Genomic DNA, 72089 nt, shown 5'->3' with positions numbered 1-72089 from the left:
TGTAGGTTTGTATAGAATGCATAGTCGCGCTTCTTAAATCTGTTTCCTTATCGCTATCGATGTCTACCCTCTCTATCATCGTATTAGCAAAAGATTTGGCTAAGAGAGGCACTTTCGCTCTTGTGTCTATTTGAACTGTGGCCGGATTTTTTCCAATGAAACACTCAAGGATGGCTTCGCTTTGCGTAGGGGAGGAAATCATGGAGGCAAGAAGCGACGGGGTTCGGTTCCTTGCTCTCAAGGGGTTTTCTGATTGCTGATTTCGCCTTCCCTGTGTTCTCGGCCTAATCCTAGCCGTAGGATAAGGGTTCCTTCGGGGGTGAGATCGATATCGTCGTCTGTCAACGCTTCGCACTCTGCCCCTCCATTTGGACTGAGAGTTCTCCGGGAATTGGGATCGAAATCGAACCCTATTTAGTTCGTTATCGGGTTCTCGTCTCGCGAGCGAGTAGTTTCTAAGCAAGGGCAGCGTCGTACGCTCGTCTACGTTATTGGCTGAGGGAGTGGGTGAGTTCCGGTTCCAATTGGAGTTAAGGGTAGCTCGAACATTCGACTGATCGAACCGATGTCAGAAAGTAGTCGGCCGATAGTCATTTTGCCGGGTAGGTGGCTTGGCGTAGGTGAGCTTCCGGAAACTGCCCCAATCGTTTCGTCTCCTCGAGGGGGTCCTATAATTGCGTGGAATAGTACCTCGAGTGAGCCCGTCCACTCTACCTTTAAGTTCTTCCAGCGTCTGCCGTTAACTGCGTTAGATTGTCTAACGGGGGATGATTGGTTGATCGCAGGTTAATTGTCCGCATGTTCCCGCGTAAACGCGCAGTGAGTTCTTCAATTGTTTTACTCATTAATCGCGGCATCTAGAGCTTCATCAAAGGTTTTTGGGGCACGGCTCATTACTTTTTATTAGATCCTCGGCATGATTCCATTCAAGAATTGGACCTTTAGGCGTTCGTCTAATTCTTTTCTCTGTACTCGCTGAATGATAGCGGTTTCCGCCGCGTCCGCGCCGGGTCCGGCGTAATTTCTATCTCTGTCGCTAGCGCTTGCAACCGGGTGGCATACGCTTGAACATCTTCATCCCTTCTTTGAACGCAAGAATAAAATCTATTTAATCTAAAAGTAAGAGGCACTCGATCGAAGCGCTGGAGCATAAGTCTTTTGAATTCGTCAAAATCGTCAACTTTCTTGATTCGCCGATCCTTTCGTACGAATTCCCGGGCTATCCCCGCTAGTTTTAACTACGCTACCGCCAGCATTTGCGCTTTCAACCATCGCGGCAACCTTCATGATATCTGCTAACGACTCGAAAAAGTCCGTTACACGGGGGCCTTGCGGGTCTCCTGAAAATACGGGCAGCAATGGAATTATTCTGCCTAGACCGCCCAACGTAAGGGGGTTCGGTCCGGGGTTCGCTGGGTTAGCAGGCCCTGCTGCGGATTGAGGATTAGGTTCCATTATTTCTACTTATAATTAAGTCCCTAATTCGACTTAAATTGACCTCGTTACTCGAATATGGCCCTTTCTTAGTTCTTATCGACAGTGCGAAGGAGTCGCAACCCACTCCTGTAAACCAATTTGTGGGAAACGCCGGGAGGTAGGACGGGAGTCGTACTTCCTTTTTCTTCGGCGAACAGGTCGGCAAGACCCACCCCACTGTCAAGGATGGCTAAATTTTTCGCGATATCCCGACTCGTCGGGATAGGTTAAGGAATTGTCAGGTCGAGTCGAGGGAGTGTGTGGGGCCGTCGATAAGACAAGGCAATATCCGTAATAACAGGATAACACAGATAATGATTTATTTAGATAAAGAAACTAATACAAAGAAGCTACGCATCCCGTCCCTAATCGCGTGAGAGAGAGAGTTCACAATGATTGGAGGAATCATACCTCTTCTTCTGAAGTAGTGACAATAATCGTATGACGGATCGTCGCTGGGAAGGCGGATCGGTCGTTCTTCGGCTCTGGCGGTGGGTGGAAGGATCGGGCTTGGCGGCTTGTAGTCGGCGGCTCCGGCGTCTTCGGGGTTGACCTTCGATACAGTTTAGGTTTCGTCGAGACGTTCGTCGTCTTCGTACGTTCAGCCACCCCCGTTCTCAGATATCTCCCTCCTTATATATTCCCGATCTCGTCCGCTGCGATCACCAATCGCGACAGAGGGTGATGAGTCAGGCTCCGTGACTCAGAAGTCGGATCCGGAGAGGAGGGAAGCGTGTTTGACGGCGGAAGGCTGTACATCCTTCGCATCTTGATCGCTATCTCTGATCTTGATCGTTATCTCTCGAGAAGGATTCGAACAATAAAAGTTTAAAATTAGACTGGCCGGTTTAAGCCGGTCCTCACAAAATAAATTAATTTCATTTCTAAGCTTAAAGAACTGCAATAGCACTTTTCCACAGCTAAGCTATCGAACTGCAATATAATAGGAAAAGCCAACGGACTCGGATTCAATTTGTTCGAGAAAAGATCAAAATTGGCGATGATTGAGTGCGTGTGATCGAATAAAATTTACGACGGAAACAACTAGTTTCAAAACGCGGCTTATATCGACATGTTTTACACATAGTAATTGTTGATGGATAATACAGTGCAGAAAAATAGTACTGATGCTCCTGCTCCTTCACAAGCTTTTCTAATTTGCCCAATCACACCGATGTTTGCACCAGACACGTTTCTTCCTCCATCAATTGTCACACCTCAGAGTCGATTCCAGTCCAAGTTATACTTTTTCAACGTTTTGTGTACTTCTTTGAAGATATCTTCTCCAGTTGTAGTGCTGCGCATGCTCTAACGGAGGCCAATTTTTGTGTGACATTAAGCTCGTGGTCAACTCCACGAACAAAAACTAAAAGTTCTCAGGTCTCACTAACATCAGTTGATTCATCAGAATACCGAGTGAAACGCTATGCTTTACCAGTAATCTGGTGGAGAATATTGTTTCCAATATCATCAATTCGACGAGCAACAGTATTAAGAGAAAGACTGATCATTTTGAAAAGTTTCAACTTTCCTGGGCACAACTCATCAACAGCTTCCTTCATACACTCTTCAACGATGTTTCCATCCATAAAGCGTTTTCCTTCTTTCGCCTATAAATAAGCAACTTTCACGCTAAGGTCAATGCTTCACTTTCCGAATTTGTTTTCCTAAATAAATTTTGCTGACTACACAAACTACGACGCATTGTTTCAAATTTTTCAGTACGCTGCTTGTTCTTAAATTGTGAGTTGGTTGAAGCGTGTTTTGTTTCGTAATGTCGACGTAAATTATATTCCTTCATTACAGCAACAGTGTCATTGCAAATTATACATACAGCTTTGCGATTGTTTGATGCGATTACACAATGAAATTTTTAAACCTTAAAAATCCTTTTTTTACCAAATATGATTTTTGCATTTTTTTCAATTTTCGATATACATTTTTGAAAATCAAATGGGTTCGCGCGAAAAAATCAGTATTTTTCAAATTCCTTCGCAGGCCGGATAAAATCACCTGCCGGGCCGGGTCTGGCTCGCGGGCCATACTTTGGACACCTCTGGTTTAGAGTCTGGGAAGGAATCAATTGGCTTTCCATTATATATAATGGGAAAATTGATTCGGTCTTCGAATGATTCGTAGCCGAACAGCCTCGTGGAATTTATCACATTCGAAGTACGAGACACCTCTATATACTGCTTTTTTTTGTTTACCTCTCCGTTCTCGGGGCACTAAGAGGATCTCGTTTTAGCAAGCATTGAAAGGAAATATTTCGAGGATAGTTTGTGCTTTTATATATTATAACGGTATTGTTGATCAAAGATATAGATACACTAACACTTTACTTTCCGGTTGTTATGTACACACAAGAGAAAGTGTTGAAATCGTATCGAATTTTATCCTTCGAGTTTTTTAAAAAAGTATTCATATTTTGAGACCTTCCGAACTCAAAACAGTCAAAAGCAGCAAAAAATTCCGTGGATATGTATATATAACTGCGCGCGCGCGCGCGCGCGCGTGTGTGTGTGTGTGTGTGTGTGTGTGTGTGTGTGTGTGTGTGTGTGTGCGTGCATGCATAAGCGGGATTGATAATATGAATTAAGTGTTGGTGGTTAATGGTTAAAAGGTGTGAAGATAAACAGATGTTATGTGTCATATCTGAAGAATAGTCGAATTTAACGATTTTACTCGTTATTATTATTTACAACTTTTTAAAAAATTCATCTCTACCCTGAAAATTAAACGTTTTGCCTTTTATAAGAATTAATAATATAAAAAGATTTTTATGATAAAGTTTCATAACAGATGGTGCCACATACAATTTGTTTATACTGTAGTATGATTAATAATGTAAAAGTTATTTTTAAAATATAAATCTCTTAACAGTCAGGAAAGTTATGCAACTTAATGCTGGATTTTTTGTTGACCGTGACTTTGAACGCAGACAACACAGTCCGGTGTAAGACGAACAGAAAACTGGAATTTTGGTAGATACTTATACGTTTTTATGCTGAACAGTTATCTCCAGAAGAGTTTTTCAGGTTTCTTCCAGGTTGTCTGGTACGTGAAGAGCAGCCAGTAGCCTATCTGTTGCATGTACACCCGGTGGGCGCTCTTTTGGCAACTAATCAAAGTAATTAATTAAAATTGAAATTTATTTCAAATTTTGTGAGCGAACCATCAGTGGTTTAGCCACTGCTGTGTTTGTGCTTTCATCTCAAGCTAGAAAAGATAGGAAGTAACACACTCCTGTCCCAAGTCTCTATTTTTAAGCTTTGCAGGTTAATTGGTAAGTATAAAATTAGCCACACACACAATACGCCGAATAAAGTTTTTCAGATAACAGTAAACATAACAAACCGAAATGTTACGATTACTAGTTTAATTTTAAATTCACTATAAAACTAGTAAATTGACATTAAAACATAATCTAAACCACATAGTGCTGTCGTAGCAGAAAGAGGTCTACGATTTACAATACCAAATTCCTTTACAATGAAAAATATATCGTGACAAGATTATATACAATCATTTCTTTGTATAAAGTTCTTTCCAAGTAGTGTACGTCACATTCGTCTATATTCAGCACATTCAATATCGTTTTTATTTATTTTACCATATTTCATGCCGACTTCTTTCTACCTTTTGTTTCATGTCCTTCAAACACTTCTTAATTTTAAATACTTTTCTTAATTTTCTATTTTGCGTGGTTTATTGTTAACGAAACAGTTCAGTTGATGTTTCGTTGAAATTTGTCAAGAACTATTCGAAAGATCTTTCGAATTTATATTATAAAAGTGATAAAAACTGTATTTACTAAATATCCTCACGACAAATTGTGTGGATCATCAGATTTTCTTCATTTTTCAAATCTTTTAGTATTCAATGTTTGGTTTCGTTTATAATTGTTAATTACTCATACATTTATTATTTATAATTATTTTTTAATTCACATAAAATGTAGAATATTTAAACTTTTTATTTTATGTGCACACATTTTTATCAAATATATATATAGACTTACACCACAAAAATTATATGACAATTTTTCCTTCATTATACAATGATGATATATTATTTGAATATAAAATAATTCTAATTAAACATTCATTACCCTTAGGTATTGGTATGGACGATACATTTGTTATGTTATCGGCGTGGATGAAAACCGATCCAAAGAAATCTGTGGAAGAAAGAATGGCCGAAACATTTACCGAGTCGGGTGTTTCTATCACCATCACTTCTCTGACTAATGTTGCATCGTTTCTAGTAGGAACATCCATTGCTACTATTCCTTTGTATAAGGAACTTTGTGTGTTTATGGCAACGTGTTTGATCTTCGACTTCATTTATCAAATTACGTTTGTTGCAGCGACTTTAGTTCTATGTGGAAGAGCAGAAGAACAACGCTTGCATTCGTTGGTATTTACAAAGCTGCCAGGTAAAATAATTTTGATGACATTAGTAATATACAATTCTGACTAAAGTTACGCGATCGATAGCATAAGTTTTATATTATAAGTTATATAAATTAATATAAAAATATTACTAGCGTAATTTTTTGAGCGATTGATAATTGTAAGTTTAATGCAACTATAAGTTCACTAAAAGTGAGGTTTTGGGAATTCAATCAGTTTCAAAAGGATAAAGTAACTGTGAAATAATGGTATTCATTACGGAATAAAAAACACATTTTCGAACAGGTTCCTATACATACAAAAAGTGTTTCAATGTCACGACTGGATAAATATAGAGCTTCATAATTAACATTTAATGAATTATCCCTTGGCCCAATTGGTTGAACTGACCGCCGATTTTTACCAATGATCAATCATTTCTTCTTCTTCGTATTTCTTTGCAGAGAATATTACAACATAATAGAAGTGAATTGATGTTTAGTTTATTATAATATCATATAATAATAATTTTTATCAAAAACAGTAACAAAATTAAAAGTAAAAGGTTTACAACTTTGTTAAAATTCAGTCTCAAAATGAGACAGACATCTCTGCTTCATTAGTTATATTTTAATCAATATGCAAAATATCACACAGGACAATATAAATAGAGGAGGATAGTAGATTAAGAGTGAATTCTACAGAATATAGTTGGGAAATTCGTAACCTGAAACCGCTGTTAATATTCTGCAAACGTCAGTCGTAAATTCTCAGTACTCTTCGTATGTCTTCAAATCTGTTTAATCAATTTTTTCATATAAATAGGATCGTCTGAAAAAGATCGATAATTGGAAAATCTCAATTTCTGCCAATGGGCCATTGACGCCATTAAGGAAAATTTGAGATTGGTTTCGAGATATAGAAGTTCCTACACAGTAATCAGTAGTAGATTAGAGTTTGATTGAAGGTACCCTATTTTATAAATACGACAGCAAACACACCTGTATTAGGAATAAAGAAAACATTTCTGACACAACAAAAAAGTTTGTCAATGGTTTCCGATGCTTGATTTCTTCGACCAATAAGACACGAGATAAACTAGTAGCAAATCAGAAAAAGTAGCGTTAATTACAACTAAAAATTTTATTGAAAGAAATGTTTCTCAAATGCAATTTATGCTGTCAATATGCAGTCCAGAGCTTCGAACTTGTAATTGACTCTTCAGTTCGTAATTTGAGATATAGAAGTATTGGGAAAATAATATTTCAGATAAACATAGAAAATACATTTCATTTAAGCTGAAAATGCAGAATAAAAAATTAATTTCGTGCTAAACATATTTGAGATAGACAGGTTCAACTGTATTATTATCTAGATTTCGCGATTAATAATATATACAAATAAATTCTTTTTGGATTCCCTCAGTCCAATTTCTCTTATTGTCCGATTGTAACAATAACCCAAGTAGCTTACCTTCTTGGCAACTACTTGCCCGACAATACTAATAAAACCCGCGCGATTCTTAACTAACTTAAACCTAAAAGGATAGAAAAGTATAAAAGTAGGAAGTGAGAAGGATTGATAGGACAGTGGGGTACCCTTGTTCTCGCTGAACTCCGATGCCGGCTGGTGGTTTATTCTCCGTGTTTCTGGGTTCGTCAATGTTCTAAATATCTTTACTATAATTTCTTTTCGGGGTCTCTGATTCGAAAATCCAGATCCTCACCTCACGGCTCTCCATTCGGCCCTCGTAGAATTCCGTCTCACGAGCTCGCCGTTTTCGTCCGTGCTTCTTCTTGTCCGGCCGGGGAAAAAGTGACCTTTCGTGACCCAGATTTTACTCGTCCTCCACTCGAACTCTTTGTTCCAACCGACCCCCTGGTGGGTGGGGAGTGGGAAGCCCGCGTTCCCAGAAGCCAGAACAATGAACAAAGGAAGTTAGAAAGAAGGGTTAAGAAGGAGAGAAAATTATTAAAACTAATTAAATCTAAAATACATGTACAAAAATATGGCGTACAGCCACAATACATTTCATTTAAGCTGAAAATGCAGAATAAAAAATTAATTTCGTGCTAAACATATTTGAGATAGACAGGTTCAACTGTATTATTATCTAGATTTGCAATTATACAATTCCATAAGTAATATTGATCATTATTACGCAGCAAAGTATTAATTTATGATTACAATGAAAATTCGTTAATTCGAAACTAATATGACCAGAACGATGTCGGACTATTATCTGTTAAGTCCGTATTATCGAGTACTTTTCAAAATGTAACTGTGTAATAATCATTATCAGATGCTGTATTAACGAAATTCTGCTATGTTATAATATTCGTTATTTAAATATTTTTTTAAAAATAACTAATATATGCATTTATAATAAATACAGTAAAACCTATGTATACCGAATTTGTAAAATTTGAATATATATTTTTAATGTGAGCAAAGTGTAGTATCTATTTCTTTATTTATTTATTCTTCATCTTTGGACTATACCAGACAAATGTCACATAGTTACGTTCTTAATTACAGTAAACTATTTTTATTGCATACGTAGGAAACATTTTATTATCAGGTTTTATCCAAACTAATTAATGTTCCACCAGTACCCGAGTGAAAAAACTACTGAACAGTGAATTATGGGTACTGAACAGTCATTAATGGGGTCGCGATTTACCAGCGGACGGATGTGTGGTTTTCTGGGATTTTTTCACGTAACTTATGTAATTCTGACCGCCAGATCACACAGACAGAACTCTGACAGATATCCCAGGAAAGTATTGTCAAATTGGCCGTGGGTTGGGCCTACACTTTACTGCATTACGTTTCTCTGGAACGAAATATTTACAAGATTCTGTACAATGAAAAGCTTCTAATTCCAAATTTCCAACATTTTAGAAAAAATGCAATAGAGATTTTTGAATTTTGACAATTTAAACGCATTAACTCGATTGAAATTCTTAACGACATAAAAGAAAATGGCTTCAGTAACTTTTTACTGCTAAAGCACGTATGTCTAGTTTATCATAAGACTTTAAAAGTGAAATTAGATCTCTATATTACTAAATCTAGGACTTGTAAGCACTAAAAATCATTAGCTCTGTCTCCTGTGTTATTTGTAGACTATGAGGTTTTATTGTTGACTACGATTATGAATTTTTATCAATTTATGACGAAACGGTTTAAAATGCATTGTCAATGCTAACATTTTTTAACAAAGAACATTTTATAAATAATTTTTACGAGTCTACTCGAAAGTGAAACTGATTCTACAATTACGGTCGAGTGTAAAAATATATTAAAAAGATACTTAAGATAAAATAAAAGTGGAATTTCATTTTAGGATTTTGCAATTTATCGAGAAAAATAGTACATATACTGTACATTATATACTATTTGTAATGTTAATTTTCTTTAGGAAATTATAAAGCGTTTATTTTACTATATTTAGTTGGTTATCCTTATGAAAATTATAAACTTATATTTTTAATCTTTCTTAATTTCAGAGAATACAAACTGTTTTCAGCGAATTTTTTGTTTTGTGCATTCAGAAAATGCGAAGAATGAGAAGGTTCATAAAAATATTCTTGCTTTTACAAAATTACTAAAAAATTTCAGAGAGACGATGAGAACCAAGATGACAATAATCATCATCATATTATTATATTTTACTTATTTGGGAATTTCAATTTGGGGATTAACAAAATATTCCTACGATCAAGAATTAGATATGAATTTAATTCAAGGTACTTATCGATATGATTATTACAAAACAAACGAAAAATATTACAATCAATACAAATACAGATTACAGCTGTTCATCACACAGGAACTCGATTATTCTAATCGAACAATACAACAAAATGTTGAAAGTATGCTACAATCTCTCGAATCGGATCCTCTCATTGCTGGATCTTTGACTGAATCCTGGCTAAGAAGTTATTTAAAATTTTTCGACGACAACAGAATTAACTTGTTTCTTACAGGATATAACATTACAAATTCGGAAGATTTCGTTTTCGTTCTGCATAAATTATTTTTTCGCATTCCAGAAGCGAAAAGATTCAGACAAGACGTCGTTTTCGATGATTCCTCCACCAAAATCATTTCCACTCGTTTCTTCTTTCAGACGAACGTTACAAACAACGGAAGCCATTTCTACCATCAGTTTAAACACTTCCAAGAAAAGCTGAATTCTTTTCCATTCACCACTGTGGTGTATCATCCGTTGTTTTACTATTTCGATATTAATGACGCCATACCTAAGATAACAATTCAGACCTTAGGCATTGTGTCGTTCACCGTTTCTATTATATCTGCCGCGTTGTTACCAAATATCATTTGCATTGTGTGTGTGTTATTCAGCATAATCTCGGTAGGAGCTGGTGTTTTGGGTTTCATGTTCATTTTCAACTTGGGACTTAATCTGACCTCCCTGTCTATTCTTATTATTGTTATCGGATATTCTGTCGATTACGCAGCACACGTTTCCTGTGCGTATATATCTGCGAAAGAAAGTAGTCCCGATAAACGTCTGGAGAATGCAATAAGTTTGACGGCGATTCCTATCATACAAGGAAGTGTCACCACAATCCTTGCTATCGTAACAGCGTTGAACGTTTCGGAAAAAGAAACATTGTTAGCAATAAATGTAATTATTTTAGCCTGTGTAATCGCAGGAATTCATGGACTTACATTTGTTCCAATAATTATTTCGGTAATCGACAGAATTTTTCAAAAATGTTTCTATTTTATATCCAAGTGGAAATGTTCAAACGCTTTCAGTCCTAATCAAACCGAAAATATACGGTCAATCCACAGGAATAGTTAGAAGAAGTACTAATTACATAAGTGATAATAGTATACAAGACTTGTAATATATTTTACATTCGACTACAGAATTCGTTTTTCAATATGATCTTTTTTCAACATTTTTATGAATATAATGTAAGATATTCTGTAAATAATCTCTTTCACGATATAAATATTAAATAGTATAGACTGTTTTGTCCTATATTATGAAAGCTGAAGGTTTTTCCAACAGCTGTTGTAATGAGTTAAAAATAAATATTTAATGTGCTTTCTACTAATTTTTTATATTTCACACTATTTCACAGTCATTGTGAGATTATTGTATCATGAGATTAAAATATTGTGATGTTTTTCTATTCTGGGATGCCAAACTTCATTGACAAACGCTTTATCTTGGCAAAACCTATAATTTTCAAAAATATGCAGATTGAAGGCTTTCAGGTTTCTCTAGTATTTACATTTAAAAGTTTCGAACTTGTTTATGTCATCAATAAAGAAAATAACAAAACACCAGGCATCCTTCCCAAACAAAATCCGAGTCTGCAATTTTCGGAAACTCGTCACACCTTACCTCGTCACTTAATTCCACTTCCTCAGAGTATGCATCTACAAGTAAAATAAACTTAATAAACAAATTCTCGAATTTACGATTAATTATTTTCTAAACGTGCAATTAATGCAGGTCTACACCTGTGTTAATTCCGCGATACTTAAATATGATGCATTTTAACAGCTGTATTCAATTCAAATGGTAATTAAAGATAACATATTTACGAACAAGATAACTTTCAATGTATGAAAGTTGTATTGTGAAAAATTTTTGCAATTTATTATACAAGTCATGTTAAAAATAGAACTTAAAGAGTTGGCATTTGTTATAAATTGAAAAATTGCAAGCACTTATCTACGAATTCGCATAAGTAATAACACTACGGAAATGCTGGACTTAACTCGGATTATTTGTTATAACATGAAATATTTTGTATGATATTGATTTAACAATAAAACAATTTATAAACTGACATTTGTTTTCTTTGTTAGAATTCATCACCTCATCTATGATGTAATAAATTGTAATTATTATTAAATTAATTAAAAGCAATTTTTTTATATTAATGTAATTATTGTGTCAAAGATAGAATGGTAGATTAATAAGAATAAATTTAATTATTTATAATAAAATGAAAAGGATTATAAACTATTTTTCTTTCTACATTGTCTACTTAGACATTGATTATTAATAGAACTTATTATACTGGTGTAGTTTCTGACTAGCAACGAGAGGAAATCTTAGTCAAAAGTGGAAACAAAAATATCGTTATATTCACCTATTATGAAGTAATGTTTGAATATTTAAAGATTTTATTGTCTTTTATATTATGTATCAATATTTCAACTAAACCTCGGGATTTTTTTCGAAGCACGTGTTTCTTACTTCTCAACAGAAGACGAATGGATAAATTTTAAAGAAAACTCCGTAAATATGTTAGTTTACACGTTAGAGTTAATAGATTTGAAATACAGTAAAACCTCGGTTTTCAAACATAATCGTCCCAAAAAGTTGTTCTTAAACCGAATTTAATTTAAACGGCGACGTTTCGTGACGTCTAATGACGCGTAACGATCGAAGCGCCACTGACTTTTGAATCCGTAGTTCCGTCGTTGATTGGTGGGGCCATCGACTCGTTTAACATAGGAAGTATGCCATCTGCATAACGTAATATAGGGTGTTAATCATCTGTGTCTCTCTAATCTGTGGCCGGCTTTTGCCGATTAGCTTATTCGGCAATCGCGTTATCACACGGAAACCGGTGCAATTATTCTGTTCAAGAACCGATTTGTTCGAAAAGTGGGTCGTTCGAAAACCGATGTCTGACTGTAATAAGTATTTTCATAGTTAACCCGATTCGACGTCTTCTAACGCAGATATCACGTTGTCATTGGTGTTTGCTTCCAAGTCGTTTTAGGAATCAGTATCTACGACTATTTTCTAGTTAAAACTCACCCTCTCTAATGTGAGTTTTTTCACTTACCCTTTGCTTGACGAACTCTCGACTTAAGAGCTCTATCGCCACTTATTAACGCTTAATATTTTAAATTTTATTTTTAAAAATATTTTCGCGAATCTTGGAATAGAAAGTGCTATCCGACCCTAGACAATTAGAAGATATAGGATTCTTAATTCTCATTCTAAATTAAGTTACTTTATACAGTACTTCAGCATATTTCACTTGTCTATTTAACAGCGGGATTTCTTTTGTGCAGTACTTTTATTTCCTGGGTGTATTTATGCCCCGGTGTATAACAACTACTGTACTGTAGCTAGTGTGTTTCTGTTGTTTAAAGGCAATTATCAGAGTACGGAATTCTCGACGACTTAACTATAATTTTTATATTTAAAAAATCACACCAGCTTCGATTTATTTTATGCCCGTGACTATTGTTAGTTTTGTTCTTATTAATTTTATTTTCTCTGTTCGTCCTGTTGATGTTTATACATATTATATTCCGACTTAGAAATTTTTACTGTAGGTAAACGTATTTCACAACCTTAACTATTAACTTGTAATGTTTGGCTGCTGCAGAGTTTTGATAGTTGTGTTTTAAAATTCATCGAATATTTGTGAGACAGAAAATTTTTTTTATATTTTAAAATCTTAAATTTTATTGTTTAAAACTTACATAGTATTTTAAAGTTAACAGTGGTAAAGTGTGACATGTATATGATAAAAAACAAAATACTCATCAAATCTACGACAATTTTTAAGCGAGATATCTCGAATTAAAAAACACTATAAAAACCACAAACCATACGATGTTATATTAGATTATAGAGATTCACAGCATAAAGGCAGGATATTTCATGATTGAGAAACTAACCCAATACGAAGGTATAAAACTAGACAAAATCGTGTCCCGTCAGGTCATCGATGCAATAATTTTTAAATATTTTTTCTTGTGTCTTTTACGGTGTTGTGTGTGCTTGCTTGTTATTTCGGAGTACGTCTAAATAACTGTACCTAGGTATAAATAAACATGAAATTTCAATTTTCATGGCAATGTTAATGTTATCTAGTTAATAAAAATAAAAATAAAAATATTCGTCCGACGTATTTTACTTTCCTTGCTGTTACAATGTATTACGTGAAAGTATTGTAATTGTATCAAACTTGGTCATTTGGATGTTTTGCAAATCTCGACGATATGAGACTCTCTGAACCAAAGAATGTCAAAAAGGCTTGGGAATGAGAGTATGTTGTCTAATTCCTTCAATATCTGAGGTTGCCTAAAGCATGGTAATAGCCGGCCGGATGGCTTATATATTCGGCATATATAATAGAAGTCCAAACTCATAAATTAATAATCAACTTCTTGTTTTTAGCCTTTCTCGATAGAAAAGTTACTATTGAATAACATTTACACGAAAAAATGTAAAAGTTTGTTTTTCCTGTAAATTTATTCTAGTTTATGATAAAATTAATATTATACTCGTACATTCCGCAAAAATGCTAAAAAAGAACAGTAATAATGTCTTAATTGAATAATATCTAAAATTTGTCAGCTAGCTGTGCAATAAACATAAAGTATATCAAGAGAGTCCTCTCCCTATACACACGATGAACTAAACGGCCAATAAGTGTCTTTCTGCCCGAGAATGGCATTAAGATTTGGTCACTTCGAACGCGATTCGATAGGAAAAGGCGAAAAGCCAATTTCACGTCATTAGTGACGTAGTTTCTGGCAAATGCCCTTTTAAGAATGTGTTTTATATGATTGTAAATCCTCACTCTCGACACTACTTTGCTAAAGTGGTCTATAATAAAATATAAATTACATTTTTCTATATTCTGTTGAAATATTTGTTTTTCCTTCCCGGCTGTTATACGTAACAGAGGAAAAGTTTGGCCATCGGTTACAAAATGCTACCTCAAGATTTTTAGTTTTTTGGAGTCAAGAAACCTTTAAACATTGATAAACGAAAAAATTCGGTTTTCTTTGTTTATGTATGGATGTTAGTGTGTGTATGGGGCACGGGCGCACCGCACTGGTGCGCCCGTGCCCCATACACACACTAACATCCATACATAAACAAAGTTTTAATAGTGCCGTTTTAATAATTATTAACTTTTGTCTATTTTCGCTACAACTGGAAATATGACTGTTATTTTAGTCTTATTTTCCTGGTTTTTACAGAATATAACAAACCAAAGTATAGTGAGCAGTCAAATTTTTTTTTCTGGTGTTTTTGGCCGCTATCTTGATATTATCAAGATAGCGACCAAAAACAGTAAAGTATATTTTCATTTTTTATCTTATATTAAAAAATAAATAAATTTATAACTGAATTTTTAACATGACAAAAGTTATGGGTTTTTTTTAAATAATAAAACAAGTTTGAGTTTTTCAGACCGAACATGAAAGTCGGAATTGCATTCAAGTTTTTAACTAAACAGTTCGAAGCACACGGAAGAAGAGTGGCCAAAAATGTTTCGTGGTTCGTAATAATTCCAATTTTTCTGACTCTTTTACTCGCCACGGGCTTAAAACTTCAAAATAGACGTGGGAGTAGAGAATATAATTACCGATAACGGAATTGTGGCCAAGTACAAATGATACTTGAAGAAGTTGTTTTTTACTGACACTTCTTCCGATTTCCAACCCTCAAGATCCATCGACACGCACTGTTAGCGCACTATAACAGTGGCGCACATCGTACGCCACTGTTATAGTCGAGACGAGAGACAAAGGATCAGTTCTTCGACCGTCCGTCTTCCAAGAAGTCGTTCTATTGGACCGAGCCGTGCACAAATTTACCATTGAGCACCGAGGCCAATGGAAGTACCAAGACTTGTTGCGCTAAAACTAACGGCAAATGTTGACAGAACGACGTTCTCCGTCTCGAAAGCAAAATGGCCGAAATAGAGAACGGGACATTTCCTTTAAAATATCCAATAAATAACGACAGAGATAAACGCTACGACGTACTTTCTTTGGAAGGAGTCGCGGTTAACGACGACGGGAAAATAGTCTCTGCTCGCTCTCTGAGATTAATTTACTTTTTAAATAAATCTGAATATGTAAAATACTTGAGTATAAAATAGGAGAAAAATTTCATCGACGTTATTACAACCCTTAAATTTAGAAACGTAAACGTGGCGAAAGACATCTCCACCTCGTTGATAGATTTCACAATGGATGTTTTAAAGATTGCCAATAAGTACGTGCCGTATTGTATGTTATCGAGGATATTATTCACTGTTGTGACGTGTCTCGCGTCCGATTTTCTCAGAAGCAAGCCCTGGATACGAAACGTGTCGGCGGTTGCTATTGGCATGAGCGTAACTTCGGGAGTTTGTTTATTGATGTATTTGCCTGTAAAATACAACACGCTGGAATTGTTTAGTTGGAATGATTAAAAAGTGGCCAGTGCCAGCGTTCTCATGCAAATAAAATTGTTATGGTGTTCTAGACTTTACCGGGTAAGAGATAATTACCGAACTGTCAGCATAATGCTGTAATATGATACTTTAAAGCTTGTAAATAACTGTAAATTAATCATTTAAAAGAAAAATCATCGTCATAATGCCGGTTGCAACTGTTCGTGACAATGCACTTAAGTTTACTAGTTCAGTAGTGCGCCCCTGTACGTCATTCTTTTCCTGTAGACAACAAAGTCAACTGCATTCAGAAAAAAATGTTTAAATTGAAATAAGAACTTCCTGCCAAAAGTGGAAATCGGGGTGTCTTGCGTCTAAGATTTCCATTTATAGCCTCGACTTTTGTCTATCTCACACCGCAATCGAAATTAAAGAAGGTAAGTCAGACGAACAGTACCAATTTATAGGTATCCGAATTTTTCAAGTTGCAGCCCAATGATGTTAAGTACCTTTATGGCTGAAATAAAGCCGTTTGACGATTCTGTCTTTAATAAATAAAAATTTCAATACTCGGCAAATAAACCCTTAATTTCAAAAATTATTATGCATGTAAGTACTTTTTTTACCTAATTTACTGATAAAATATATCCAATTCCCGATTTATTTACCAATGCATTTTTCACCTAATATCCGGTATACAATTTATAAGTAATGCAATTTGTACTTTTTATATAGAATCACACTTAATACTTAATCTGTCTATCATAATCATATACAGTCAGTCAAATAATCTTTATTCTCTGGCACCGCTAAGCACAGCCAGGCAGAAATACAAAAAGTACATAGTAGATACATGCTGTTAGTCATACAAGGGATACAATAAAATGGCAGATAAAAAGGAAATAAAATAAAATGAAATAAATAAATAAAATAAATAACATAAATGAATTTAAAAAAAGTTAAAGTTAAATAAATGATTAAAAAAATAAAAGTGCACTATAACTAAAATAAAATTACTGTACATCAAAGTCTAAATGCTGTAATAGCAGAGCAAGGCATGTAAAAACATTGGCATCAAGGCTAGAGTGAATCAGATCACAAGAGAGCAGGTCAACGGATCCCACATCTAATGAAGTAGAGTGCAACAAATTTCTTTAACAAGTTAAAGTTGCTGTTGTTTTGTAGCAAAAAATCAGGCTTTACTGTCCAGTCTATATTGCTTATTTTGGCATGCTGCATGCACTGATGCCTAATGTCATCCAGCATAGGACAGTTGTATACATAGTGTATGACACCGTCCCGCACCCCACAGAGCTGACAGCAGTCAGAATTAGAATGGTGAAATCTTTTCAGGTAAGCACGAAAGCGCCCGTGTTCAGTCAAAAATTGGACTAAATCATGTGTGGGTTGAATCCATTTGCTGTGAGTACGTTCCTTGACCTTTGGGATAAAACGTCTTGTTATGTGTTGTTCTGGGATCTTGTCCCAATCCAGTTGCCAGGTCTCCAAGGCATTGTCCCAGATAAGGTATTTAAGTCTTGACTTAGGAATGAGATTGTAGGCAGGAGGGGTATCAGGATTAGGCGTTACGTTTCGCGCCAGAAAGTCAGCCCGTTCATTACCCGGAATGCCGCTGTGTCCTTTGATCCAATTGATGGCATACTTGTTAAAAGACGTAGAAGCTGCAGCGAAGATGTCGTTCGCAACAGGGTGAGTGTTATCTTTATTCCCCAAAACAGCGACAGTCGCAGCACTGTCTGTGAAGATGTTTATCAGTTTGTTCACAAAGTTAGTGTTGCACCAGTTGATTGCCATCAGCACAGCAAAGATCTCAGCTTGGAAGACAGAGCATTCCGGGTGTAGAGCAAAGGAATCATTGTAGACCTCTTCACCGGCCTGAAAGATCACAAAGGCACTTGCCGTGCCATCCGTCGATTTGGATCCATCTGTAAAAGCTTCAATCTCTGTAGAAGTAACGCGAGGAGAGAGTCCCTTCCTTAAAGCAGGATGTGGGAGTGTAGATACAGGCCTGTCTAATTCAAACATGGTGGCATTAAAGATGGTTCCATTAATATCAACATCTCTGCCCCTAGAGATACAGAAACATTTGCTATTAAATTGGAGAAACTGTAGGATGGGGAGCTTCCCAGCCACCACAGGGAGGGCTGCATTTGAAACAGTGGAATAGCACCTGGTAAGTCGTAATAAGGCAATCCGTTGTGCAGACCTCAGAAGCCGATGGTTATGAGATTGAGAGGCAGCAGCGCTCCAAACAGCAGATGCATATGAAATGGTTGGTAAAAACAGGCAATCATATATGGCATTAGTTGCCTCAAAACCGAGGCCCCAATTACATCTAGCGACTCTTAAAAGACCATTAAAGGTCAAGTTACTTCGACTAGTAATGTGTTTTATATGCTGTTTCCAGGAGAGTTTATGATCAATCACAACTCCAAGGAAAGTGAGATGACTTACAACCTTTATCGATTCATATACAGTAATATGCGCATACTTAGGGCTGTTTCGCACTATGATCGACTGGACCGACTGGTCCGAATCCGAGTCGTGTTGCCATGGCAACAGCAGTTGGCCGATCGACTGGGCGTTCCAGTCAGACAGATTTAAAAAGTTAAATATTTGTAGTCGGGTCGGAGCAGTCGGTGAGTTACAGCCAATGGAAGCTTCGAAACTACAACCAATCAGACTTTGGATATATGAAAACTATCGAATCAATCAAACATAACTTTACTATATATATATTTCTGATTTATTTAAATCTTTCCGTGTACTTTATTTCCTTCATAACGTCTTATATTTTACATGGGAACACATATGATTTTCATATATACAGTCAAACCTGTTTTTATGCGGGGGATAGGGACTGCATTAAAAAAGACGCATTAAAAAAAAAATCGCACGAAACTTCACGAATGGCTGTAAAAAATAGTTTTCGCAACACAATTAAAAAAATATTTTTTTATGCGGTCAACAGGGACCGCATAAAAAAAGTCTCACATAGAAAATAACTCAAAACCGTACAAATAGAATTTATTGACAACAGATGTCGGCACTTGACTGCATCGTCTGGTCTATCGTCTGTTTTACATATTTTTGTCCAGGTGGTGTTTTGTTGACTTAAAAAGTAAATTATTTCATTTTTCGCATATTCATGCAATAATATTACTATAATAAGTTTATTTAGCTATGATAAGTCAACGTGAGACATGACGAATCGCACGAAACTAGTCGCCAACTATACCGCACAAATAAAAAATCGCACAAAAAAACCGCATAAATTAAAAATTCGCATTAAAAAAATCGCACAAATAAAAATCGCACATAAAAAGAGCGCATAAAAACAGGTTTGACTGTATATTAAAAAACATTATCGACGTAATGAGAAAAGATGGTATTAGATAGACTTTACGTAAGAATTTATAAACGAAGTAAGATCATATCCGCAAAGTTTAATCAGGTAGATTTAAAAAATATTTAAAAAATTAGAAAAACTGAAAACGATTTCTAAAACCCGTTCTAATTGGTCCTTACGAATCGGCCACCGACATATAATCGTACTCGACGGGAATGCTTCTACTACTAGTCGGACCGATTATAGCATCGGTCGGGTCGAACCAGTCGGTCATAGTGTGAAACAGCCCTTACCCGTCAATTCTTGTAATCCCCCTATTTCTGAATCAAAGATTTTCTTTCCGATTGTTATCTCTATACATTGAATGAGACACGTCGTAAAATTCTGGCTATTCGTGTACAAATTCAACTGAATTTTCACGATTAATTTTGCATCTTTACAACGCCAAAGTGACAATTCCGACTCGCAAAATCGTTCACACTATATTGTACCTGCACCTCAAAGACTAGGCTAACATTCTGTCTCGTCAAGACTAAAGTCAGTATGAATACAACCAATTTAAAGTTAATTAAATAATAATTTGTCTTGTCGTCGCCGATCCGGGTCCAGTCGTTCCTTGTCTGATGGTGCGGATCAACCTTTACACAGAAACATTAAAATAATTTAACCAATAATTCGAAAACGCAATGTTTATCATTTTACTTAATATTTTACATTACACCTATAAATATCTGTTGAAATAAAAATCGTGTAAAAATTTTATTTAATTATTAAACATTATACATATTACAAGTATTATAAAGATTTATCACTGATATAATTGTTAATAATTCTTCTACTTATTCCTGTCGATCATCTATACAGTTTTATCAATGATTAGGGCTGAACGAGTTCGAACTTTTACACTTGGATTTCAAATAGACACATTTCTGAAAAATCTTGTCGATCATCGAAATAATTATTGGAACAAATGTGAGTCCATGAATTCCTGCGATTAGACAGGCTAAAATAATTAGTTTTATTCTCTAACAATGTTTCTTTTTCCGAAACGTTCAACACTGTTACGATAGCAAGGATGGTGGTGACACTTCCTTGTATGATAGGAATCGCCGTCAAACTTATTGCATTCTCCAGACGTTTATCGGGACTACTTTCTTTCGCAGATATATACGCACAGGAAACGTGTGCTGCGTAATCGACAGAATATCCGATAACAATAATAAGAACAGACAAGGATAGCAGATTAAGTTCGAGATTAAAAATGAACATGAAACCCAACACACCCGCTCCTACCGAGAGTATGCTGAATAACACACACACGATGCAAATGACATTTGGTAACAACGCGGCAGATATAATAGAAACAGTGAATGATACAATGCCTACAGTCTGAATTGCTGTCGTAGGTATGGCGTCGATAGCATCGAAATAGTAAAACAACGGATGATACAGCACAGTTGTGAGTGGGAAAGAATTCAACTTTTCTTGAAAGTGTTTAAACTGATGGTAGAAACGACTTCCGTTGCTTGTAACGTTCGTTTGAAGGAAAAAACGAGTGGAAATAATTTTGGTGAATGAATCATCGAAAACGACGTCTTGTCTGAATCTGTACGCTTCTGGAATGCGAAAAAATAATTTATGCAGAACGAAAACGAAATCTTCCGAATTTGTAATGTTATATCCTGTAAGAAACAAGTTAATTCTGTTGTCGTCGAAAAATTTTAAATAACTTCTTAACCAGGATTCAGTCAAAGATCCAGCAATGAGAGGATCCGATTCGAGAGTTTGTAGCACATTTTCAACATTTTGTTGTATTGTGCGATTTGAATAATCTAGTGGCTGAGTGATGAACAACTGTAACCTGTACTTGTATTGATTGTAATACTTTTTATTTGTTTTGTAATAATCATATCGATAAGTACCTCGAATTAAATTGTCTTCTAATTCTCGTCCGTAAGTAAATTTTCCTAACCCCCAAATTGAAATTCCCAAGTAATTAAAATAAACAAATAAAATGATTATGGTTGCGAACTTGTTCCTCATCAGCTGGTTGAAATTCTTTAAAAGTTTAGTAACTTCAAAAGTTTGATTCTGTTTCTTTTTCATCGGATCTTCTGAACGCACAAAACAAAATATACGTTGAAAGAAGTTTTTATTTTCTGGAATTAAATAAAACATTAACCGTTTAATTATACAATAGTCACAAGTTTAATTTATCAAACATAGAAAATTACAATTTATAAAGTACAATATTAAGAATGTGTTATAGTTTTTAATTGACATTTTATGATGAATATTTTTTCTGCAAAACTGAGACGTCTTAAAATGAAATTAGACTTAAACTGCTAATTTTTATCTTATCAAATTTAATTTGAATATATTCTAAACACATTTCTGGCCATTTATGAACGTGGATTCGGCTTTAATTTCAGCGAGCATAGATAGTTTTTTAAAATGTTTTTAAAACAAGTTAAAAACATCTGACAATTCATTCGAGTCTGTTTCCTCATAAATTGTGAGCGATGTATTTAAATAATTATAAATGTATTATAAAATGAAAACATTTCTGCACTTAACTTCCCCCTCCTTATCGTGATAGTAATGAAAATTTAGTGTAATTTTTCATTTTTTTTATGTATCATCAAGAAAGGAGACAGATTTTAATACGGAAGAAACTATTACCAGTACAGATACAGTTTCTTTCGAAAAAATCATTACAGCCACTCTCGGACTACTGATGGGGTAACACTGCAAGTGTTTCATCACATCCCCCACACTTCCAATCAACCTGGACACACCATTGGGGGCAGCAACTATTCGAGTTTGAATAGGGAATATTGTCTATCACGTGGCACGTGATACACATAAGAAAGTAAAAATTGGTCAGACATAAGAAAAAATAGACTTTTGGACTGGTCGAGGATGGAAGGACCATTCCAGTATTTTCCCAGTGTAATTTTTCGAAGAATATTCATGCCAAAATTTTTGAGGATCTATGTTGAACGGTAACAAAGTTACATACATATATATTTTAACTTTTATATACAGTGTATAGATATATACTTGGCTTTTTACAAACCTTGTTAATTTTTTAAAGTTTATCCCATATTTATTGTTTTTAAACTATCTTTATAGTTGTTTTTATCATTTTACTATACTTATATCTCATATTTTATATTATCTGTTCCTTTTACACTCATTATTTTTTATAGATGTGAGGGTTGATTCAAATTCCAAACTACACTCAAACCTGTTTTTGTGCGGTCTTTTTTTGTGCAATTTTTTGTGCGGTATATGAATTTCAATCAATTTCATATACCGCACAAAAAATTGCACAATACAAAGCAATTACAAATCGCACAAAACAAATAGGTTACAAAGAAATACGGTTACAAACAAATCGGTTACAAAGAAATTGCACAAAACAAATCGGTTACAAGAAGCATCTGAACAACCCACAGATGATGAAGAAATCAAAAGGTATAAACCTGAAACAGAGCACAAAAAGCAGTATCCAGAAGAATCACAAGCAATTCTTAAGCAAGAAAATATTCCTGAGAATACGGATTCTGCTGCAAGTCCTCCTCTAGACTAGGAAAACTGAACCAAGTAGAACTGAAGCTAACAAAACAAAGTAAGTTGAAAACACAGGAAAAGTCACGGATATCAGAGGTTGAGATAATGAATCCAGAAAGTGTCACAGAAGTAACTTGGACTTTGCGATCAACTAACGTGTACAGGTTTGGTCACGAAGGTCAAACAGTCGAAGCTTATTCGGTAAATTCTTTTTTGCCATGAAAGATCAGTTTAACATTTCAGATAAAGTCAAAGTGTTACACAATGTCAAAAAGCTTAAAGTTATGCAAGGTAACGAATGGTAGAATGGTAGAATGTCCGAATACATTGGAAAATTAGGAACTGAACATAGGGTTACAAGATAAAGATGACATAAGAATGTAGTATGAAGAATGTGATAATCGTTGGATTTCCCATCCTGATGGTTAAATCAAAGTGATGTTTTCTGTGGGTGACATGGTCAGTACCATAGACGATGCGAACAAAGTTTTCGACTGGTCAGATGTCAGCTGACATCGTCCCCTATGTCAGCTGTCAGATGGCAGAATGTATGGGTTAGATCAGGCCTGGTCAATCCAAATTTTTCGCGGGCCACTTTGATCACGCGCGACATTACAGTGGGCCACAATTTAGGCAAACATGCTTTTAAAAAAGTAAAACAAATACAAAATGAATAATATTTTATTATTATACCAAGAGTTCGTACTCACACTTGCGCATTATAACAATGACACAGTAGCAGTAGCACAAAGGGGATGAAGACCCAGGACTACTCATAGGTATTGCCTGGGTGTGAAAGGGGGATAAGAAAGATGAGAAGAGTTGAGGAAGGCGGGAGGTGAAGAAAAAGTAAGATAGGATAGATGGTGAAGTAGGAAGACTCATCAGCGCCTGTATCGCATTTATTAACCAAACAAAAGATAATATACAAAATATATACAATGAATACATAAGTTACAAGTTGAAAAAAAAGATGACAAGGAAAAAACTAAGTAAGGCGTAATGGGTGCATTAATACAGTAATAAACATACAAACATTAATACAGTAATAAACATACAAAAGGTCCAATAACAGTAGGACGAAACTAGTTAAAGGTAGGGTCCAGTGCGCCGGTAGCGCGGATGAATTTTTCTAGGGCTGCAAAAATATCCGGATCTTCCACGAGAGCTTGTGGTGGACAGGGCCAATTGAAGCCCTTTTTTAGCGTTACTCTTTCCAGATTAATCCGGTGATTGTCATGTTTGGTGCAGTCAAAGATCAAGTGAGTGGCATTCTGTAAGGAGATGTCATCACAGTCACAATAGGGATGTTCCCTAAGTCCAAATCGATGTAGGTATTGCCGGAAATTTCCATGATCTGTCAGGAGCTGTGTGTTATGGAAGTTGGCGCAGAAGTTCTTGTTTTGAAGTCTGGACAAGATGTTTGGAAAGTATTGATAGAATAGATATATAATATTGCTTAGTGGGCCACACAATTTAACGTGACAGGCCACGGGTTGGCCATGCCTGGGTTAGATGATTCAAATTCCTAACTCTTAAGAAGAGAATCGAGAGAGACAAAAAGATCGGTCGAGAGCGACCAGTAGAACTGTAAACCTTAATCCCGTTTATCCTATATTTACTGTAAACCTATATCCCGTTTATTAATCCGTTTAGTTCGCTGTAAACCTTAATCCCGTTTATCTCCCCCCAGTAGGGGGAGTTTCGACATGTATATTATATAAAAACACGTGCGTATTCGAATGCAACGTTGTGTCAAAATTTCAAAGGAATCGGTAGGAACAAACAAACGTTATATTTTATTTATATAGATAGGTAGAAAATTATCTGCTTTAGTCCATTCTCACAGAAAAGCATAATGCCTCACAGAAAAGCAAACTTAGGTCGTCGGAAGTTAGCGCCATCTGTTGGACATAAAAGTCTTAATCCATATATAAATATATTTTTGAAAGGGGGGAAATGGTGATCTTTACATATGCCACAAACCTTCGCGGGAGTGTATTAAACAACTTCCCAAAGTTTCATGGCAATCGGATAAATGGTGTGGTAATGCTTGAAGGACAAACACACACACACACACACACACACACACACACACACACAGACATACATTCGTTTTTATATATATAGATAAATCCTTATGAAGATAAAATTCGAATTAGGGGAATTAGGAAAATGCGTGATAGTGGACTAGTAGTAACTTTGGCATCAGAGGAGAATAGGGATAAAGTGTTAGGTCATAGTAAGTTGCAGGATGGGGTATTGAAATTACAAGTACCAAAGAAGAAATGTCCGAGAATGATATTAATTGATGTCCCGAGAGAGATGTCAGAAGAGAAACTGCGGAAATCCATTTATGCACTTAATGCTGATTTATTATTTATTGAAGGTATTGAGTATGAACAATTTTGTGAGGAGTTTAAATTATTATATAGGGTTGGTCGTAAGAGAGAGTACTTAGTTAATTGGGTTGTGGCTGTATCGTCGCAGTTAAGAGATAGAATTTTACTAGGTTCACGTATATATTTAGAATACCGTAGTTGTATGATTCGAGATTATTATGAAGTTATCCGCTGTTACAAATGTCAGTTATTTGGTCATGCCGCGAAGTTCTGCAGACAGGAATATGATAGTTGCTTTAAGTGTGGGAATAATGGACATAGGGGGAAAGAATGTGAGGAGAAATCAATTTTAAAATTTTGTATTCCGTGTAAGAGATTTGGGAGGTTGCATAATCATGTTACGAAGGCTAAGGAATGTTATGCTTATAGTGTAGCTATTTCCCGATATAAACAACAAATTGATTATGGCTAGGGATGGTATTATAGATAAAATAGGAATAATACAGTTAAATATGCAACGAAAGGCTGCGGTGCCAGGGGAGATTTTGTCTTATGCCGAGAAAGGGAAGGTAGATATATTACTGTTACAAGAACCCTATGTCGTACGGGGGAAGGTGGTAGGATTTGGTAGTAGGCGGGTGGTTCAGAGTTTCGTTGAAACACCGTGGGCCGCCATAGTTGTCCTTAATGATTCGTTAACAATTTTAGAATTAACACATATGTCCTCGAAAACCTGTGCAGCGGCACAGATTCTGTATGAGGGTGAATCAATGTATGTAGTAAGTTTTTACTTTCCCCCGAGTGAGGACATAGAGGTTGCCTTAGTAGAGATGAAGAACTGCTTAGAAAAACTTAAAGGTTTTAAAGTAATTATAGGTATGGATTCGAATTCTAAATCCCCGTTATGGGGTGAAAGTAGATTAGATGATAGGGGTCGTAAAGTGATGGAGGTTTTGGCTAGATGGGATTTTCAGGTGGTTAATATACAAAGTGAAATTCCAACTTTTAGTTCGGCGACAGGGTCTTCTTTTGTTAACATTGTGGCTGTATCAAAGGAAATGATTGGGTATGTGGGGAAATATGAAGTGAATCAGGAGTTTGTTACAAGTGACCATGCGGGGGTTATCTGTGAGTTTTTACTTAGCCGAGGGTATACGATGCAGAAGGATTTGGTAGTTTTCAGAAAAGTCAATTGGTGTAAGTTCCGCATAGTTATAGAAGTGTATATTGAGTCTCATCAAACGGTTTTATTAGATGATAAGAAAGATGTAATGTATTTAGTTAATACTATTGCTGAAGCTTTGCGAAGAGCAATGTTAACAATTTCTAAGCGGGTAGGTTTTGGTAGACGGGTACCTATTTGGTGGACAGAGGAGTTGGATGAAATGAGAGCTGCTGTAAGCAGAAGTAGGAGGGAGTTTCAAAAGGAGAGAGATGAGATTGTGCGGGAAATTAAATATAGGGAGTACAAATATCAAAATAGAATATATAAAGTTCGGGTTCGGGAGATGAAACGAATAAGTTGGCGTAATTTAATTAATGGAATGAACATTTGTAATGTATGGGGTATTCCTTATAAAGTAGTCTTCGAGAAGATTAGGGTTAAACAAATGTTAAGTGCTGTAAATTTAGAGGGATCTTTTAAGATTAATTGGTATGATACTGTACAGGGTATAATGAAAGTCTTGTTTCCCGATGATGATGCTACTCAAGATACAGAAGAACAAAGGAATGTTAGACAATGTAATGATAGGTATGAAAATTATTTAATTGCAGATACATTTTCTATGGCAGAATTGTATAAAGTAATTCGTTCGTTCAAGGGTAGAAAGGCTCCCAGGTGTGATAAAGTCACGTATGAAATCATTCGTCAGGCTTTTCCGGTGCTGAGGATACATCTATTGAGGATGTTTAATGCATGTCTTAGTTTTGGTTTATTTCCTTCCAGATGGAAGATTGGGAAATTGGTTATTATATTAAAAGGGAAAGAAAGGGATAGATCTAATCCGCGATCGTATCGTCCAATATGTTTGGTCCCTTTATTAGGGAAGATTTTTGAAAAATTGATCAGGTTAAGATTGGATGCATTCATGGGCATAAGGATTCATAAGTGGCAATTTGGTTTTGTGCGGGGTTATTCTACGGTAGATGCAATAGGATTATTACATAGATGGGTTGCAGAGTCTAATAAAAAATATGTTGTGGGTCTGTTTTTGGATATTATTGGTGCTTTTGACCATATTTGGTGGCCCAGCGCGCTGGAAAGTTTACGTCTTGGTAATTGTCCTTATAATTTATATCAAGTTGTTCGGGATTATTTTTCCCATAGGAGGGTAATGTACGTGGATGGAGCTCAGAGTTGTAAGAAGTGGGTAACGCGAGGGTGTCCTCAGGGCTCAGTTCTAGGCCCCGAATTTTGGAAGTATGTTTTTAATGGGATTCTTTTAAAATTAGAAAGTTTAGATGTTCGTTTTATAGCATATGCCGACGACTTGGTGGTAGTGTTGGAGTGTGATAGCAGGGCCGGCATAGAACGAGAGGGACAGAGAGTGTTAAATAACTTACAGTCTTGGCTGTCAGATATAAAGTTGAGCCTGGAACCGAGTAAGTCGGCCATGGTTCTTTTGAGGGGTTACCTCAGCCCGGATCGCCCCCTAGCTTAAAAATGCAGGGCACCCCCGTCAGGATGGGGGGGTCAGTCCGTTACTCTGGGGTGACCTTGGGTGCGGGCATGAACCCCTTACCACATGTAGATGGGGTTTGCCGTAAGGCAATAGTACAATTTAGCAAATTACAGGGCTTGGCAGGCGCAGAGTGGGGGTTGCGGCTTCCTGCTCTGCGTTTCCTGTACAGGTCCCTGTTTGTGCCTATGATAGTATATGCGGCTTGTGAGTGGGGCGACGCGCTGGGGGCCCCTCTAAGAAAAAGACTGCTTAAATGTCAACGAACTGCATTATTGATAATGACACGAGCATATAGGACAATATCGACTCCTGCCCTCCAGGTGATTGCCGGTGAGTTGCCTTTAGATTTGGAAGTGGAAAATGTGTGTTATAGATATCTTTATAATAAACGAAAAGAATTTACAGTTGGCTCCTTCTCATTCGATCCGGGCGATCGGCATATGACTAAGGACGTAGTCTTGTCAAGGATTCGACATGAATTATTACTTACCTGGGATAATAGGTGGAAACAGGACAACAGGGGAAGGCAGACTCTTGAGTTCTTTTCCACGTATTAATGATAGACTTCGAGCGCGTTGGTTTACTCCGGATTATTACATATCTCAGATTGTTTCGGGTCATGGAGATTTTATGGAGAAGTTGTTCTCCTTCCGGTTGGTTCGAACAGACCTTTGTGAGTGTGGTGAGATAGATTCGTTGAAACATTTTGTATTCTCGTGCCCTATGTATGCATCTTATAGAGATTTTAATACTTTACAGGATTTTAATGAACAACGGTTCTTTTATCAGATAGTAAATAATCGCCATTGGTATAAACGGGTATTCCCGGTTTTAAAGGAAATGTTAAATTTTAGAGCAAGGATTAGACGACAATAGAGGTATAAATTTAATAGTATATTTATTTATTTATTCTTGGGGTTTTACATGATAGTTTGGGTTTACATATTAGGTTTTTAGTGGAATAGTAACATTTTACATTTTAAGTCCAGTAAATTTTATATAATATTAGATAATAGATTATACAATATTAGATTTTAGAATATCTTGATAACATAGGTTTTATTCGCCGATGATGTCTTCGGATGGGTGCGGCGTTGAGTAGAACTGTGGGGGGACTATTGTCTTTGACATTGTAGTTCCGATAGTTTTTCTCCCACTGTTAGTATTTCTGATTGGCCCTTCGTTCTCTTCCTCGCTTCCCGAATGGTTTCTCCTTTGTTTCCAGGTGAAAGCAGAGGTCTACTCGAGTCACGAGAAAGGTCCGATTCGAAGTGTCTACTCGACACCTTTTCGTCGACTATGCCCGGAGATTGTTGATAGAACAATAAGTTCGCGCTCATAATTTAGCCCGTTGTTTGTGATTTCTCTCATTTTGGAACTTTGACGATCATACGCGATGTTTTTCTATCCACCAAATCTTTCCCCTTTCCCCTTTAAAATTAAAGTAAAATTTGTTTATTTTTTATCGCGTGTTCCCCTATCCCTATTTATTCTATGTTAAATTGACCTCGTTTAACGCTGTTTCGTTTAGCGCTTTGTTGTCTAGGAACGCATCCCCCGCGTTAAGCGGGGTCTTACTGTAATCTTATTTATTTTACTTTTAATAATTTTGTGAACTAAACTGCATCTATTTAATAAAATTTCATGTATTCTTATTAACAATAGTAAGACCATTGTCTAGTCATATAAATGCGAAATTTACGAGTAAATTTCGCATTAAGACTTTTAATTAACGTTTATAACGTTAATAACGTTTTCATCTGTAATGAAAACATTATCGATTGGAGAAGTGACATAAGTACTTTTTTCGACTTTCTGTGTTGTTCGCTAATCACATTATCAAAGGATGTGACATGGCGCGCTTTTTCTATCACCTAATAACGTTGGGTCACAACTCTTGTTGTTTGTTTTGTTAGCTATGGCCACGCAATACTTAGGCGATCTGCCTATTTGGACCTCTTAAGAGTAGCTGGTCCCTGTTTAGATGTGAAAGACGGAGAAAACCCGAATCTCCTCCACGTGACCGGCTCGTCCAAGGCCGTCTAGATTCTAGACGGCCTTGGCTCGTCTCGGCCAGGCGCCAATCCACCGGAATAAAAGAATTAAGCTCCCTGTTTGTTGTCCAATTCGCTTAACGACTTCCTCGTAGAACTGAACTGGGTCGTTAAGTGAGGACTCTCTGTATAGGTAAACATATAGAACATTAAGAACGATTTTATAACAGTATTTTCATCTGATATTTTTCTATTACATAGTAACAATTTGTCGTGTGTCTTATAAATTTCAGTAGATGTCCTTATTTAATGAATTCCCGTACATTATTACGTGATACATTTTTGATAATTAGGGGATTATTACATTTAAAAGGAATCAAGTTCTTCGAAACAGAAATTTCATAATGTAGTGTTACGTGGATTAAAGGCTAACTACTACTTTATACGTGACGCTAAAAACTAAAACCCGGTTTTCTGTTCAATGTTTAAAGAAAGAGCGATTACATTGGCTAGAAAAACATTTTACATTCATCATTAACTCCGTCCACACTCGGGATACGGCACGTGACTCTTCTCTATCCACCCAACTCGTGGACTTCTAACCACCAAAATTTAAAGCGGGCCTGGCCGACCCGCGGCCCGTCACGTTAAATTGTGTGGCCCGCAAAGCGATATTATATATCTATTAAAACTTTTCTTTCCCGTTATGTGTATACCAAAACAGTTAAATAAATGAAAATTTGCATGTTTCAATGCGCAAGTGCGAGTACGAACTCTTGGTACAGCAATAAAATCTTACTTATTTTGTATTTGTTTTACTTTTTAAAAAGCATGTTTGCCTAAATCGTGGCCCACCACAATATTACGCGTGATCAAAGTGGCCCGCCAAACAATTTGGGTTGGCCAGGCCTGATTTAAAGCGTCCATCCTCCTAATACACAAACACCACCGCAAAATTTCAAAAATGTTCGACGCAGGAGTTATTAGGTTTGAATGAAAACGAACAAAATTGGCCCCAAACACACTAATATTTATACATACAGAAAAAAACCGAAAATTATTTGTATTTCTCGACGCTTCAAGTTCCCCGAATCCGAAAATGAAAAAAATCGCGGAGTTACTTTTTGATCGATTGTCATCTTTTCCTTCTATTATATATAATTTCGCAGAAGTCTAAATACAGTAAGACCCCGTTAACGCTGTTTCGGTATTACGCGGTAGTATTGGAATTACCCGAGATCGCACGCAGTGTTGGGATCGAGGCGTAATATCAAATTTTAATGCTTATTATGTGCGGCGGACATTCCGACAACTGATCGATAAAACAGATGGAGCGGATAAACAATCCATTAGAGATTTTTGGAAAAACTATAATGTCGTGGATGCTGTAGACACAATCAATCTTTCCCGGAATGAGATGACCGAGAAATGTTTTGAAAGGAGTACGGAAGAATGTATGGCCGGAGCTAAGCGAGGATGTTGACACCAGAGAATCCATTGTTGATGTAGACGAAAATTGTCAAACTAGCTAACGAAACAGGGTTGCATAATATAAATGCGCAGGATATTGAAGAATTATTGCGAGATACAACTGGAGAAAGTTTTTCAACGACGATCTTCAAGAATTAGTAGAACAACAGGTGCACGAAGATGAGGAAATTAGCGTTTCTGAAGATAAGGAACAAAAGGAACTTTCAACGGATTTTCTAAAAAAATGTTTAGCCACTATAACGGCAAGACGAAGTGTCGTGGATGCGATGTCTCGCTATCGACAACCGCTTGCTGAACGAAACAGGAAGCGGCAAACGACGTTAGATGACTTCTTCACAAAGAAACAAAAGATGTCAAATGAGGAAGAACCTTCCTCGTCACAAACATAACTTCTTTACTCGAACTTTTTTTTTATTTCGTGAATGTTTTATGAATAAATTTCGATATTAGCAATAAATAAGTCTATAATTAATGTAATAAAAAAGTATTTAACGATAAATGTTACAAAATAAAACAAAAAAACTGATAAATTTTCCTATTCTCTGTACTGTTTCACGTATCCCCCTTATTTACGTGTTAAGATGATCCCGTTTAACGCTGTTTCGTTTAGCGCTCTGTCATCTAGGAACGCATCCCCCGCGTTAAGCGGGATCTTACTGTACTTATAAATGTAATTTGCAATCGAAAAACATCGAACAAAGAGAAAAAATAAGCAATGTTGACACGCAGTAGTAAAGTCAAGATGACGCCATAGCCGCTCTCTATATGAAAATATTCGATCCTTCAGCTCTGGTTGTTATAAATTGATAAGAAAATTAATAATAACGCTTTGTAATATTTATAATTTTCATGGAAATAGGCTTTACTTTCCTCATTTGCACAGTTCAGACGACTTTCCTTTCAGGAAAACGATTTATTAATATTCCATGTAATGATTATAAATATTGTACTGTACACTGTTGCCCTTTTTCTATCATTTTTCCATTTTTTCCATAGACTTGTGTGTGGAAAACATTGTTACATTTTAACGAGACAGATGTGAAAACGGTATTTGCATAGAGTATTGTCTTCTCGTTTAAAATTTCAACGTTCCTTCTCCCGATAATCCCGTACTTGAATTTACCGATTTTTATCACTTCATTTGTCTTTACGTAAATTTTCAGAGTTGAACTAAAGGTCATTCACTGGCCTCTGTATTGTAATTATTTACTGCAATGATTATCGACGTAAATTTATTCTTCTAAGAGAGCGTGTGTTTGTAAAAGAGTGTTGTTTGTTGATTGTTAATCGAAAAAGCAAGAAAGAACCGTAAGATAAACACATTTATTGTGACAAAGACGTGTATTTTCATGCCTTTGACAATGCAACTCGCTAATAAGATGAAATTAATAGTAGTTCAGTTAAAGACTGATAATCATGCCCATGATTATCAGTCTTTGGATAATCACTTATCAGTCATTGGATAATCAGTCTTTGTCCATGACCACTCCATCAGTCTTTAACTGATAGTCATGGACTATTGTCCATGATTATCAGTCCATGATTCTAATTATTGTTACTGATAATCATGGACTATTTTTATGATTATCAGTAACAATACTTAAAATAATATATTTGATATGTTTATCTTCGCAGTATTTGTCTGTTACTAAATACTTTTTATAAAATTGAAAATTTGTGTTCATTGCGATAATTATCGCAGATATTTTGTAACTTTATATTATAGAAATGAAATTTTACACGAATAGAAGAAGGCGTGTTTCTTTTCCAGCCGTGTAAATTACAAACGATGCCCTTTATGTAAATAAAAAAACCCAGCCAATTGTTTTTGCGTCACTTTCCTGGAAAAAGTCAAAAATGCGTTTGGCGCCATCTGTTACGATTTTTTATTGAAAATTTTTATATTAGTCTATTAATTGACGGAACGAAGTGACGACTAATACTTGACTTCATGCATTCTTTGTCAACATTATAACTCTAGAATGAGGTGTCCGATCTTGGTGAAATTTTCTACGACGACTCATCATCACTCACGGACGAATTCAACTCTCAAAATACACTTAAAATTTCAACTCTCAAAAACGATCCATTTTTGTAGAACTAGACATAGGGATCAATACGAAGATCGCGTTTTTCTTCAGTACGGATCATTTTTGAGATTTGAAATTTTAATAAGTTCATTCGTGAGTAATGATGACTCGTCGTAGAAAATTTCATCAAGATCGGACAACTCATTCTAGAGTTATAATGTTGACGAGGAACGCACGAAGTCAAGTGTTAGTCGCTTCCCGCACGCACGTGAAGAAGCGTCATCTAGTGGTCGGAAAATATGACAAGCATTAAAACGGTAATTTTGAAAGGTAAATGTTATCGCTAACAATAGATACACAACAAGTATAAAGATTACTTATAGAATAATAAGTTTTAAAAAGTTTTCTTTTTTCAAACGTGAAGCAGCGGCGATTAATATTAGTGGCTTTACGATCCGTTCTCTCCTTCGTCTTCCTATCGTTAGTACGAAATTTCGATCTCTAAATGGTGAAGCTGCGCAGAGATTCCAGATTGAGATGAAGTCGCCCAAATTCGTCATCATCGATATCTTTGTTTGGTGATTTTCGTCAGCTTCCTCCTGTTAAAGATACTCCTCTCTACTCTAGTGTTTTTTACAATGTAATGTCCCAACAAGATAAGGCCCTTGTTGGGACATTACATTACATTTCCCTATGATTCTTTTGAGAAGTTCGTTGAACTTAGTAATTCTCATAGACAAAATAGCGCAGATAGTGCCTTTGCAGATGTCTTACAACATCTAGCTTCGGGTGATTTCTCTGATACAGATCTGAACATTCTGACGACAAGAAATCGAGCCTGTTTATCCAGAGATGAACTCGTTCCAAACGGCAGTAGAGCTATATCCAAGTAGGGTTTCTCATTTCCCGGTCTTTTGCTTGTCCGGGATTCCGGGATAAAACGTGAACTGTTTCCCGGAATCCCGGGACAAAATTAATTATTTTTAACATATACAAATTAACATGAAATCAAATGATATAATTATTTTTCGTCTTTTAAAGTAATTTAATACGTTCCGCAACCTCCAAAAGTCATATTAATAACGCTGTGTAAGATATATATTAAATATTTCCTTTGAACTACTAGAAATTTTTACAAATAGAAAAAAATTTATTAGAGCTTGTTGGAAAGTGCATACAACAACAACAAAATGCTTTGAATTGAGTTTTAAAAAAATGAACTTAGATCAAACTTCTAACTTAGAAGGCAATTTTCGTTTTTTAAATAAAATATAATACAAATATTGTAAATTTTTATAAGATTTTAAAAAGCAAAGATGGTCAATACTCCGATCAGCTCAATCTAAATTCTTATTTTAGTAACGAAAAGTCTCGCTACCGAGAATGCCTTTTTCGATTCAATTGATGTGATTGGAATCGTGTTTACTGCATTTAAGAGAAGACAAATATTATGTGTTTTTCACCTGTATCCTGAAAGATTTCTAGTTTCGTTTTCGAGATTGTAGTACTTCTTTTGTTCTCTAGTATTCTCGATTTGTCTACCTCGACTGCTTTAATTGAAACATCATAGCCCAATAATTCGGCAGTTCGTTTGTTTTTAATAATCAGGTTACGAAGAAAAACTTCATACTCGCAGACTTCGTACTCGTTTGTATCCTCACCCAATTTGCACATCTTGCGTTACGCAGTTATCGAAGCCACTGGGCATGGTTAAAAGTTAAGAAAGCGTAAGCACAATTATTCCAGATATTACTGGTTAAGAATTTTGAGAGTCCTGCCACAAATAAGCTACGTATCGATTATTGATCATTTGTGACGTGCCATAACGAGTAAAAATTTAAAAAACTAATAAGTAGGTTTAAAATTAATAAATACAAATGTATTCTGACAGTTTACGAGTTAATTATACTTTCTATTTGCAAAATTTCCCCAACCTTAACACAAAATAAGAAAAAAGTGAATTTTTAAGAAACTTGCAGGATTTCCTGGGATAAGAAAAATTTCCCGGGAAATTTCCCGGGTTAAAAAAACAACCGGGATCCCAGAATCCCGTTTGAGAAACCCTATATCCGACAAACGAGCAAGTTAAACAAAGCAACGAAATCTACTTGCAGTCAACTAGATGCCCTCTTGCTTATATAGCATCCGAAAACACTCCAGATTGCCCCGCCTTCGTCCAAAGATGACTCGGCTCTCGGTCTCTCCATGTATTTGAATCTCTCAGTTAATGCCAGAATCATGCCGAGAGTCAACTTATGGGTGCGAGGAGGTCTCGTCGATGGTTCACTAGGAACAATACGCTACATTATATATGCTCTCAATGCTCGCCCTCCAGCTCTTCCTCAGTTCTTTATTTTAGTGGAATTCGATATAGCTATCAGCTATCGAATTCCACTAAAATCAGCAGCTTTCATCTATGGTAATCTGTTTCCAATAATCCCCATAACACGCTGTTCGAACGATGGCAGTATATTGAGATCTCGTAGACAGTTTCCCCTTACCTTAGCATACTCGATGACTATACATAAACCACAGGAATTAACTCTTCCAAAAATCAAAATAGATATAGAGAAAAAAGAGGCAGCTATCGGTCTTACCTATGTTACGTTGAGTCGAGTGAAAAAAATAACTGACTCAGTATTTTTAAAAACTTACAATAAAGATCGCTACGTGTCTGCAAGTCCAAGGCTCATAGTGATAAACAGAATTTCGTGAGACGTTGGCATCGCAATTGATTAATGGCTTATTCTGACCTTTTATTTGTACCTTTAAACGATCCAATAGAAATCAAATATATTGTTAAGAACAAATGATTCTTTGTTTCTTTTTTCCGTTATAATGTATAAAATAAGGGTGCGAGCAGCTTCGTTCCGACTACACGCTGATGCAGCTTAACTAGTTATCATAAAATGGTAAAAATCTTAATCTTGAAGGTAGCTATGAGACCGGTTTTTTGCGTTATTCTAACATCGGAGAAACAGGTTCAACTTGTAAATTAAGTACTGAAAGTTACTGTGAGGTACTGTAAAGTGCTGTAAATTAACATAAGGTAACTAAAGAACCGTGAGGTAACTCCAAAGTAGTGTAAGGTAGTGTAAACTTCTGTAAGGCAACGTAATATAACTAAGGTACAGTAAGTTACTCCAAAGTACCGTAAGATACTGTAAAGTGCTGTACAGTAACATTAGATAACTAAGGTACTCCAAACTACTGTAAAGTACTGTAAAGTGCAGTAAGGTAACTAAGGTACCGTTAGGTAGTTTTAAACCAGCGTTTCTCAAAGTGGGCGATAACGCCCCCTTGTGGGCGGTGAGTAAATCTAGGGGGCGCTGGAGGCAGGGTACTGAACGGTGATCAAAGGTAAAAGTTCCCTTTCCTCTGTCAAACAGATAAGAGGAAACATTGCATTTACTGGTTTCCAGATGTCTGAGAACAATGTACAGTAATAGCACAAAGTGTGAGATTCATAGAAAAGTTTTCCTAAGAATATTTCCAATCCTTTCTCACACGGGGGGCGTTGGGTATAACTTTATGGAACAAAGGGGGCGGTGGATCGAAGAAGTTTGAGAATCACTGTTTCAAACTGTTGCTTATTACTCTACTCCAGTTAACGTAAGCGTCAATTTCTTTTCGTAATTAATTAGTTGGTGGCGATTTCAACACTGATTGGTTTTTATCTACATAGACTAAGTCTGTTTCAACGAATAAGATTACCACTCCGTATTTTTAAATTTACCCACAAAACTCTTCCTTCCTTTGTCAAGTCTGTGGGAGACCCTTCTTACGTTCATCGGGCAACAATATCCTCGTTTGCACGTCTGTGAAGCTCTAATTTGTATATTATAGCTAAATCACCATCCTTTAACGAATATGCATCGCCTTGGGTTTGTGGTATGGGAACTGTTTTGGAAAAAGCTACGTTTCCTCGGAGCTACGTTGTCAACTATTAACCTATACAATCATAAATCATTAGTCTCATTTATTGTTAGCTTTAATTTAATAAAATCATACGTATATTTATTCTATTTAAGGAGTAAGCGTGTTTTTACTACCATTCAGTTGTAGATGTTACTAAATAATGAAGTACTTTTGGTTATTTCTGTACTTTTGTAATATGTAAAAAATAGGAATATAATCGCTCACACGATAGGGTAATAATCGGTTATTACAGTCTACTGTTATTATATCAGCGTAAATAACATATAAATAGAGTCAAATATGAATCGTCGATAAAATAAAGCGTTGTAATCTACACTTTTAAAAAGTTACCGCCCCTTCAGCGGAAACAGTCATGACCTAGATTTTGAAAAAGAAACCAATCCCCAAAATGATGTGCGTTATAAACTATAAGTCGTATTATCGTTTTACTTTGGTTTAGAATGCTGCAGTTTTGTCATTGGAAAAAAATATAGACATATTTAAGTAACGTAGATAAAAAATTAACCGAATGTTTAGGACAAACAAAATTTTTTTTAATAGTTGAAAATTTTAAAGTTTATTAATTTTTTTAACTCACATAATATTTTAAAGTTAATAATCGTAAAGTGTGACATGTATGTGATAAAAAACCAAAAACAGATCAGATCTAAGACGATTTTTAACCGAGATATCGCAAAATTAAAATCACTATAAACCGTCTACGCAACTACGATGTTGTTTCGGATTATCGAGATTTACAGCATATTTCATGATTGAGAAACTAACCCAATACGAAGGTATAAAACCGGACAAAAATCGTGTTCCGTCAAGTTATTGATGCACTAATTTTTAAATATTTTTTCTTGTGATTTCTATGTTGTGTGTGCTTGTTTGTTATTTCAGGGGTACGAATTTCGTACCCCCGAAATTCGTACAAGTAAACATTAATCTTAATTTTCAAAGCAGCGTTAATGTTATTTTAGTTAATAAAAATAAAAATAAAAATATTCGTCCGACATATTTTACTTTTCTTGCTGTAACGGAAAAGTATTGTATTGTGTGAGGCTGCCGACAAGCAGGGCCGGCCATCGGGGGGGTGCGGCGGATGCTACGCACCGGGGCCCCGCGATTGAGGGGGCCCCAACATTATCAAGAATGCACACGAAAACTTGACAATATTCCTATCGTTATCAGTATGACGAAAAGTACATTTTATCGTAAACATTATTATTGTAGATCTCTGAATTTCGACAATCTTTAAACTAATTCTCGATGATGCGAATGTTTAGTTTTTGTTATTTGATTCGGGGAACTCCCGAGGATCCCCACCTAAATTCGACTTTTTAAAAAAAATTTCAAAACCATATAGCCCGCGTTAAGAAATGAAAATAATACTGTGGCCGTCGGCCATATAAAATTATACGATTTATGTATTCGTTTGTCATAAAAATTTGTCTTTCCACTTTTTTCCCGATACTACAAATATTCGAGTAGAAAGTAACCGGTTTCGACTTATTTCTACTTAAGAAGTAGTTAAATAATTAAGCGATTAGGGAATTGGGGACATAAACAAAACCCCGATGAAAGAGCCGGAATATTACTTAAACAAAAGCTTAACCGAACCAATATACAGCCGAGTATAGTGGGGACTGATTTCTTCGAAATATTGTATTAGATGTAATAAAGACAAATTTTTCCAATTCGACGAGAGTGACCGAAAAGTTGTAAATTTTGGAAATTTCCGTGGACAACACCTGGTCCTAAAACGAATTAGTTAGAAAACAAATGACTTTTAAGTTTAACATATTTAGATTTTTACGGCTATGGTGAGAAACGTTTAAAATTTACAACAGCCCTGTCGCGTCCTTTGAGATATACTAGTGATGCGACAAAAGAGGTATTTGACATTGACCGGTATCAGCACCCTGGGGATTTGGCAGTCCTCTGCAACCGTCTTCGATTCCATCCATTAGCCACTGGTAGGGAGCTATTTGACTAAGTACATTGTTTTAAAATTTTAAAAGTAAAGAATATTTTATATCTTTATGTACTGTACGTTTCTTTGCAAAGCTATATTTAATTATAATTTTCTTTAAAAGTATATTCATATAATTGAAGAATATTTTGTATGTACCAGTACATCCACCACATATTTTATTTCACCGAGTAAGTTTTTATTATTTTACTTTTAATTGTAGCCCTTATATCGTGGCTAGCGATTCGGAATGTAATCGTGATATTAAAAATGCATTTAGAGAAGTCTACGGTTTTTACTGGCTTATCGAATAAACGATACGAATGGAGCCTAGACCATCACTGACGCGCAATTGACTGATTGCCCCTGGATGTCGGTTTCTTACAGAAACACAGCTTCCCTATCATCAAATGTCACGGCACGCCCCTGGTATATAATCGTAGTTTTAATGTTTCTTTTATAATTTCTTCTATCTTTTTTTGTCTGTCTTATTTCTGGAACTTTCGGTCTGACTACAGCCTACAGGTGGGTCCTATTGACAAAGCCGGCGCTTCCTTTGTTTTCCCTCTGTAAGGTGTTGACCTTACAAGTGGTATTACCCGACCGCACGTGGGTCCAATTGACAAGGTCGCGCTTCTTTTGTTCCCACTCTGCTAAAAGATCAATACTTTACAAGGAGCCTCCGAGAAGTTGTGAGAGTTCGAGTTCAGCACGAGAAAGAAAGACGTGTCATACTACAAAACGTTTAATTATTGTTACATCTAATCATGTCCATGCCAAGGAAATATCCCTCTGGGTGTCAAAAAAGAAAATTAGCAGAAAAGAAAAAAGTAGAAAAGCTAAATTTCAAGAAATCACAAGTAGATCTGTTTTCTTGGCTACGAAGTAATTCCAGCAATGAAATTGTTTCGACTTCAGAAGTTACAGTTCAAGCTTCAACTGGAGAAGAAAGTTCCGCACAAACTACACAGTCTTGCAATGAAAATGTTGAAACTGTGAAATTCGTTGAAGAACCGCATGTTTATACAAATATGATCGAATCAGAAAATAACGTCGAAAATGACAATAACGAATATGATCAAATGAACATAAGTGATCCAGATTTATGGCCAAGTATTATAACTGATAAGTTTCGAATGTTTTGTGTTAAAACCGGACCTGTACAACACAAAGGAGTTTTTGCTAAGAATGATGAAGGTAGGTCATTTTCCACTACGTACTACTTTAAAAAAATGCCAAATGGTGAAACCCAGCTTCGCAGCTGGTTAATTTATTCAAAAACGCAAGACTCGGTATTTTGTTTTTGTTGTATACTATTTTCTAAAAGAAGAGGAAATGAACAATCTACACGGTTTATAGGTGGCTATAGTAACTGGAGAAAGCTGTCAACTGTAATTCAAGATCATGAGCGTTCTATTTGTCACTTTAATTCGTTTATTGCTTGGAAAGAATTACTAAAACGACTAAATTTATGTTCGACTATTGATGAAACTAATCAAGTTAATATAAATAAGGAAACGGAACGACTTAAATTACTATTTCGAAGAATTGTAGATGTGATTCTATTTTTAGCATGTAATAATCTTCCACTTCGAGGAACCCATGAAATAATAGGAACGCCTAATAATGGAAATTTTTTAAGTTTAATCGAATTTTTAAGTAAATACGACTCTGTGTTAATGGATCATATAAACAGAATAAAAAATTCGAAAAATAGAATTGTGCATCATTTAGCACATAGATCACAAGAACAAATTATTTCTGCGTTAGGAGATGAAGTCCTTAACAAAATTAAAAACGATATAAAAGCAGCCACATACTATAGTGTCCAAATGGATTGTACTCCTGATATTTCCCATAAGGAACAAACTTCAGTTATTATTAGGTATGTAAATTTTGAAGAGAAAAGATTAATTATAAATGAGTCATTTATAAGGTTTATTGAAGCAACTGATGTGACTGGAGAAGGACTAGCAAAAACTCTATTGAAAACATTAAGTGAGCTTGATTTAGATATTATGAATTGCAGAGGGCAGGGATACGACAACGGTAGCAACATGAAAGGGAAATATAAAGGTGTACAATCTAGAATAATTGCTCTAAACCCTCATGCAATATATGTGCCTTGCCTATCACACTCTTTTAATTTATTAATTTGTGATGCCGCTTCCAGCAGTATATATTGTAAAAATTTTTTTGGGATATTGCAACGTTTATATTGCTTATTTTCTGCATCTACAAAGAGATGGGAAATTCTACAAAAACATTTAAACATTACTCTTAAACCATTATGTGACACTCGTTGGGAAGCCAAAATAGATTCGGTTAAAGCAGTGTATACACAGTTTGAACAAACTTGTAATGCCCTAGAAGAATTTATTTATGTAAGTAACGATAATACAGCGGTATCCGAAGCTAAAAGTCTATTGGATTCAATACAAGAAATGCCATTTATTTTATGTTTAGTAGTATGGTTTGCAATGTTGTCTAAAATCAACGCAATCAATATACTATTTCAAGCAAAAACAATTATTCTTGAGTCGGCTTTTAATTTAGTCAATAAAATTAAAACTGAAATCCAAAATTTAAGAACAAAATTTAACACATTTTTAGACGAAGCAAAAGTGCTAGCACGTAATTTAAATATTTCAGAACATTTTCCTGAAAAACGAATACGAAAAAGAAAAAGGTTATATTCCGAAATAGCAGAAGATGAAGTTATAGAAAACCCGGTAGAGGAATTTAGATGTTATTTTTTTTAACACTCTAATTGATACGGTTATTGTACAAATAGAAGATAGATTTAAAAGTATACCAAATATTATTTCTGATTTCAAATTAATCACTGATATGAAAACCTTAGAAAAACATGAATTAGAAAAATGTTCCAAAAACTTTGTAAATTTTTATAACAAAGATGTAGATGAAAACCTAATCCAGGAAATTGGTTTGCTACGGGATTTGATTTTGAATGAAAGGGATGTAAATAACGCACAAGATATATTGCAATACATACTAAATAATAATTATAATGAGTTATTTCTAAATGTATTAACTGTATTAAAACTTTTCTTTACGTTGCCAGTTACTATAGCAAGTGCTGAGCGCTCTTTCAGCAAATTAAAATTAATAAAGAATTATCTTCGATCCAGCATGTGTGCAGAACGCTTAAATGCACTTGCTATATTAAGCATCGAAAAAGAAATTGCAAAAAATTGTAATTTTTCTGAAGTAATTAATGTATTAGCAAGAACAAAATCACGCTTTAAATAAACATGCATTAATATATGTTCGTGTTTGTAAATTTTTTTATTTTAGAAAAACATTTGGGCCCAAATAGTTTCTTGCACCCGGGCCCCTTTATCGAGAAGGCCGGCCCGACAGGGTGGAGATTGGGGGCTTAAATTCCCATCTATCTGACATTACTGTAAAACTTGCCCCTTGTCGGGACGGTCGAGGGGTCGAGAAAATCGTGTGTGGGCATGAAATTCGCAGAGACAAGTTTACCATCTTCACTCGTTTAATGAGATTAAAAAGGGTTTCTTAAAAATATTTCTCCGTCTCTATTGACACAAATTTACAGGGTTGAGATTTCAGTATAATCAGGAATAATCCACAGAGTGTCTTCCTCGGTTCCGGTCAGCAGGATCGACGACTCCGGACGCACTGTTATCTGGAAACGGAATGTTCTTGTCGCAGAGACGAATTGGGAAGGCCACGAACAACTACCGGAGATCGGACGTCTCTCGGGGGTCGGTCGCGCAACAGATTTTAATGGGAAAACAAAGGTTTGGAGCAACGAACAGAAAACCTCGCGTCGTTCAAACTCGCGTTTTAATCCATTTCTTCCCTCGATTCCGCTTGTCGATTGATCGCTCCTTTTCACCTGCTGACAATTCGAAACTTTTCCGGAACACGGGAGTGGTCAACTTCGCGACTAAACCCTATACCTGATCATTTAACTAAATTTCACTAGACTTTGTCATTTTCCTCACGATTCCCCCTTTATTTTCCGTTTAGTTAAAATAACTTCCTTTGTTTAAGCTAGACTTTAAGTTTTGCTTTGTTTAATTCCAAAAGTTGAGTGCTTAACTATCTCGCCAAATTATCATCATTCCAACCTTAAAGTTCGTTTTCCGTCTGGGACCTTGGACCTCACAATTGTATTCAATTTGGTCATTTGGATGTTTTAGAAATCTCGGCGATATGAGACCTTCTGAACAAACAATGTCGAAAAGGGTTGAGAATGAGTGTATGTTCTCTGATTCCTTCAATATCTGAAAACGTCTGAAGCATGGTAATAGCAGGCCAGATAGCTTATATATTACGGCTTACATAATGGAAGTCCAAAATCATAAATTAATAATTAACTTATTATTTTTAGCCTTTCTCGATAGATAAATTTCTATTGAATAACATTTACACGAAAAAATGCAAAAGTTTGTATTTCCTGTAAATTTATTCGAGTTGTTCAAATTATTATTATACATTTGGGGGGAATGCTAATAAACAACAGTAACAGGAACTTTATTCAATAATATCAAAAAATTTTTCAGCAGAGCTTTACAATAAAACATAAAGTATATCGAGAGAGTTCTCTTCCTATAAACACGATGATAATTTCGCTAATCACGTATTACTTAAACGGCCAATATGTGTCTTTCTGCCGAGAATGGCATTAAGATTAGGTCACTTCGACCGCGATTCGCTAACAAAAGGCGAAAAGCCGAGCAAATTTCACTTCATTAGTGACGTAGTTTCCGGCAAATGTGTTTTTTTATAATGTGTTTATAAGATAGCGAACCCTCACTGTCGACAGTGCTTTGTTAACGTAGTCTATAATATAATACAAATTAGATTTTTCTATATTCTGATGAAATATTTGTATTTACTTTCCCGGCTGTTATACGTAACAGAGGAAAAGTATGGCTATCCGTTGCCAAGATTTTTCCTTTTTTCGGCTCAAGGGAACTTTAAACATTGATAAATAAAAACAAAAAATTGGGTGTTTTTTCTGTGTAAAAATGTTAGTGTGTGTATAGGGCACGGTTTTATTCACCCGCTTTGCACTTTAATAACTCCTGTATCTTTTGTCGAAAATTCCAGAAATTTTGCAAGGAGGTTTAGCATCAGGAACATTGATGCTATTAAGTTTGGGAAGTTTGGGAATTTTATAGTACAATGTAAAAGTTTTAAAGACTTTAAGTAGTATTTTGCACGCGTTTATGTTTATAATTTTTGCAAAAAGAAAACATTTTCTAAAACATTGTGTTAACAATGTTTTAGAAAATTTTTTAGTTATACAATATCCATAAGTCAGAACTGGAAGAAAAATAATTTTTTCGTATACTTTAAGATTAAAAAGTAAGAAGAATAGAAAGTCTGACTCCACCGTTTTTCATAATTATTTTGGAATATATTCAGTTTTTTAGGAAAGATGGATCTGGATAAGAGGTTGGTGAAAAAGAAAAATATTTATGTTTTTGTATTTGTATAATGTACTAGATTCGTTAATTTCATCAGTTTTTTAAACGACGTTACATCAGTTCTTAGCAATCTTACTATTTTTATATAATTACTTCGAAGTACATCTTGCCAAAATGTCATTCGTTTATTTAATTCAACTTAATTTACTTTCGATTATTAAGCGTGACCAGGGGCAAATCTACATAGGAACGAATAGGGGCTTAAGCCCTGGGCCCCCAAGTGTCAAGAGCCCACAAAATGAATTATTATTCATCATTTTTAACACTTTTTCATTAAGAATGAACACTCATTGTGTAGTAAAAAGTAATTAATATTAATATAATAATAATAATAATAATAATAATAATTTACAATATTACTAGTAGCCCGGTTAGTATGCGATCTAACAGCAGCGGTGTCATTCCGTGGTATAAATAATAAATTCATATTAATAATAAATTCCTTTTGCAATAATATACTGAATTATATTGTTATAAATAAATTACACTGTTAATTTAAATAATAGCTGAAAATCATCGCTAGGGGCGCCCCTAGCGATGATCCATTCTAGGCATTCTGTTACAGATATACAAACAGCGCGGTCAACTGCTTATATACAGGGTGTCCCATAAGCGGCCGGATGGCCGAGCGGTCAAGGTTAGCAGCCTGCCGCCCTGGGGGACCCGGGATCCGGGATCGAATCCGGACGGGTCGAAAAATCCCCAGGAATTTTTCGGGGGGGTGGTCCGTCCGGATATGTCGGTCCCCGTCCCTCACCACCCGGCCGCCCCATTGTGGGCCTGGCCGAACCCATAATGGGCTTGCTATAAGAGGCCCTCTTAGTGCCCACTGGGCGGAAAGAGTTACAAAAAAAAAGGGTGTCCCATAAATTTGTAAATAGTTTAAAAATTCATAAAAGTTGAAAGAATTTGTATATTTGAATGCGGTTTGCGTAAAAGTTTTTCTCGCGAAGGGGGATATTTTTGGGTAGAGAAAAAGAAAATAGTTCAAATTTTTGTCGATAGAGGGCGCTGAACACAAGAAAATCGCTGGAATTCCACGGGAAAATTACGTTTATTACGCATGCAGGCAAATGTTTACACTTACACGCATATCACAGCACTACACCACTTGTTCTATGTGTTCACCATCACCACAAATGACAGTTTGCAAGCGAGTGACAACACTGTTAACTGCAGCATATAGCAAATCCGGATGGATGCAGGAGATTTCGTGACGATGGCGTCCTTTAACTGCACTAAAGAAGATGGGCTATTGCGGTACACTCGGGACTTAACGTAACCCCATAACCAAAAATCAAGGAGTGTTAAATCCGGTGAGCGAGGGGGCCATTCATTTGTACAGTGACGGCTGATTAATCGTTCTTCAGTAAAGGCTCTATTCAAGAACGTCTTCACTTCGGTTACTATGTGAGAAGATGCTTTGTCTTGCATGAATGTAACTGTGTCAACGACATTATGTTCCAATAAGCACGGTATCACTTTCTCCCGTAGCATTTGCAAGTAACGCGTTCCAGTAATTGAGCACGTTTTCCAGCCTGATTCTTTACAGGGCTCTTCAAAGAAAAAAGGGCCCACAATAATGGATGCAGTGAAACCACACCAAACAATAACACGTGGTGAATGTAGGGGCTCCTCAGTGTAAGCCTATGAGTTCTCTTTTGCCCATATTCTACACTTATGGGTATTGACTGTTCCACGCAATGAAAAATGAGCCTCATCTGCCCGCAAGATATTGATTTTCGTCGATATTCGACAAAACCCAATTGGCGAAGTCCACTCGCCTAGCTCTATCATTTGGTAAGAGCTGGTGCAGTGGTTGCAACTTGTATGGGTACAATTGTAACACACCACGAAGGATGCAGAATACCGATGTCTTTGGTATTCCAGTTATTCGTGCCAGTTCTCTTGCGCTACTTACTGCACTCGTTGACTGTTCCCTCAGAGTCTCCATTTGCTAAGTCACATCTGAGGTACGGACCTCCGATAAACGTAGTGCACCGGATTGATTGGACTTGAACCTTTCTTCATTCTCTTCTGTGTCCTAAACCTTCGTAAAGATTCAAGGCAATTCGTGACTGAGATAAAACAACTTCACCAATAGCAGGGGCGTGCCGTCCTTGGAAGCGGTGGAAGCGCCGCTTCCCTTGTATTTTCTAAAATATGAAAATAATCGCACAATATATATTTATATTTGAACCTATCTTAATACAAATTTCTATACTACATGTGAAAAAACGATAAGATTGCTATTGTGTATTCGAATATAAATTCTTTTATGGATATTCCCAATGGAAGAGCCGCATTGTCGAATACAGGACAGCTTCCAGGGCGAAACTATTTAAACGGTGTAAAGCAGCCAGATTATAGGCATTCACGCATGCGCTTTACAGAGCACCAACCTCACGCTGTCTAGCTGGTGGAAGCTACACACCGAAATATCGTATAACGTTTTCAACGATTCTATCCAGGACCGGTTCTGGGCTGTTGGTTCTGAGCTAAAGATATAAGATATAATATAATAAAAAAATATTTTATGCTATTTTTATGTACGTTTCTCCACAAAGCTATATTTAATTATAATTTTCTTTAAAAGTATATTCGTACAATTGAAAAATATTTTGTACCAGGTATGTATATCCACCACAAATTTTATTTTACCGTGTAACTTTTTATAATTTTATTTTTAATTTTAGACCTTATATCGTGGTTAGCGATTCGGAATGTAATTGCGATATTAAAAATTTATTTTAAAAAGTTTGGGCTCAAGACCATATAATGAAAAAGAAAACATTATTAAAAGAGAAAGACCAATGCGTAGATTAAATATACACTTGAACAAAAATAATTGTTGGACATTTTCGCGATAAAATTTATGAAGACATAAAATGGCTTTGTGGATCATAAAAATGCAAAAATTGTTTTGTTGGCCTTTCCTACCATTTTTAAATGAAATTAGTGTGTGGAATTAGAATGACTTTGGCGATTTAAATAATTTGAGTAAAGCTGGCAAGAGACACGAAAATCGTAAATGTCACGTGAAGCAATTTGAAAATCAAAGCGGAATAGAATTTAACATTAGTAAATAATATAAAATAAATATTGAAAATTATAACGAGATAAATTGCCAGGACGAATATGGATTCACAGGAAAAAATATATGGATGAACGGACTTCGACTCATCTTTGTATGTATAGTCTAAAGAAATATATTTTTTTCTGTAAATTAATAGTTGTTACATGTTTTTTATCAAAGCAAGAATTGGCATTTAGAGGGCATCTGTTGAATCTAATAACAGAGGTAGTTATATCTAACTTGTTTATTTATTAAGTACGTCAGATACTCTATTAAAAATACATTTAGAAAAGTCTACGGTTTTTACTGGCTTATTGAACAAACGAATACGAATGGACCCTAGACCATCACTGACGCGCAATTAACTGATTGCCCCTGGAAGTCGGCTTCTTACAGAAACACAGCTTCCCTCTCATCAAATGGCACGGCACGCCACTGGACTACCGTTAAACCTGGACACTTCTCCTCTGGTTTCATTTCCCTTATTAACACCTAAAGTTTTTGCCCGATCTGTACCAAATTTCTTATACTTACTCTCTGGGACTCCGAGGAAAATATTCACTTATGAAATGTAAACGCTCAACCGTCCTCCCGATTTGATTTCCTTGACACTTAGTGACAACTGTAATAACAGCAGTCTAAAATAATCAAACTGGTAATACAGTTTTCATTTTAGCCTTAATCCTTCTTACTTTCTGGTCGGGCAATGCCGCACACATCTGCTACTTTACTAATAAAAAAATAATTAGAAAGCTAATAAAATTATGAATTCTAATAAATTTAAAATACTCAAAACTAATTTCATTATTCCTTAAAAGTCGTGGAACATCGTTAATTAGTTTTATGTTCGAATCCAGACAGAGTTCACTGGTTCGTTAAAAACAGTCGATTGCGGTGTTTACGAAATGGCTTTTGCTGTCTCGTAGCATTTGGTGTTAAACCGAACACAATTCGATACGATCGTAGATAAATACGTTTTCGTTTGTTAAGGATATTTAATTAGTCAAAATTAGGGCATTTCCCACGGACGCCATTTAAAGGTGTTGGACAAATTAAATCCTTGCCACTTTCTTCGAATAATAATTTGAAATACTGTCGTCAATAGTCGTAATAATGGTGTCAAGAATTTTCGTTATATACAGTTTTGGTATTGGTGCCAATTTCATTTTTAATAAAACAATTTTTCGGTTTTCAAACGCACCCTTGGCAGTGCATTGCAGATTTATTTAATTAGTAATTATTCCAAAATTTATGTCATTATAAACAATTTTAAGGAATTATTACGATATTGTATTCACTGTAAAGCAACAGTGAAAGGAAATGAGATCTGTAATGAACTCACCTGGAAGGTTTACAGGTATATTTTTGGAGATTTTCTATAGTAGGACATAAAGTCGGTCGGTTTCCAAGTTATTGTCAAACTTGACTGTTGTTTCTTAAATCATTCTTTTTAAATTCTTTACTGTGTAGCATGACGTCACAGAATTACTAAAAAAAATAAAATTATTCTATACAAGAAAACGTCTTCGGCTGCTATCAGTAATTTTTCCCTTGTGAATTTTTCTGACATAGTCATTCTCATTGATAATGTCCTGCAATACTGAAATTCGTCCAACAGCAGCAGATGCCATGAAAATCTTCATAATGGTACCTCGTGGATGTTTCATTTTTTGAGCCGAGGAGTCTGGCATCAAATGTTTTTCCTTTTGTCTGTTCTACTTTAATCTATCACTACTAAATCTCGCACTTTTCGTTCTTCATTTACTCCCTATAGAAAATTTATGACCTAAATCCAAGCGGTTTGTATATATTGTTAAACGATAATTCCATCTCGATACGAAAAGAAAACTTGAAAAACCTGTAAGTTCATTGTCCCAAAGATTGTCTCAAAATTGTTTCTGAGGGGTTCTAATTTGAAGGATATAACAATTTGTTTATGAGTCCAAAAACCCTTTTAGGTGGCTAAATAAATAACTGATTACATCTGGCTAATATTGCTGGTTTTAGCTTATTACTAAAAGTCGCCTAACTTTAAAATGAGCAGAAATAGAGCTAAAAGACGATAATAATTACAATTTGTACCCTTTTATTACATTATATGCCCTGAAGGGGCGGGGGCTTTCCCGGGGAAAATCTCGAGCTGACAGTTATGTGGAAACGCTCGTGTGTTAAAGTGGTAACTCCTAATAGAAATTACCAATCAAATTGTTACAGATGTATAAACAAGAACTGTAAAAGGCAATTAGAGCTTAAAGGCAGTCGCATAGACTTGCTATAGAGCAGCAACTTTTTGCGGAATTATTTATTGCTAGTTGATAATTAGAGTACCTAGATATCACAGTAGCGACATATGAGTCATCGCCGCCATATTCTGTCAACTGTCATCACGTGGTCTATGGGTTTACATTAAGAAACGACGATATTTTTTAGTTTAATTAAAGCATTTTATTCGTAAAAATGCTTTATTAAACTAAAAAATATCGTCGTTTCTTGATGTAAACCCATAGACCACGCGATGACAGTTGACAGAACATGGCGGCGATGACTCGTATGTCGCTACTCTGATATCTAGGTAATCTAGTAACAATGACTTTATCGGTCGAAACAGATCTGTACATCCAAAATGAAGATTAGTCTGTAATTGTTTTAAGGATCAATAATTGTATTAATTGCATCAATAATAAGTATTGATTATTACGAACGGACTTTCAAAAGAAAGAAAGAAAAAAAAGTTCTTTTGATAACATTTTACAGTTAATATTCTTTTGATTAATTTATGAAGATACTGTACCCCATTGACTGTGTTACTAAATATATAGAAAAAAGACATCTATGTTCACTAAAAGTGTCACTAACTTATTTTTCCAAAAGTGGACTTACACCACTTTCATTTATAATAGCTCATTTGTTAAAACTTACCGGTCTGTTCTAGTTTTCCTCCTATTTCTAAACCAATGATTTTCTATCCGATTGTTATCGCTATACATTAAATGAGACACGTCGTAAAATTCTGGCTATTCAGGTACAAATTCTACTAAATTTTTACGGTTAATTTTGCATCTTTACAACGCCAAGGTGACGATTCCGAATTTCAAAATCGTTCACGCTATACTGTACCTGCACCTCAAAGACACGACTAACATTCTTTCTCGTCAAGACTAAAATTAGTGTGAGTACGACCAATCCAAATATAATAAATAATAATTTGTCTTGTCGCCGCCGATCCGGGTCCAGTCGTTCCTTGTCTCGTGGTGCGGATGAACCTTTACGCAGAAACATTAACAACAATTTAACCAACAATTCGAAAACGTAATGTTTATCATTTTAGTTTATTTACAAATTTCTACATATATCATTAAAAGACAGATATTCATTAATTAATTGATAATGTAAGCAGGGCCGGCCTTCTCGATAAAGGGGCCCGGGTGCAAGAAACTATTTGGGTCCAAATGTTTTTCAAAAAGAAAAAAATTTACAAACACGAACATATATTAATGCATGTTTATTTAAAGCGTGATTTTGTTCTTGCTAATACATTAATTACTTCAGAAAAATTACTAAAAATACTGCATTCTTGATAATGTTGGGGCCCCCTCAATCGCGGGGCCCCGGTGCGTAGCATCCGCCGCACCCCCCCGATGGCCGGCCCTGAATGTAAGGAACGATCAGGTTTGGAAAATTGGAATGAATCCGATCAATTCCCCTATCCGAAATCTACTTATTCCTGTGGGTTAACTTTACACTTTTCTCTATTATTAGGGCTGAATGAGTTCAAACTTTTACACTTGAATTTAAAATAGACACATTTCTGAAAAATTTTGTCGATTATCGAAATAATTATTGGAACAAATGTAAGTCCATGAATTCCAGCGATTATACAGGCTAAAGTAATTACTTTTATCGCTAGCAGTGTATCATTTTCCGAAACGCTCAACACTGTTACAATAGCAAGGATGGTTGTGATACTTCCTTGTATAATCGGAAGTGCTGTCAAACTTATTGCATTCTCCAAACGTTTGTCCGGACTACTTTCTTTCGCAGATATATACGCACAGGAAACGTGTGCTGCGTAATCGACAGAATATCCAATAACGACAATGAGAACAGAGAAGGAAGCGATATTGATTCCAAGATTGAAAATGAAGATGAACCCCAAAACACCCACGCTAACGGAGATTATGCAGAATATCACGCAAATGATGCAAATAACGTTTGGTAACAAAACGGCAGATATTACAGAAACAGTGAATGAAACAATGCCTAAAGTCTGAATTGTTGTCTTAGGTATGGCGTCATTAATATCGAAATAATAAAACAACGGATGATACACGACAGCGGTGAATGGGAAAGCATTCATCTTTTCTTGAAAGTGTTTAAACTGATTGTAGAAATGACTTCCGTTGTTAGTAACGTTCGTTTGGAGGAAGAAACGAGTAGACATGATTTTGGTGAAGGAATCATCGAAAACGATGTCTTGTCTGAATCTTTTCGCTTCTGGAATGCGTAAGAATAATTTGCGCAAAATGAAAAGGAAATCTTCTGAATTAGTAAGATTGTGTCCGTACAGAAAAAAATTTACTCTATTGTCTGAAATGAACTGTAAATAGCTTCTTAACCAGGATTCGGTCAAAGATCCAACGATCAGAGGATCCGATTCGAGAGTTTGTAGCACATTTTCAACATTTTGTTGTATTGTGCGATTTGAATAATCTAGTTGCTGAGTGATGAACAACTGTAACCTGTACTTGTATTGATTATAATACTTTTCATTTGTTTTGAAATAATTATATCGATAAGTTCCGTGAACTAAACTCGGTTCTAATTCCTGTCCGTAAGTAAATTTTCCCAACCCCCAAATTGAAATTCCCAAGTAAATAAAATAAACGAATAAGATGATTATGGCTGCCATCTGGTTCCTCATCATCTGGTTGAAATTCTTCAAAAGTTTAGTAAAACCAAAAGTTTGATTTTGTTTCTTTTTCATCGAATCTTCTGGACGCACAAAACAAAATATACGTTGAAAGAAGTTTTTATTTTCTGGAATTAAATAAAAAAATTAACCGTTTAATTATACAATAGTCACAAGTGTAATTTATCAAACATAGAAAACTACAATTTGTAAAGTACAATATTAAGAATGTGATATCGTTTTTAATTAACATTTTATAATGAGTATATTTTGTGCAAAACTGAGGCGTCTTAAAATGAAACAAGTAAAAAGGCAAAACCGTATTTGGGACAAGACTATTGTTGAACTTTGACTTATTGTATCACTTTGACGCTCGAGGCAAATCTCGTTCTCATTCTCCAATCTTTGCTATCGCTGGTTTTGAGCGCGATCGTTCAAATTTCGCCGGCCACAACCACCAGGTCGTCCACGATGCATTTTCGGAGAAATTAACCTATCCAATGTAGAAATTTCTTTCGTTGCGTGTCGGCCTCGGTTGAATTTCTGTCGATGCTTAACGGAAATTTCCCGTTTTTGAAAAAATAATCGTGGCTATTGTATCGTCCGAAATCATTTTTTTATTTTGCACAAACAATACTGGGTTGCGTCCTACCTTGTCTGTTGACCTCGACCACGTCTTGTGCGCCTAGGCTTAAGGTGGGCGAGGATGGGGATCGCTACAGTAGTTTTCCAGGGTGTTTTTCCGAAGAACATTCATGGCAAAATTAAAGTGGATATGTTGAACGGTAACAAAAAGACATACACATATACTTTAACTTTTATATACAGTATATGGCTCTTTTTACTACCCTTGTTGATTTTTTGAAGTTTATTATTAACCAAATGCTAGCGATATGGCCCGTAATGCGTGGCCCTAAACCCCTGTACCAGACAACTACAAGAAACGAAACAAAGAAACTGCAACTAAAATTAGCGTTGCGTTTTCTTTTTAGAGACTGAAAAATTAAAACAGTTATTAAGTACAATACCAAAAAACAGCATTCGTATCTAAACGAAAAGCCATAGTAGTAGTAATTTTTTTTTAATATAAACCGATCAGTTCATTATTCATAATATGAAACTTATACTACCGATTGCATACATTTGGCCAGAAATGCGTACTGCTAAAGTTATCTAAATTACTTTACCTGGAAATTTTATAAATACCAAGGAATGCAATTGACGTTCTTCTGCTCTTCCACATAGAACCAGAATCGCTGCAACAAAGGTGACTTGATAAATATAGTCGAAGAACAAACACGTTGTCATGAACACGCAAAGTTCCTTATACATTGGGATAGTGGCAATGAATATTCCCACTAAAAACGATGCAACATTAGTCAGAGACGTGATTGTGATGGAAACACCCGACTCGGTGAATGTTTCGGCCATTCTTTCTTCCACAGATTTCTTTGGGTCGGTTTTCATCCACGCTGATAACATAACAAATGTATCGTCCATACCAATACCTATAATTGATATTAATTCTTAATTAGAATTATTTTCAATTCAAATTACAGTGTGTTTAATAAAGATAAGAACACCAGAAATTTTATAAATAGCTTTAAAGTTTCAGGAGCTATTACTATCTGATTGTTGTTACTTATTTCTTTCGTAAAGACACTTGTAGTGTACACACTAACAAAAGAAAACAATGGCGTAGCTACATATTCAGCGCCCTGGAGCAAGTAGAATCGGCGGGCCTCTTGTTCCTCGGAAGAGGTCTGTCGAAATTTATTTTGAACATTTAATTTAAAAACGTATATCTAATGATTTCGATTTTAAACCTTACTTAATATCAATTTATTTGAGATTCGAGGCATTTCAACTATAAGATATTCAATTTGATAAATATAAATATAATAATAAATCAAAATATAATTCTTTAAGTACAGAGTACCTAATAAAATTTACTACGTAGTATATAAACTGTATGTATGCGACTTTAGTTTCATAAAAAATACATAATAATACATTTAAAAAACTTCAAAATTGTTGTTTTCTCTCTTTTTCGTGTGCAAATCGGCCAATGACTTTCTCCAGATCAAGTTGACAAACTATTGTTTTTTCAATTGATATAGTCGTGAGAGCTAAGACGGTGTTGCGACACGCTGCTTCTTAAATAAGTTTTGATTAATTTCAGTTCTGAAAAACCTCGTTCCGCTGTCACTGTCGGCGCCGGTAATGTTAAAAATATGAGACAGGCGGCAATAATGTCGGAGAAACTACTCGAGGCTGCGGTGTGAATTTAAACTAGTTCGGCGACTAGGATTATAGAAGTAGGCCCTAATTTCTTTTACCTGAGTATAAAAATGCATTTTAAATGGAAGCAAACTAGGCTAAATGTCGGAGGGATATTCCGATTGTAAAAATTCTGATCCTTTCAGAATATTTTTATTAGATGACGCGACAAGATATGCGGATGTGCAAGAATTGATTCCTGTAATTTTCCTCATTATCGGTCTGCCGTCCAGTTAGTTCTAGGTAAATCCACCAGATGAAGTAAGCACTCAGTAACGAATTGACGTTCAACGCTTCAACTAGAGTTGAGGTAAGTTTGTAAGTTCTAGCCGTGCAGTGTATACATCGAAGTTGGCCTCTCGTGATATTTGTGTTAAGGCAAGAGTTGTTATAAAGTTAACGTAAAACGTACTGTGTTCTAGATGCTTTTATTTGTGTTATCGAATAGAAATAAAATGAGTTCAAGTAGAAGAAGTTGTGTAAATCATTCCGATGTGTTTTGCTACATATGGGGAGAATATACGTTAAAAGAAAACAGAAAAACTATTAGTGACTTTGTAAAGAGAGCTTATCTTGGATACTTTGGAGTTAGACTTGGTGATCAGGATAAAAGCTGGGTACCGCATCGGGTCTGTAAATCTTGTACAGAACATTTACGACAGTGGACTACCGGGAAAAGAAAAAGTCTGAAATTCGGCGTATCGATGGTTGGGAGAGAACCCAAAAATCACTTCGATGACTGTTATTTCTGCCTAGTAAATATTAATGGAATCAATCGTAACAACCGTAGCAAGTGGACTTATCCTGATTTAGTCTCTGCAAGACTCAGAGGAAGTGCCGATTCCATCGTTTCACCAGCTACCAGAGCTCTGTGAGGACGAGTATCCCTCTGATCCTAATGAAAGTGACTGTGATTACGAGAGAATGTCATCAGTTCCTCAACGTTTCAACCAGGATAAGTTAAATGATTTCACCAGAGATCTCAACCTGACAAAAGAAGCTTCTGAATTATTGGCTTTCAGGTTGAACGAGGAAAATTTACTGGAGCAAGGAACCAAAATTACCTTTTACCGTACAAGAGAAAACGATCTGCTATCCTTCTTCTCTCAAGAAAACAATCTTGTGTTTTGTCACGAAATTAGAGGACTCTTGGAAAAAATCGGTCTTCTTGAATATTTTTCAGATGATTGGCTGCTATTTATTGACAGCTCAAAATGAAGTTTGAAATGTGTCCTTCTACACAATGGGAACAAATATGGTTCAATACCAATCGCTCACTCAACGAAAATGAAAGAATATAACACCATAGCTTTGGTCTTGGAGAAGATAAAGTATCACGAACATCAATGGGTAATTTGTGTAGACTTAAAAATGTTAAACTTTCTCCATGGACAGCAAATTGGCTACACCAAATATCCTTGCTTCTTGTGCCTCTGGGATAGCAGAGACAAAACACACCACTGGGTTAGAAAATGAGAGAAAACATGGACGTTGGAGAAAAAATGTCATTAACAACCCCTTAGTTGAACGAGAGAAAGTCATCTTTCCTCCGCTGCATACCAACCTAGGCCTTTTTTTTTTTTTTTTTAACTCTTTCCGCCCTGTGGGCACTAAGAGGGCCTCTTTTAGTAGGCCCATTATGGGTTCGGCCAGGCCCACAATGGGGCGACCGGGTGGTGAGGGACGGGGCCCGACATATCCAAACGGACCACCCCCCAAAAAATTCCTGGGATTATTCGACCCGTTCGGATTCGATCCCGGGTCCCCCAGAGCGGTAGGCTGCCACCTTGACCGCTCGGCCATCCGGCCTAACCTAGGCCTAATGAAGCAGTTTGTAAATGCTCTTGATAAAAACGGATCACGCTTTGCATATATAGGGAAAAAATGCCTCAGTCGAGTATGGAAAAAATTAAAGCAGGAATATTTGACGGCCCACAAATAAGACAACTCATTAACGATCCTGCAACGCAAAGTTGAAAACTATGTTGAACTGGTAAAACCAGATGCTTAACATATTATTTTCGTCTACTAGTACGTATTTTCTATTATCAGGACTTATTAGGTGGTTTTAAAGATTCTGCAACACAGTTTCACAGATCAGAAATTTATTTTATTTGATACCGAAATAAAATAAATTTCTGATCTGTGAAACCTTGTTGCAGAATCCTTAAAACCACCTAATAAGTCCTGATAATAGAAAATACGTACTAGTAGACGAAAATAATACTGTATTATAATAAATTAAGGACATTGAGGCATATTAATTTAACGAGATGCTTAACAGTTTCACATTCCTTGGGTGTAATATGAGTATTAAGGTGCACTATTTACACACTCACTTAGACCGTTTACCTGAAAATTTAGGAGACACCAGTGAAGAACGAGATAAAAGATTTCACCAAGATATTGAAACTATGGAGGACCGCTACCAAGGAAGATGGGATACGCATACGATGGCAGATTACTGCTGGAGTTTAAAAAGGGACTCTTCCAAAATACATTCACGAAAGTCACGAAAAAGAAGCTTCTTGAATGTGTAACTATTCACTTTTATCGATGACTTTTTCCACTATCTCTGTATGAATAATACTTGCATAATATAATAATAAAATTTCCGTGTTTAGTTTTTTTATTCGATCCATGGATTTAACTTAAGATATTGAAATGTGTGAGATCTCGGGGAGGTAAGAGGGAGTCGTACCTCTTTTTCCCGTGACTCACTTGTCAAGGATGGCTGTTACGTCGACGGCGCGTTACGCGTTACGCGAGTGGAGGAGGAGGAAGGATGGGGTCGACGATAAGGCGAAGCCGACAGTCATCCTTGACAAGTGAGTGTGAATATGTGAAATCGGGGGGGGTGCCGAATAAGTCGGAAACCCACTCGATTGTCACCAATGTATATTTCGCTAAAATGCTATATCTTAAAAATTAGAGCTCCTAGCCAAAAACAATGCCATATTCGTATTCAGGGCATCAAATTCGTATGATATCAGCTCAAAATATTCCGGCACCAAAACCGTTGTTGACCTGCGTAATGCTTAAAATTTACAATGCACAAAATCTGTCATTAACTATTTTGAAATAGTGGAAAATGCTGGAGTATTGAAATCAAAATGCTTCGACAACAATAATTTACAGAAAAATATTTATCAACTCTCAAAAATGTTATAACAATTGCAATTATAATATCGATGCAGAACAATTGCATTTTCAATGATTGTAACATAACACGTACAATCATTGATGCCATAGATTATCAGATAGTGGTTCAGACTAACAAACTATCGCAAGGATTAAATTCATTAAATTAGAATCCGCAATAATTGTAAGATCGTGCTTCCCGAGAGTACTATCTCTCGAAAACTGGCTTTTATATAGGTGTAAGGCACGAGAAAACTACTCGTAAAACACCACATGGTCAAACTGTTAGTCAGTCCGGAACTCATTTATTACTACTGTTCAGTAGTTTTATCCACTCGGCCACGGGGTGCACAACAAACTAATGTCTATTATTCTTACATTCGAAATGACTTACCTAAAATAAGAAACGGAATCATAAATGTTACAGGAGATATTCTATGACCTACATAGAGCAGAACGCCGTATCCAGAAATTACACTCATTCCTGTGGCTATCGAAGACATAATTCCGGTCCACGGTTTACTTCGGAGAAAGTCTGGCCATAAACAGCTAACAATGGTAAACGTAACCATCAACAATGCAGAACTCGGAATATATCTTAGGGTAGCGAGAAAAACTTGCGCTTTCGATTCATCCCTAGAAATAAACACATCTTTATTTGTTTTAATATAGGAAAAGTTCAATTTATTCAAGATGTCTACGAATCGATTTTCCCATTCTATGGCTTTTTCTTCTGCCCATTTATTCGAATCGTCCAGAAAATAGAACAATTTAACAGCCTTGACAGATAATACGTAACCCTCTTCGTTCAGTTCCACACCTCCCAGAGTTAAAACGTCGTAATTTCTACTCGTTTCGCCAATTGGATATTTCAACCGAAATGTTCCGTTTTGCAACGCTTCCAGTTTATTGTCTATACGAAGAATTTTATTTTCGTAACACTTTCCGTTATTTTTAGCACAAATGTCTTTGTAGTTCCACCCGTCGTCTTCGTCAACAAAGAAGTTTTGAATTTCTCGATCCAAAGTGACAATTTCCCGAAAGACGAACTCTCGTAGAATCGAGCCTCCGTCCGTAGCTTCGACAATAACGATTCCGTAATGAATGACGTGCAATAATCTTGCTGGGTCGAAGTTTGATGCGAGATCTATAGGAAATAATTGCATCAAATGCGACCTGTACTTGTCGATAATCCCTCCGATTGGAATTAGAGAGTCTTCGCCAAGATCTTGAGAGAACTTTTGAAATCCTGTGGCTGATAACAATGTCATGAAGATAGGCACAACTATACACCATGAGGTGTGTCTTGAGACATTTATTCCGTGTTTATGAAATATTTTGGAAAGAAAGCGATACGCAATTCCAATAAACATATTCGATATCTGTAAAAATATATAACAAAATTAAGTAATTTATTATATATTATTCCATGAAAGTCAATATAATACATGTTAATTATAGAGTAAACTCAGCAAATATGAATTCGGCTCTTAATATCGACAACCTATATTATCTATAAAGATACATAATAACGTGATTAATTTATTATTAAATAAAAGATAATATCGTACTTAATTGCGTATTAATTGTATACGTAAGTTTCGAAAGCATAATTTTTATTTTTAATGTTAAATTTAATCTGAAATTCTACGTGATTCTAAATATATGCGAAAAATTTCATGCGCTAATTCTTAATTATTATAAAAGGAAACTTTTCGTGATTTAGTCAAAGGTTTTCACGAATCACGCGACATTACAGACGACAGATTTCATAAATTAACGAGAAGTTTTAATAAATCTAAGAATTATCGCGGTATCGATGTTATTATTTTTGATTTAATCAGATTGTTTCGTCCGCTGTGACGTTGCAGGTTTCCTTTCATAAAAATTTTAATAATACGATGTATAAAATGTGCATTACGAATGCTTACTAAAGTAACACATCGTAATAAATTATACTGCACATACAATATAACGAATACGGTACAAATTACTAGACAGAAATGAATATTTTTATGAAGGAAATGAATATTTTCATTGCTAACAGGTTACAACACAGGCAAGCCATTATAGGCTTCTTTCGTAGTATTTTCTTCGCTGGAAAATCAGACAACTTTAAAATAATGTTATTGACACTGAAAATAGTTTGTTTCGCTTAACAAAGACTCTTCCATTTGTCCAGCGTAATGCCGAGTGATTCGTGAAATCTTTTCTCAGAGTGCTGAAACGAAGTGTAAAAGAAATAATTTATAGGATTCGATGTTTATATTACTGATAGCATAATAGTGTAATATAATTTTCGTTGTACCATAGAAAATAAATTTCGAATTTTACATAAAGTTAGATAATAAATCGTGGATATAACCTTAGAAATATTTGTGTATAACTTGTATATAATTCAGAAATAAGTATTCTTAGAAATAATAGTTTCCTGATTAATTATTGTCTTTGTACTACTGGGAGATTTGTGAAAGGAAATTACAATTACTAAAATGAATAACAAGCAGTGGCGTGCCATCATTGGAAGCGATGGAAGCGCCGATTCCACCTTCCAATGACCTTCCCTTGAATTTTATAAAATATAAATTTTCATATTTTAACGTACTTTGAATTAATTAAAATTAATATTTTATTATAACTGCATTATGTATCTTTTACACATTTCTATACTACATGTGAAAAAAACGATAAGATTGCTATTGTATATTCGAATAATTCGGTGGCGGAAGGAATGTCGAAACCGGGTCAGTCTCCAATCAGCCAGATTATATAGGCATTAGCACATGCGGTTTACAGTGCACCAACGTCACGGTTTAGCTGGTAGAAGCGACACACGCGTAAAGAGTACGCGACTTTATATCCCGGAGCGGTTGTGGGCTGTTAGCTGCCTGCTAGTGCACCCTTGCCCGATTATGTGAACCATGAGCAGACTAGATCAACGGCGGGCAACCCGCGGGCCAGCTACGGCTGGCGAAAAGTTTCTATCCGGCCCGCGAGATCTTTAATAGATTATTAAATTGGAAAAATAACTAATAATAGTTATTTTTCCAATTCTTTGTAATTTTCGAAAACGATAAGAGAAATAAATGTAGTAATTAACTTTTTATTTATTTATTTCATATTTGCAGACTAAAAAAATTACGAGTCGCAAGAAGGCGTCAATTAACTACTACGGCGCGGAAAAAAACGTAAAATTTATTCTGGCCCATGTTATAAAAAGGGTTGCCCACCCTAGACTAGATTTATAACAACCCAACCGATAGGAGTTTACTGGCACGTTTTTATGATAGTTCTGTATAGTTGACGGGAGTTTAAAAAAACTCCATTAAAATATTTGATATATTTATTCCGCGTTTATTCCGCTCTCCCATCTTATATTACTTACGGATTTCGATGTTAAACCGGTGATATTACGATTTAGTACGTCCCATCTGTAAGAGGATGCAGAAAAAACGTGTACAATTCTAGTACAGTGTTAAAAATTAACTGTTACTTTGGCAGCATCATTTACAACCAAATTTAATGAATGAGACGTACAGTACATACAATGGTACAAAAAAAAGCTCTAGAATTTATTTTCCTTAAATTTACGATTTATATATCCGTTGTCATAAAAATTTGTCTTTCCACTGTTTTCTCAAGACTACAGATATTCAGGTACAAAGTAACTGGTTTCAACTTATTTCTACTTAAGAAGTGACTAAATAATTAAGAGTTTAGGGAATGGGGACATAAATAAAACCCTGTTGAAAGAGCCAGAATTTTACTTCAACAAAAGCTTAACAGAACCAATCACTCGCTCAGTACAGTGGGAAACTGATTTCCGTGTACACCTGAGTATTAAAACGAATGACTATTAAGTTTAACATAGTTAGATTTTTACAGCTACGGTGAGAAACGTTTAAAATTTACAACAGCCCTGTGGCGTCCTTTGAGATATACTAGTGACGCGACAAAAGAGGCATTTGACATTGACCGGTATCGGCACCCTCGGGATTTGGCACGCACACACTCACTACACACCTACCTGGACCGTCTCCGATTCCATCCATTAGCTACTCGTATCGAGATATTTGACTAAGTGGATTGTTTTAAGATTTAAAAAGTAAAGACTATTTTATGTTATTTTTATGTACGTTTCTTTACAAAGCTATATTTTAATTATAATTTTCTTTAAAAGTATATTAATACAATCGAACAATACATTGTACCGGGTATGTATATCCACCGCACATTTTATTTCACCGAGTAAGTTATTATAACTTATTTTTAATTTTAGCCCTTATATCGTGGCTAGCGATTCAGAATGTAATTGTGATATTAAAAATACATTTAGAGAAGTCTACAGTTTTTACTGGCTTATCGAACAAATGAATACGAATAGACCTTTTTTTTTTTTATTTTTTTTTTAACTCTTTCCGCCCTGTGGGCACTAAGAGGGCCTCTTTTAGTAGGCCCATTATGGGTTCGGCCAGGCCCACAATGGGGCGACCGGGTGGTGAGGGACGGGGCCCGACATATCCGAACGGACCACCCCCCGAAAAATTCCTGGGATTATTCGACCCGTTCGGATTCGATCCCGGGTCCCCCAGAGCGGTAGGCTGCCACTTTTACCGCTCGGCCATCCGAGCCGTAGACCAGTGATTCTTAACAGGGGGGCCGCGGCCCCTGGGGGTCCGTAAGAAGTTTGCCGGGGGCCGCCAAATTATGCAAAATTTCCGTCAGAATATAATAAAAAGAAAATTGATGTATAATCCGAATATCGTATTGAAAAGTGAAATAAGAGAGATAAAGTTTTCCTATTTAGTTTTTATTTATTTATTTTGTATTTCTTCCTGCATACAACTTTGTTAGTACAGAAGAAATAAATGTAAATATGCTACTTACACCGCAGTATTTACTTCTTTTATTCCAAAGCAATTTTAAGAAACTATTAATGCTTGGAATTTTAAAAATAATTAGGAAAAATAGTAGGCTTTGAAAATTTAAATATTTTTGCAAAAGTTATGCAAAATCCTTACCACGAGTGGGCGTTTTAGTTTTAGTTTAGTTTTAGCATCGACATTGGATCGATTTATCGACATGTTTCTTATTTTATTTTCTGTTAAAAATTAATGAGTTTTCGTGTTTAATTGTGAAGTTTGAATGTTATTTAAATAGATAATGAAATAATAAAGTTATGATTTACATTTATTATATAAAAAATAAAGCAATAATAAAAAAATCAATTTATTATAGATAAATTATCAAATTATCAAATAGAAATTATTATTAAAAAATGGGGGTCACAAAAAATTATGAAATATTTGGTGGGCCGCGAGTATAAAAAGGTTAAGAACCACTGCCCTAGACCATCACTGACGCGCAATTAACTGATTGCCCCTGGAAGTCGGCTTCTTACAGAAACACAGCTTCCCTGTCATCAAATGTCACGGCACGCCACTTGATAACAAGTATATAAATTGTTTATTTCTATTTAAAACAATTACTTAAACCTCTAAGCAACATTAGAAGAGTGATCTCCTCAAAACAGGTAATAAAATAAAACAAACAAGTATAAATTACTCATTTCTTCTATTTTTTATCCATAAAAAAGATGTATCATCTTAAGTAGGCCAACTTAAAGTAGGGGTGGTGAAAATTTTGGACGGTGTAAGCGAAGGATGTCACTTCAACAAACGTTCCTGTGTTACATTCTCCAATACTGGTTAGCAAAAATTATAAATTACAATTCTGACACATCAATAAGTATGAAAAAAATACATATATATTCAAAATGTACGTGAATAAAATTTAAAAAAAAGTACGAAAATACAACAACAACAAATTATCAAATAAAGAGTAAAACGCTTCATAGGAAACATGCAACATTATCACATGCAAAATACATATATAGTCAAACATTTCATACGCATAAAACTGTTAAAAAAAAATATATAAATGTAATACCAGATCAACATAATGAAATAAAGATATATTAATTATAGGAATACAAAAAGATATAGCAGAAGAACAAGGAGTAGTTTGTTCATTTAATTGTAGTTATCTAATTAATTTAAAACACGCAGGAAAATTAAACTAAAGTCGGGAATAAGAATTAAATAACATATAAGACCAGTTCAGAATAATTAAGCAAACACAGTAGCACGTCTTTGCGATGAGAACGGATGTGAAATAGGAGAATCACTTAAAATGACGAAGCTAGAAAAAATACACTTAAATAACAAATCTGTGAACATATAAATATAATAAAACGAATTAAAATCAAAAATAATAACGGAAAAGAAATACATCTGACATGGAATAATTGCATCTACTGTATAGAGGTCCTCTCAGAAATTCTATTTAAACACAACAGAAGAAGAGGAGAAAAAGTACAGAGGGCCACATAAAGAAAAGAGAGTGGAAGGAAATAGAAACAAGTAAGAAATTAAAAAAGAAATAATTTATAATTTTCTAATTTAAAAATACAAAATATTTTAACCAGGCTGACAGTGAGAAATTACAACAGGAAATAAACGACGTCTAATAGGAGTTTTATGTGTAAAAGATAGGAATAAGTCGTCTAAATTATTTTAAGTAAATAATTTCGGTTTGAATTTTAAATTTTAATACTGTACAATTAAAAATGTATTGTATTTTTGAAATATAACATAAAATACCTGCAGATGATGGACGAAAAGGGCCAAAACAATAAAAAATTATTGCATACAGGTGCAAACAAAAGTTTATTCTTTTTTTGGTTCAATCTGACTAATTTCTTCCGCAAGTTAAATCATTTTAAACAGTCTTGTTAGTACATTATAGTCACAATAGACTAATATTAATTAAATAATGTTTTAAAAACTACAAGCATTAATTAAGTTTACTTCTTACTTATGCATTTTATAATAAGGGAAAGAAAAATAAGGTTAATGTTACTATGCTGCCAAAATGGCGGCTTGTCTCTGATTGCAGCAAACAGAAGAAAGGAAACAGTGGGGATTCACGTTCTAACCTAACCTAACCTATTCTAATAATTTTGTTGGTAATAATTATGGTAATTTATTAGAATAGGTTAGGTTAGGTTAGAACGTGAGTCCCCACTGTTTCCTTTCTTCTGTTTGCTGCAATCAGAGACAAGCCGCCATTTTGGCACCATGGGTAACATTAACCAAAAATAATTATAAGGAGAGATTGAATGTTCTTTTGAAATACCGAAAGTTCTTCGCCATTTTAGTATATTTTCGTGAATGAATTTTATTTCTACACTTTATTATACAATATCCAAATAAATTGTGACGAAAATGAAATTTACATGTTTTAATTGCAAAGTATTATGTGAAACAATAAATAATTAATTTCTGTTTTTTGCTTAAAGATAAAATCTTTTGCTTATAGATAAAATATCCACAAAATATATTATCTGCCAGTAGGGTAGTTGCACCAGTGAATGACCATATTGTCAGAAAATTGTTTAAAATAAGCGACACGGCAAGAAAAACTAATCAGAAGCGCTGAATTATTGAAAATCAACTACATTTTGAAATATTCTCTTTCATTGGTTATTTAGAAACGCGTGTAGTGTTTGAAATATGGCAGCTTTTCCGAGATGTGTGTAAGGTGTGATCTTGCTTGCATTGTAATAAGGTAAGAATTGTGGCAAGGATTCATACAGCAGCATTTTAAAATAATTATTTATTGATTTTCCTAAGCATCGAGTAAAGAAATAGTTTTGTATATATTTCAAAGTATGGTTTTAGTACAAAAATTAATTCTAACCTTTAAAGGTGTGTAGATACGGGGGTAGTCACTCACTGGATCTGAAAAGTGATTCTTTTCCAGTGAAGGAACAGTTCGGTCATTTAATGGTGATAAAGTAATATACGTTATTTTCGTTTGAGCAGAAAATTCAAGATCTGTGAATGTTGGTTCATGACGTATGAGTGAATGACTAAAAAACTAACTTGTACCAGTAAATGACCATGGTTCAAAGTTATGTGGTCATTCATTGCTGCGCATTAAAACGGTTTGAAATGAATAATTAAAGACATTTTAATTTATTTTTATTTAAATAAATTCAAAATGGCGGATGAAATAAATAAAAAGAAGAAAGCCTACAGACGTTTTCAATATAGTGAAGATTTGTATGCAGTTGTAAAAGCAATAGGTGAAAATAAAATGAGTGCTAATAAGCTAGCAAAAAATTTAACATTCCAAAAGAAACTTTAATAAATAAATTACATAGAAGGTACCAATGAAACAAGAACGTTATTTTGTCCAAAAACTGGCAAACTTCTGGGAAACGTTATTTTTAATTGCTCGGGCAAAAGTAACGATAGAGAAGATTAAGATTACGTTATAGTCAACCTTACCCGTTTTCACAGAATGCAAGAATTGGGTCCCCTGTTTCCAGACTAATTAGAGAATTTTTAGATGGGTCTAAAAATATGTTCGATTTCCCTCAAAAGCGAAAAACTGCATCTGCGTCTTGCACGTCGCTTTCTCTTAACACTTCAATTGTTACTTAACAATTCCATTGTTGATGGAAGTGTTAAGACTTAATCCTGTCTCTCTCCCCCGTGGGTAGGAATTTCGAAAAATCCCTTCTTAGTGCGCGTTCTCGTGACGTACCCTAACTGTGTACCAAATTTCAACTTTCAACTCCTAACCGTTTGGGCTCTGCGCTGATTATTATTATTATTATTATTATTATCAACTCGTCTCAATTATATCTATAGATTAAGCACTACTAAATTTGGGTAATCTGGACACTTACTATTAATAATAATAAACAATGTTAGTTACGTAATTATAAGCTTCGATAGTATATTGTTCAGTAGCATAATAGTTATTATTTATTTATATTTTAGTATTATTAATTAAAGTACATTAGTATAAAAATTTAAAGTATGCATTTAACATAAATGATAAAGTAATTAGATGTCATAAAATAATATCGAAGTTAACGTCTTTATAATTGTTATTAGAAACGTTAAACCTTTCTAATTTTTTAGTATAAAGAATTATTTACTGTTTAAATTACGATTGACATAAAGCCTAACAAGATAAACACCAATACAGTTTAATTACAAAAACATTACTACCTTGTACTTGGGAGTAATAAAAAAGCTTCTTATAGTCCCAGATATACCAGTGTAGTTTCTTTTCAATTTATATATACACCATTTAACTAAAATTCAGTTAAATTACATAAATTATTTTACTCTTTACTAAAGATTGAGGTTTTACAAAGCAAAAATCCTGTAATTCGTCTTAGAACAAAACAACCAGAGAATACTTACGCAGGAAGAAAAGTGTGCCAAGGAGAAAGCCAGTTTAATGACCACATATCAGCAATTGCTTATAAGGTTACCAGTGTTAAAAATAATGTTAATTTATGCATAATTCTAAAAAGAAATAAATCACTATATTTAGATCTGCTTAATCGTCAAATCAGCAGTAAAATTTTGCCAAATATTAATAATTGTTTTACTGAAAATACCCGTTTTCGAAGTTCGTGACAATTATTTCTTATCAAACAACGAGGCGGAGTGGCATACTAAAAGAGAATAAAGGTTATTTACACGCGTGGACGTCGAGTTTAATTAGTTAATCAGAGGTCAACGGGTGCACTCTGATATTGTCAATTACAGATTCTTCCTTCTCGCATTTTGGCATTTGCTGTGTGATGTAACAACACAACTCACTGTATTTTATGATAAACTTTTAACATTTAATAATACAAACTAAAAATAACAGTCGTGCAAAATAAAAAAAGGGAAACCGATTTCATATAAGTTTGTTTCTCTGTTTTATATTTCGTGATAAATCAACACACTTTTAATTCGTAACTTTAATTCGATTTTTATTTCTTTCATACCAGTTCGTTTATTTTATTACTTTCCGGCGGCATTATGTTAAAAAATTGACGTGTGAAAAGAATATTAAGGAATTTACAAGGTTTTCTTTCCATCTATTCGTCTATTAAATACTTGTATTTAATAGGTCAACAGAATGAATGAAACCTTGAAAATTATTTAATGTACATAATTTTAATAGTAAAGAAACTTCTAGATACGTATAATTATTCGTTAACATATAAACAATATCAAAATATGTACACTATGTATGTGGATACACACTCGAGTCTTTTACGGTTGTTTGAGTTATTTTTAAACGAGTGCAATCTTTTTTATTCTATAACAAACACACGCTGTATATTTTATATTATTTGATATACCGAAGATCATAATCGGTGCATAATTTCGCTGAAGTCCTTAGCCTTTTATTATTATTTACTTACACTTAAATAGAAATAAAAGCACACTTCACCCGTTTCCAGGTACACGCCATCGGATGGCAAAGTTTAAAGTTCATTCGAAGATGATAAAGTCTGATAACCGGATAAAATGATTAAAATTATAATCAAATTTATTCTCGTACCAAATGTAACAAACATATTATTAAATACAAGAAACGAAGTTTGTAAATACGCAAATAATCGTCGAAAGTTACTTTGGACGGTGTAATTCCTATTTTTATGAGAATAATTTATAATAATACTTAATATGAACTAATTTTCAGACAATGAAAGAACCGGTACTCCGAGGCTAAACAGAAAAATGTCCTTCGTTTTCCCATTAAATCTACTTCAGAACGGTGTCGTAGACAATCGCGCTACACTACTTAATGCTTACTCTGAAATTAGTTAGTTATTCAAGTAATACACTAACGTTTTTGGTTTATTTCGTTGGCATTCCTAAAGCATAGAATCTACAACGTAAATCGCTAGAAGAAGAAATCTTTTTGTTGTCTCTGTATGCTGAGTGCGATTCACTGTTTTTGCTGTTGATGTAGTAGTTAGTATCAATGCTTTAACTTCAACATGAGTAAGTTATGATGTTATGTGATTATTGGGGGCGTCAAAACATAACGTCTTTGTCCTTTTCTGTATTAGAATTGCCTCGAGTTCGACGAATAATATTATTCGTGTCAATAAGAATTACAAATAGCGTAGACCGGGAAAATATAAGCATATGGGGAATATGAGCGTATATCCGTAACTCGGTAACAACAGTGTGAATGAGAAGTGCCTTATATAAGACTCTTCCGTGGTGAAGATTAACGGTATCAAAATTAATTGATTTATCAGTGATTAATAATATTTTTTGTAATTTGAATGTAAAACACATTTGAAAAGTTTATTACTATTTGAATCCTACGCCTCGAGCATTGGAAAACCTACTCGAACGCGCGGTTTTGTTACTTTCGTGATTCATCGTGTTTACGATTTACGCTCGGGGAATCCCCGTGTTTCATTTCGTTCGTCAACTCTTGTCACCTGACGCTTATTTCGCTAGCAGCTGTATGCGTTACATAATCGTTTGTATATATCTTTCAGTAAGTAATTAAACATTAAATGATATTAAGTTTCAGTGAATCTTACATTATTAACAGTACTTATTGCGAGGGTCTAAAACCCCCCTTTTTCTTTTTGAGTAGTACAGCTCTTTTTATAAACCTTTTAATTTTATGTAAAAATTTGAGGTAAGAATTTTAAGGAGACCTTCCAAGGTTAACGACCGCAACGATCTTTACGAAATAGTTGTTAAAAATATATATCAACAAGAAGAAAATAATCGTTTGTATTACTGTAACTCGATAGACGATAGGGTCAACAAGACGGGAATAGATGTTTATCCCCCCTTTGTTGCACGTGACACGCGGCTGCAGCAATAAATCACCTAGATCGTCGTCCAGCCCGACATTAGACAAACAATATCGAAATTGTTGACCAAATTGTAATAGTTATTGTCAACTAGACGCTAATTGATGGGTGAGAGCTGTCAAATCTATAAAAATTTATATTTTAAGTTCACCTCTGCGAAGTACTTAAGTCTGTAATTTAAACAAACATCTCAATTGCCGGCGTCCGTACTAGCCAGATCCAGACACGAACACACCAACGGGTGTGCGTGTAAATCCTGACTGTGTGACAGTCCTCACCCCTTGAATTAGGTATAAAAGGGGCTCACACCCCCATTAGAATGGAGGACATCAAGGATACTAGACCAGGACTGACCAACTTTCATCCGCCGTACCTTCGACACTAATTGACGCCGACGACAACAGATAGCGAGGTAATTCTTGACTTATTATATGGAAATCTCTCTCTTCCCTCAGTTGATCGAGGTTTAGTGAAGTATAGATAGAGAAAGGGGATTAAAAGCCTCTCGCTGATCGCGAATATGTACGGCATAACCGCGCTAACCGCCTTATTAGAAATTCCGTTAAGGATTATTGTCGTTACTATTACCTTTATTATTATTATCATTATTGTCATTATTACTAGTATATGTATCTTTTATATAATATCCTTATTAAATCTGTTTAGTATCTTAAATATGTGTGATTACTCGAACACGGCCAACACCTGATCGACTTATCCGCCACCTCCCACTCGAGATGTTCTTTTTTTTGCTCTCCTAAATTGCCATCCACTGACCACGTGAGCGGGACTCACCTTCCCGTCGTCGGAAACCGGGTAAGCCTCTTCGCTTAACCCCCGATTCTCACATTATTGTAAAGAGTGAATTGTTAAAAATACTGTGTAAAACTGCTTGTAAATTATTTCCGAATTAGTTTTATGTACGAAACAAAATGTATGAAATGAGTTCGCGTGATCGTGATGCCGGTAGAAAATTTGAGTCGGGTAGTTCAAAAAGAAAACGAGCTATCAAAAGAAAGCGGGTAGAAGAAAATCTACGTGGGTCTTTATATAAATATATAAGAAGTGATGGTCAAGAAACCTCTAAAAACCCGTCATTGACTGAAAGTGATATATTATTGCACTGTAACCCTAACCCAGCTGAAATTATCCCTTCGACATCGTCACGGGTACCGCTGCCACAATCAACAGCGAGGATAATGAGTCATCATCATCATAGTCTCTTAAACCACTGCCGCCGCCAACACTATCTAGCCAAGATTACGTATCTGAGTCTGTCTATATCCATGACTGGCGGAATTGAAAATCTGAATCCTCAAAATGACCCAGGTTTGTGGCCATTAACAATTACTGACGTAGACCAAACTGAGATTGTAAAGGTCCAATCCAGGTTAAAGTTGATTTTTTCCCCCTAAATGACAATGGACGGCGATTCGGCGAATATCATTACAGTAAAATATTAGCTAATGGTGAAAAATTTGACAGGTGCTGGATGATTTATTCGCAAACAAAGGATGCCGTTTACCGCTTTCCGTGTCGAATGTTCGGACTAGAAAATACAAGAATTGGATCCAGTGAAGGAGTGTGTGATTGGAAACACTTGGATGATTACCTAAAGTCTCGCGAATCTAGCCGACTGCACAAAGATTGTATGTCGAGAACGGGTTAAAAAGCTGTACCACTATTGCAAGTAGTCTTTAGCCCAGATTCAAATTGAACAAGAAAGGCAGCGTTGGAGAGATATTTTACAAAGACTACTTGCAATTGTAAATTTTTTAGCATTTCAGAATTTGGCTTTTAGAGGTCATAGAGAGAATTTAATATCTGACTCAGGTTCTGGTGAGACTAGCGGCAACTTTATAGATTTAGTAAAGTTAATAGTCCGATTTGATTCAATGTTGCGACTTCGCCTAAAACAAGTAACAGACAAGACGATTAATGGTAAGTCACGCGAAGACTCAAATAGGGGAAAAAAGTGAAATCTACTCCGCACGCGGCGCTAGTATCGACGACGTTGTAAACAGACTAAGCGATACGTTGT

The 72089-nt window shown here is 35.3% G+C and overlaps 4 protein-coding genes and 1 long non-coding RNA gene across 5 annotated transcripts in view; 3 read left to right on the top strand and 2 right to left on the bottom strand.

Moving 5' to 3' along the window:
* Positions 1-565: 565 nt before the first annotated feature.
* On the top strand, positions 566-10707 carry LOC136973143 (patched domain-containing protein 3-like). Its single transcript, XM_067267838.1, has 3 exons — positions 566-785; positions 5594-5914; positions 9383-10707. The coding sequence occupies exons 1-3, from the start codon at positions 566-568 to the stop codon at positions 10705-10707; spliced, it is 1866 nt and encodes a 621-aa protein (XP_067123939.1).
* Positions 10708-17176: 6469 nt separating this feature from the next.
* Positions 17177-18112, bottom strand: LOC136973142 (uncharacterized). The gene has a single exon (XM_067267837.1). It carries the CDS (start codon positions 18110-18112, stop codon positions 17177-17179), a length of 936 nt encoding a protein of 311 aa, XP_067123938.1.
* A 2064-nt stretch (positions 18113-20176) lies between these two features.
* On the bottom strand, positions 20177-59723 carry LOC136973140 (patched domain-containing protein 3-like). Its single transcript, XM_067267836.1, has 3 exons — positions 58733-59723; positions 54105-54425; positions 20177-21595 (listed from the first exon to the last, which is right to left on the bottom strand). The coding sequence occupies exons 1-3, from the start codon at positions 59709-59711 to the stop codon at positions 20337-20339; spliced, it is 2559 nt and encodes an 852-aa protein (XP_067123937.1). The 5' UTR covers positions 59712-59723; the 3' UTR covers positions 20177-20336.
* Positions 38548-39728, top strand: LOC136973139 (uncharacterized). Its single transcript, XR_010880450.1, has 2 exons — positions 38548-39494; positions 39571-39728. It is a non-coding gene; the product is annotated as an uncharacterized lncRNA (long non-coding RNA).
* Positions 59724-71334: 11611 nt separating the features above from the next.
* LOC136973144 (uncharacterized) overlaps positions 71335-72089 on the top strand; it is a 19520-nt gene continuing 18765 nt past the window's right edge. Inside the window, exons 1-2 of the mRNA XM_067267839.1 lie at positions 71335-71377; positions 71828-71989. Of these exons, the coding sequence (XP_067123940.1) occupies positions 71335-71377; positions 71828-71989 (205 nt within the window). The remainder of the gene's footprint in view (positions 71378-71827; positions 71990-72089) is intronic.

The sequence above is a fragment of the Centruroides vittatus genome, unplaced genomic scaffold, assembly GCF_030686945.1.
Source record: "Centruroides vittatus isolate TY-2023 unplaced genomic scaffold, ASM3068694v2 contig_3091, whole genome shotgun sequence".
Classification (NCBI taxonomy): domain Eukaryota; kingdom Metazoa; phylum Arthropoda; class Arachnida; order Scorpiones; family Buthidae; genus Centruroides; species Centruroides vittatus.
This window is presented reverse-complemented; position numbering and strand designations above follow the sequence as displayed.

What these genes read in the sequence shown, in the direction of transcription:
- LOC136973143 (XM_067267838.1), top strand. Translation starts at nt 566, where the DNA reads ATGTCAGAAAGTAGTCGGCCGATAGTCATTTTGCCGGGTAGGTGGCTT. An exon ending in GGATGATTGGTTGATCGCAG is followed by an intron (nt 786 to 5,593) that starts GTTAATTGTCCG and finishes CATTACCCTTAG; the next exon opens with GTATTGGTATGGACGATACA. An exon ending in GGTATTTACAAAGCTGCCAG is followed by an intron (nt 5,915 to 9,382) that starts GTAAAATAATTT and finishes TCTTAATTTCAG; the next exon opens with AGAATACAAACTGTTTTCAG.
- LOC136973140 (XM_067267836.1), bottom strand. Translation starts at nt 59,711, where the DNA reads ATGTTTATTGGAATTGCGTATCGCTTTCTTTCCAAAATATTTCATAAA. An exon ending in GATTCCGTTTCTTATTTTAG is followed by an intron (nt 54,426 to 58,732) that starts GTAAGTCATTTC and finishes TATCAATTATAG; the next exon opens with GTATTGGTATGGACGATACA. An exon ending in GGTATTTATAAAATTTCCAG is followed by an intron (nt 21,596 to 54,104) that starts GTAAAGTAATTT and finishes ATTTAATTCCAG; the next exon opens with AAAATAAAAACTTCTTTCAA.
- LOC136973142 (XM_067267837.1), bottom strand. Translation starts at nt 18,112, where the DNA reads ATGTTTGAATTAGACAGGCCTGTATCTACACTCCCACATCCTGCTTTA.